The 68,944-nt window shown below is 46.1% G+C and overlaps 1 protein-coding gene across 1 annotated transcript; it reads left to right on the top strand.

Moving 5' to 3' along the window:
- Positions 1–21,293: 21,293 nt before the first annotated feature.
- PDPN (podoplanin) lies at positions 21,294–58,472 on the top strand. Its single transcript, XM_010382916.2, is given in 8 exon segments — positions 21,294–21,311; positions 21,313–21,404; positions 21,406–21,584; positions 46,505–46,638; positions 50,385–50,514; positions 54,188–54,226; positions 54,791–54,902; positions 56,384–58,472. Coding segments are annotated over 8 exon segments (711 nt in total). The 3' UTR covers positions 56,391–58,472.
- Positions 58,473–68,944: the final 10,472 nt, after the last annotated feature.

Raw genomic sequence — 68,944 nt, 5'->3', positions numbered from 1 at the left:
AGAGGGGCCAGAAGGCTGTCGTATTCTCAATGTGCATTTTATTACCCAATCTCCTCCCGACATTAGAAAAAGCTCCAAAAATTAGATTCTGGCCCTCAAACCCCACAACAGGACTTAATTAACCTCACCTTCAAGGTGTACAATAATAGAGTAGAGGCAACGTATTTCTGAGTTGTAATTACTTGCCTCCACTGTGACAGAAACCCCAGCCACACCTCCGGCACACAAGAACTTCAAAACGCCTGAACCGCAGAGGCCAGGTTTTCCTCCAGGACCGCCTCCCCCAGGATCTTGCTTCAAGTGCCGGATATCTGGCCACTGGGCCAAGGAATGCCCACAGCCCGGGATTCCTCCTAAGCCATGTCCCATCTGTGTGGGACCCCACTGGAAATCAGACTGTCCAACTGGCCTGGCAGCCACTCCCAAAGCCCCTGGAACTCTGGCCCAAGGTTCTCTAACTGACTCCTTCCCAGATCTTCTCAGCTTAGCTGCTAAAGACTGATACTGCCTGATCACTTTGGAGGCCTACAAGACCATCACAGATGCTTTCCGTAACTTACAGTGGAGGGTAAGTCCGTCCCCTTCTTAATCAATGTGGAGGCTAACAACTCCACATTACCTTCTTTTCAGGGCGTTTCCCTTGCCCCCATAACTGTTGTGGGTATTGACGGCCAGGCTTCTAAACCTCCTAAAACTCCCCAACTCCAGTGCCAACTTGGACAATATTCTCTTATACACTCCTTTTTAGTTATCCCCGCCTGCCCAGTTCCCTTATTAGTCTGAGACATTTTAACCTAATTATCTGCTTCCCTGATTATTCCTGGACAACAGCCACATCTCATTGCCACCCTTCTTCCCAACCCAAAGCTCCTTCGCGTCTTCCTCTTGTATCACCCACCTTAACCCACAGGTGTGGGACATCTCTACTCCCTCCCTGGCAACTGATCACATGCCCATTTTCATCCCATTAAAACCAAATCAGCCTTACCCTACTCAATGCCAGTATCCCATCCCACAGCACAATTTAAAAGGACTGAAGTCTGTTATCACTCGCCTGTTACAGCATGGCCTTTTAAAGCCTATATACTCTCCTTACAATTCCCCCATTTTACCTGTCCAAAAACCAGACAATCTTACAGGTTAGTTCAGGATCTGTGCCTTATCAACTAAATTGTCTTGCCTATCCACCCCATGGTGCCAAACCCATAGACTCAATACCTCCCTCCACAACCCATTATTCTGTTCTAAATAAACCTAGCTGACCCCATAAATCCTAAATCCTTTCCCCACTCCCCTTTCCATTCCTTAAAAAGCCCTAAAAGCTGCTCCCACACTAGCTCCCCCTAACTCATCCCAACCTTTTTCATTACACACAACCGAAGTGCAGGGTTGTGTGGTTGGAATTCTTACACAAGAGCTGGGAGCACACCCTGTAGCCTTTCTGTTCAAACAACATGACCTTACTCTTTTAGCCTAGCCCTCATGTCTGCGTGTGGTGGCTGCCGCTGCTTTAATACTTTTAGAGGCCCTCAAAATCACAAACTATGCTCAACTCACTCTCTACAGTTCTCATAACTTCCAAAATCTATTTTCTTCCTCACACCTGATGCATATACTTTCTGCCCTCCAGCTCCTTTGGCTATACTTACTCTTTGTTGAGTCTCCCACAATTACCATTGTTCCTGGCCCGGACTTCAATCTGGCCTCCCACGTTATTCCTGATACCACACCTGACCCCCATGACTGTATCTCTCTGATCCACCTGACATTCACTCCATTTCCCCATATTTCCTCCTTTCCTGTTCCTTACCCTGATCACACTTGGTTTATTGATGGCAGTTCTACCAGGCCTAATCGCCACTCACCAGCAAAGGCAGACTATGCTATAGTATCTTCGACATGTATCATTGAGGCTACCACTCTGCCCGTCCCCTACCTCTCAGCAAGCTGAACTCATTGCCTTAACTCCGGCCCTCACTCTTGCAAAGGGACTACACATCAATATTTATACCGACTCTAAATATACCTTCCATATCCTATACCGCCATGCTGTTATATGGGCTGAAAGAGGTTTCCTTACTACTCAAGGGTCCTCCGTCATTAATGCCTCTTTAACAAAAACTCTTCTCTGGCCGGGCGCGGTGGCTCAAGCCTGTAATCCCAGCACTTTGGGAGGCCGAGACGGGCGGATCATGAGGTCAGGAGATCGAGACCATCCTGGCTAACACGGTGAAACCCCGTCTCTACTAAAAAAATACAAAAAACTAGCTGGGTGAGGTGGTGGCGCCTGTAGTCCCAGCTACTCGGGAGGCTGAGGCAGGAGAATGGCGGGAACCCGGGAGGCGGAGCTTGCAGTGAGCTGAGATCCGGCCACTGCACTCCAGCCTGGGTGACAGAGCAAGACTCCGTCTCAAAAAAAAAAAAAAAACTCTTCTCAAGGCCGCTTTACTTCCAAAGGAAGCTGGAGTCATTCACTACAAGGGCCATCAAAAGGCATCCGATCCCATCGCTCAGCGCAATGCTTATGCTGATAAGGTAGCTAAAAAGCAGCTTAGCAGTTCCAACTTCTGTCCCTCACAGCCAGTTTTTCTCCTCATTGGTCACTCCTACCTACTCCCCCACTGAAATTGCTACCTGTCAGTCTCTTCCCACACAAGGCAAATAGTTCTTGGACCAAGGAAAATATCTCCTTCCAGTCTCACAGGCCCATTCTATTCTGTCATTTCATAACCTCTTCCATGTATGTTACAAGCCGCTAGCCCCCCTCTTAGAACCTCTCATTTCCTTTCCATCGTGGAAATCTATCCTCAAAGAAATCACTTCTCAGTGTTCCATCTGCTGTTCTACTACTCCTCAGGGATTGTTCAGGCCCCCTCCCTTTCCTACACATCAAGCTCGGGGATTTGCCCCTGCCCAGGACTGGCAAATTGACTTTACTCACATGCCCTGCGTCAGGAAACTAAAATACCTCTTTGTCTGGGTAGACACTTTCACTGGATGTGTAGAGGCCTTTCCCACAGGATCTGAGAAGGCCACCTTGGTCATTTCTTCCTTTCTGTCAGACATAATTCCTCGGTTTGGCCTTCCCATCTCTATACAGTCCAATAACAGACCAGCCTTTATTAGTCAAATCACCCAAGCAGTTTCTCAGGTTCTTGGTATTCAGTGGAAACTTCATACCTCTTACTGTCCTCAATCTTCAGGAAAAGTTAAAATGGACTGATGGTCTTTTAAAGACACACCTCACCAAGCTCAGTCTCCAGCTTAAAAAGGACTGGACAGTACTTTTACCTCTTGCCCTTCTCAGAATTAGAGCCTGTCCTCGAGATGCTACAGGGTACAGTCCATTTGAACTTTTATATGGACGCACTTTCTTGCTTGGCCCCAGTCCCATTCCAGACACCAGCCCTCTGGGTAATTATCTTCCAGTCCTCCAGCACGTTAGACAGGAAATTCGCCAGGCTGCTCATCTTCTCTTGCCTACTTCAGATTCCCAGCCACATGAAGACACCCTAGCTGGAAGATCAGTTCTCGTTAAGAATCTGATCCCTTAAACTCTACAACCTCGACGGACCAGACCCCACTTAGTCCTCTATAGTACCCCAACTGCTGTCCTTCTGCAGGATCCTCCCCACTGGGTTCACCGTTCCAGAATAGAGCTGTGTCCCTCAGACAGCCAGCCTAATCTTTCCTCTTTCTCCTGGAAGTCGCAAGTACGCTCCCTACTTCCCTTAAACTCACTTGCATTTCTGAAGAACAGTAATAACCCTCATGAGGCTACTATGTCCCTTCATTCTGTTAGGTCTGTTTGTCCTTACCCTACTTTTTGCAACAGGGTTTTACGCAGTCATCCCCACTACTTGGATTGTGCCCCAAAAACTTGCCATCCCTACTAGCTTCTGTCTAGTTATACTACTATTCACCATTCTCAACTACTCATAAATGCCCTGCTCTTGTTTACACTGCCGGTTTAACTGCTTCTCCAAGCCATCACAGCTGATATCTCCTGGTGCTATCTCCAAACTGCCACTCTTAACTCCCTCTTAGAGTGGATGGTTGATCTTTGCTGGCAGGGCACCCTCCAATACTTTCACCCTGATAAAGTTCTATTCCTTAGTTTTATACTCACTTTTTTTTTTTTTTGGAGATGGAGTCTCGCTCAGTCACCCAGACTGGAGTGCAGTGGCGCGATCTCGGCTCACTGCAAGCTCCGCCTCCTGGGTTCACGCCATTCTCCTGCCTCAGCCTCCCGAGTAGCTGGGACTACAGGCTCCCGCCGCCATGCCCGGCTAATTTTTTGCATTTTTAGTAGAGACGGGCTTTCACCGTGTTAGCCAGGATGGTCTCCATCTCCTGACCTCATGATCCTCCTGCCTCGGCCTCCCAAAGTGCTGGGATTACAGGCATGAGCCACCATGCCCGGCCGTTTTATACTCACTCTTATTCTCGTTCCTGTTCTCAAGCTACCCTCTACCTCTCCCCAGCCATCTCCACCACACTATCAATCTCACTCATTCTCTCCTAGCCGTTTCTAGTCCTTCTTTTTTTTCTTTTTTTGAGACGGAGTCTCACTCTGTCGCCCAGACTGGAGTGCAGTGGCCGTATCTCAGCTCACTGCAAGCTCCGCCTCCCGGGTTTACGCCATTCTCCTGCCTCAGCCTCCCGAGTAGCTGGGACTACAAGCACCCGCCACCTCGCCCGGCTAGTTTTTTTTTTTTTTTTTTTTTTTTTTTTTTGTATTTTTTAGTAGAGACAAGGTTTCACTGGGTTAGCCAGGATGGTCTCGATCTTCTGACCTCGTGATCCGCCCGTCTCAGCCTCCCAAAGTGCTGGGATTACAGGCTTGAGCCACTGCGCCCGGCCTCTAGTCCTTCTTTAACAAACAATTGGCCGGGCGCGGTGGCTCAAACCTGTAATCCCAGCACTTTGGGAGGCCGAGACGGGTGGATCACGAGGTCAGGAGATCGAGACCATCCTGGCCAAAATGGTGAAACCTCGTCTCTACTAAAAAAATACAAACCCTAGCCGGGCGAGGTGGCGGGCGCCTGTAGTCCCAGCTACTCGGGAGGCTGAGGCAGGAGAATGGCGTAAACCCGGGAGGCGGAGCTTGCAGTGAGCTGAGATCCGGCCACTGCACTCCAGCCTGGGCGACAGAGCGAGACTCCGTCTCAAAAAACAAAACAAAACAAAACAAACAAAAAAAACAAACAAACAAACAATTGCTGGCTTTGCATTTCTCTTTCCTCCAAAATCACCAAGGTCCCAATTTACGGCTAAAAAAAAAAAAGGCGGGGTGGGGGGGGGGGCTCTGTATATTTTTAAATGAAGAGTGTTGTTTTTATCTAAATCAATCTGGCCTGGTAAATGACAACATAAAAAAACTCAAGGATAGAGCCCAAAAACTCACCAGCCAAGCAAATAATTATGCTGAACCCCTTTGGATACTCTCTAATTGGATGTCCTGGGTCCTCCCAATTCTTAGTCCTTTAATACCTATTTTTCTCTTCTTTTATTCAGACCTTGTGTCTTCCGTTTAGTTTCTCAGTTCATACAAAACCGCATCCAGGCCATCACCTATCATTCTATGTGACAAACGTTCCTTCTAACAACCCCACAATATCACCCCTTACCCCAAAATCTTTCTTCAGTTTAATCTCTCCCTCTCTAGGTTCCCACGCCACCCCTAATCCCACTTGAAGCAGTCCTGAGAAACATCGCCCATTATCTCTCCATACCACGGCCAAAAATTTTCACCGCCCAACACTTCATTTTGTTTTGTTTTTCTTATTAACATAAGAAGACAGGAGGCCGGGTGCGGTGGCTCACACCTGTAATCCCAGCACTTTGGGAGGCCGAGGCAGGCGGATCACGAGGTCAGGAGATTGAGACCATCCTGGCTAACACGGTGAAACCCCGTCTTTACTAAAAATACAAAAAAATTAGCCGGGCGTGTTGGTGTGCGCCTGTAGTCCCAGCTACTCAGGAGGCTGAGGCAGGAGAATGGCATTAACCCGGGAGGTAGAGGTTGCAGTGAGCCAAGATTACACCGCTGCACTCCAGCCTGGGCGACAGAGTGAGACTCCATCTCAAAAAAAATCCTTAACCCAGTAAGGATTTGGGTGGATGGCCCAAATGCATTCAATCTGTAGTGGCAATTGCTTTGCTAACAGAAGAAAGTAGAAAAATAACTTTTAGAGGAAACCTCATTGTGAGCAGCTCAGTAGTTCAGAACTATCCTAAGTCAAAAAGCAAAAAGGTAGCTTACTAACTCAAAAATCTTCAAGTATAGGGCTATTCTGTTAGAAAAAGATGATTTATCATTAACCACTGAAAATTCCCTTAACCCAGCAGGTTTCCTAACAGGGGATTTAAATCTTGATTACCATACAAAGGTCCAACTAGACCTAGGAGGAACCCCCTTCAGGTCAGGAAGATAGATAGTTCCTCCCGGGTGAATGAGGGGAAAAAAAAAAATGGGTATTCAGTAATTGATAGGGAAACTCTTGTAGAAGCTGAGTTAGGAAAATTGCCTAGGCCGGGCGCGGTGGCTCAAGCCTGTAATCCCAGCACTTTGGGAGGCCGAGACGGGCGGATCACGAGGTCAGGAGATCGAGACCATCCTGGCTAACACGGTGAAACCCCGTCTCTACTAAAAAATACAAAAAACTAGCCGGGCGAGGTGGCGGGCGCCTGTAGTCCCAGCTACTCGGGAGGCTGAGGCAGGAGAATGGCGTAAACCCGGGAGGCGGAGCTTGCAGTGAGCTGAGATCCGGCCACTGTACTCCAGCCTGGGCGACACAGCGAGACTCCGTCTCAAAAAAAAAAAAAAAAAAAAAAGAGTATTATATGGCAAATTCTTGTCCTAAAATAACTGGTTGTTAAAAAAAAAAAAGGATGCTTGTGACAAGTCAGAAAGTTAAGGCATGTCGAAAAATTATCTGTTAAAGTCATGGGAAAAAAACAGGTTATAAAAGGAAATTTATGGAAGAAATGTTGTATAATTTCAAAGTAATTAGGCCTCCTAAATGTAAAACTATTGAAGAAACAGTTTATGTGCAAGGTGTGTAAGGAAAGTAAAATATACTTTTGGTAAAAAGATGATAAAGGAGGCATAAGAATGTGAATTTTTACCTACATTATAAGGTTAAAATATACATATTTTGTTTTAAAAGTCTAAGCAAGTTTTAAAACGTTAATTGTAAAGGAAATTCTGTGTGTAAACATATTAGCTAAAGTTAAAGAGGTATCCGGTTTTTCTGTGAACTGGACGTTAAAATAAAAGCACAACAGGTTTTTCTTAAAGCACTAATCTACTCTTTAACAAAAATTATGAAAAGGTTAAAAAGAGTCTATAAAAATCTTACATTATGGTCAGACATTAAAAATTGGATAAATATGTCTACAAGGTTTTATTAAAATTAAGTTTAACATTAATAACACTAATATAAAGGTGAAATTTGGCTTATGGTCAATTTCTTAAAAATTATATACTTGGTTTATCTTCCACTTTCCTTTCCCTCCAAACTAAGTCTTTTAGCACAGGTACCACCCCTAGAATTTCTGGTAAACCAGCACCAGCCTGAAGATCACCTTCTCATCAAAGGGTGGAAAGAAAAAAACTCGAGCCAGCCTGAGAAGGACCCTACCTTGTGCTGCTAAACCCCAAGACTGCTGCTGTTCATACAGCGAAAAAGGGATGGACTCATCCCACCTGAGTCAAAGCGCCACCCCTCTCCAAAGTCGTGGACCATAGTGCCAGGGGAAAACCCTCCCAAACTGAAGATAAAAGAAATTTAACTCTTTCACCTGTTCTATTACTCCTTCTTTCCTTGCTCTATTGCTGACCATCTAGTTGTTAACATAACCAAGTCAATTTCGCCTCAAACTATTGCTTTATTTTTTTTATTTTTTATTTTTTTTGAGTTGGAGTCTGGCTCTGTCACCCAGGCTGGAGTGCAGTGGTGTGAACTCGGCTCACTGCAAGCTCCGCCTCCTGGGTTCAGGCCATTCTCTTGCCTCAGCCTCCCGAGTAGCTGGGACTACAGGCCCCCGCCATCATGCCTGGCTAATTTTTTGTATTTTCAGTAGAGACAGGGTTTCACCATGTTAGCCAGGATGGTCTGGATCTCCTGACCTCATGATCCGCCTGCCTCGGCCTCCCAAAGTGCTGGGATTACAGGCGTGAGCCACCGCGCCCGGCCCAGACTATTGCATTTAATGCTTGCTTTGTTATATCCTGTTGGGACTTGCCAAGTCAAAAACAGCTCTCTACTTCAGAAAAGTACCTCTGGCCCTGCTGACTCTTGTCAGACTGGGCGTTAGTAAATGGGAACCATTTAATCCAAGGAGATTTCAATAAAGACCCCATCGTCAACCAGGAGTCTTGCCCCCGATGTAAAGCTTTTATGCCGTAGTTGGTCCGATGTTTTGTGGGCCACTAAAGAGCAAGGATAGACTGCCCCAATCAGTTTTTGTAATTTCCTAAAACCATACATTCATTTTACTAAAGGGACAGCTCCCCGTCAGCTAAACCAGTGCAACCCTATACAGGCTATTTCAAGCCCCCAAAGTTCTCCACTTTTCTAAGCCGGTTCCCTTCTTTCAGCCAGTTTTGTGGCATGAGGGCTGAGTTATCAAGAACAGACCCTGCTGGATTCTTTAAAATGCGTTTCATTGATTCCCCCACCGCCTGCACCTGCCTCTAAGCCTTCTCCCAAAATCTCTCACAACAGAACCATTGCTCCTCCTCCATCTAATGACAAGGCCAAGATAGCAATGGTAAAAGTTAAAGACTTAAAACAAACTTCGACAATTGAGACAGGATACCAAGATGTAAATGCCTGGTTGCAATGGATCAAATATTCCGTCCACACATGAAACAAAAGCAATTGTTATGCCTGTGCGCATGGCAGGCCAGAGGCCCAGACTGTCCCCTTTCCACTAAGGTGGTCCTCCAGTCGACCAGGCGTAGGCTGCATGATAGCTCTTTTCCAGGCTTCTACAGCCTGGAGTAATAAGTCATGCCAAGCTCTCTCTCTGTTATATCCTGAAATCCGGCACCCTGTGGGTCAGCCCCTGAGGGCCATCCAGCCTCCATCACCCACCACTAAGTTCCCTTCGTGTCTCTTACGACAGGGAGGAAGCTTAGCGTTCCTTGGGGACCTGAAGGGATGCAGGGAGCTGAAGAATTTTCAAAAGCTCATCAGTCAGCCCTTGTTCATCCCCGAGCCGATGTGGTGATATTGTGGTGGACCTTTCCCGAACACTGCCGAATAACTGGAGTGTCACTTGTGCTTTAGTCCAATTGGCTTTCCCTTTCACCCTGGCATTTCATCCACCAGAGGAAGGAAAAATAAGCATTGTAAAGCAAGAGAAGCCTCTTGTAGGTCTTTCAACTCTTACGTCTATTTAGTCACAATTAAAGTCCCACGGGGAATACCAGATCAATTTAAAGCCCAAAATCAAATAGCTGCAGGATTTGAGTCAGTATTTTGGTGGGTAACAATTAATAAAAATGTAAATTGGATAAACTACATCTATTACAACCAACAGCGATTTATTAACTACACTAGAGATGCTGTTAAGGGAATAGCTGAGCAATTGGGGGCCACTAGCCAGATGGCTTGGGAAAATAGAATAGCCTGAGACATGATATTAGCAGAAAGAGGAGGAGTTTGCATCATAATTAAAACTCAATGTTACACCTTCATCCAAAACAACGCCACCCCTAATAAAAGTATAACAAAAGCATTGCAAGTTCTGACTGTTCTATCCAATGAGTTAGCTAGCGACTCTGGGGCAAATGACCTCTTTACAGGATGGCTAAAAAAACGTAGCTAGTAAATGGAAAGGAATAATAGCCTCAATTTTTTTTTTTTTTTTGAGACGGAGTCTCGCTGTGTCGCCCCGGCTGGAGTGCAATGGCACCATCTCAGGCTCACTGCAAGCTCCGCCTCCCGGGTTCACACCATTCTCCTGTCTCAGCCTCCCGAGTAGATGGGACTACAGGCGCCATGTTTCTCAGGCTGGTCTGGAATGCCTGAGCTCAAGCTATGTGCCCACCTCGGCCTCCTGAAGTGCTGAGATTACAGGCTTGAGCCACTACGCGCAGCCCTACATTTGATATTTTCTTTTCTTTTTTTTTTTTTTTTGAGACAGAGTTTCGCTCTGTCGCCCAGGCTGGAGTGCAGTGGCCGGATCTCAGCTCACTGCAAGCTCTGCCTCCCGGGTTTACACCATTCTCCTGCCTCAGCCTCCCGAGTAGCTGGGACTACAGGCGCCCGCCACCTCGCCCAGCTACTTTTTTGTATTTTTTAGTAGAGACGGGGTTTCACCGTGTTAGCCAGGATGGTCTCGATCTCCTGACCTCGTGATCCACCCGTCTCGGCCTCCCAAAGTGCTGGGATTACAAGCTTGAGCCACTGCGCCCAGCCACATTTGATATTTTCAAACCACAGTTGACTACGGGTAACTGAAACCTTGGAAAGCACAAACGTGGATAAGTGGGGACCACTAAATCACCAGGACTTACTAGATGAGTACACATTTATCTATTATTCTTTCACTTAGAGGTCCTTAGGTTAATTGGATATACTCAAAAAATGGTTGAGAAAATAAAGACATTTCTAATCTCAAGAGAACTTTGCCAATGCATTTAAATAAATTGATTTTATCTTATCACATGCTTTACATTTATTTTCTTTCTTTCTTTCTTTCTTTCTTTCTTTCTTCCTTTCTTTTCAGATGGAGTTTTGTTTTTGTTGCCCAGGCTGCAGTGGCACGATCTTGGCTCACTGCAATCTTTGCCTCCCGGGTTCAAGCAATTCTCCTGCCTCAGCCTCCCGAGCAGCTGGGATTACAGGCATGGACCACCACATCTGACTAATGCTGTATTTTTAGTAGAGATGGGGTTTCTCCATGTTGGTCAGGCTGGTCTTGAACTCCTGACCTCAGGTGATCCACCGCCTTGGCCTCCCAAAGTGCTGGGATTACAGGTGTGAACCACCCCCCACCCCCCAGGTTCTTTCTTTCTTTATATGTGTTTTAGAGATGGCCTCTCAGTATGTTGCCCAGGCTGGTCTCAAACTCTTGGCCTCAACCGACCCTTTCAGCCTCCCAAGTAGCTGGGATTACAGGTTTGAGTCATGACACCTAATTTACATTTATTTTTTAAAAACCCATAAAGTTGCAAATTTTACTTATTGAAGTAACGGCAAATCTCTCCCATGACACATAATTGTCAAAGCCAGTCTTTATCAAATCATATTTTTTTCTGTCAAAAGTCTAACTTTGGCCAGGCGCAGTGGCTCAAGCCTGTAATCCCAGCACTTTGGGAGGCCGAGACGGGTGGATCACGAGGTCAGGAGATCGAGACCATCCTGGCTAACACGGTGAAACCCTGTCTCCACTAAAAAATACAAAAAACTAGCCGGGCGAGGTGGTGGGTGCCTGTAGTCCCAGCTACTCGGGAGGCTGAGGCAGGAGAATGGCGTAAACCCGGGAGGCAGAGCTTGCAGTGAGCTGAGATTGCGCCACTGCACTCCAGCCTGGGCGACAGAGCGAGACTCCGTCTCAAAAAAAAAAAGTCTAACTTTATTTTCAATTCAAAATAACTTTATTATTATTTGAAGCAAGGTCTCCTCTGTCGCCCAGGTTGAGTGCAGTGGCATGATCTCAGCTCACTGCAACCTCCATCTCCTAGGCTGAAGCAATTCTCCCACCTCAGCCTCCTGAGTAGCTGGGACTACAGGCGTGCACTACCATGCTTGGACTACTTTTGCACTTTTTGTAGAGACAGGATCTCACTATGCTGCCCAGGCTGGTCCCAAACTCCTGGGCTCAAGTGATCCTCCTGCCTCAACCTCCCAAAGTGTTGGGATTACAGGCATGAACCACGGCGTCTAGCCCAAGATAACTTATTATACACCTGCTTGAGAATTCTAACAGCGTCTGAATTCTAATTCTAACATGGATACATGGATAAGGCAGGGAGCCTTGGCCATGAGCTTGTCTCCTGTTTGAAGTGGTTGCTGCAGCCTCCACGGTTTCTTGTCGTTCTGCCTTTGCTTTGGTCTTTCAGGGCTCTCTCGGCAGCAACACATCTGAGTCAAGAGCCAGGCTTTGGAAGAGGTCAAGTCATAAAATTAAAATGGCCACCACTCTCACCGTCTGAATTCAGAATAACCCAGTGTGGGTCAAAATATCCCAAGTGTTTCACACTTAACAGAATACCCACACGTGTGGAAAAGAGAGAACGCTCTCCTGCTGCCCGCCGTAGGGAACTCTGGTTAAGGGAGGCTGCGCATACACCGGTATTTCAAATTGTCCCTTAAATGCCCTTAGAAGGTTTTTGACATCCCTTAGGCAATGCACTATTCTACGATTAAGGAGGACGGAGAAGTTTCTCTTTTTTTTTTTTTTTTGAGACGGAGTCTCACTCTGTTGCCCAGGCTAGAGTATGGTAGCACTATCTCGGCTCACCGCAACCTCCACCTCCCAGGTTCAAGCGATTCTCCTGCCTCAGCTTCCCGAGCAGCTGGAATTACAGGCATGCGCCACCACACCCGGCTAATTTTGTATTTTTAGTAGAGATGGGGTTTCACCATGTTGTTCAGGCTGGTCTCGAACTCTTAACCTCTGGTGATCCACTCACCTCAGCCTCCCAAAGTGCTGGGATTATAGGCGTGAGCCACCCCACCTGGAATCTCTTGTTGAGGTCCCGAATCTGTTTTAATCACTGTTCAGGAATCTAATTCAAATGTTCAGAAGTTTGTCTTTGTATAGCCAAGTGGAAGAAGAAACAACGGGATACGGAAGTAGATCTGTGTTGAAAAGAACACACATGTTAGAATTTGGAAACTGATGCCCTTTAAACTTTCCTGTGTGCGGATGTGTCGCCTGGGAGGGTCATGATGCCTCTAGTAGTCATGCTGCCTTCCCGCTTGGAAGACTGCTGCTCTACTCCGTTGACTTTTATTTTTTCTCAGAACATTCAGCACAACCTCTCCTTACCTTTTTTATTTCTGCTCCTATCATCTGTCTCCCACACAGAATGCAAGAGGCTCAGAAACCAGGACCTGGATGTCTTGTTCCCTGCCACATCCATGGAGTCTAGGACACTGTCTGGCACACAGCTGATATTCAATAGATAGTTGTCAAATAAAAGAATAAGTAATCGGTGTGGTAGCTCCCTGCTGTTGGTGCCAGTAATAAATATGTGATCAGGCTCCTTGGCTCTGCTAAAGAAAACAGTTAAATATCTCCAGTAACATCTTCCAGAAACCCCCTCGTGTCTCTCGTCCATCTCCAGAAACCCTAAACAGGCTGCTCCCATGTAAGGAGAGTTCCGCCCTCTCCAATGCCCAATTCCCCCTCGCTAAAGGCAGCTTCGAGGCAAGGGCTCTGGAAATCGGATGCTAACACAAAAGCTGTTTTCTTCCAACTTTATTAACTTTTAAGCCTTTTCCTGTTTTCCTGTCATGGCCAAACCCACCTCTTGGCAGCCACTGAAGTCTGAATATTTGAATTAGATTCCTGAACAGTGATTAAAACAGATTCAGGACCTCAACAAGAGATTCCAAAATACCAACAAGATCCTGACTATTCCAAAGGGATTGCACCCATTGGAGGGAGGCAGAGTAGGGGCTCACCTAAGGGCCTCATGGCCTCATCTCTGAGGAGGGCACCGTCTGTGCCGGGGAGACAATTCCAGGCTGGGACGGCATAAGGCTTGTGGCGGTGGTGGTTTGCTGTCATCACCTCAGCTGGCAGGATGAAGGGAGAAGCTGCTCTCATCAAGCCTCCAGCAGAGTGAGGCTCCTGGGTAGCTGTTACCAGGGACGCGCGGAGACCTTACCACCATCATTTTCACAAGCCCAGTTTCCACCCAGGGAAACTGAGCGAAAGAAAGGCTGGGACTGGGATCTGCGAGTCCACCACCCTTCCAGAGGGCAGGAAGGTAAATACCAGCCTCCCTCCTGCCCTCCCAGACTGTCCCTGAGTGACTTCCCCGTCTCCCACACTGAAACACATTCATTCAGACTGTTTTCCAAGGAGAGTACTGAGTCTTCATAATCAAGGGCTCTCTGAACACACCAATGAAAGGAGCTTTCTGTGTGTATTGGTCTGAATTATAAAAAACATCAACCTCCCCAATGCTTGTCTGTCCATTAAAACTCAGTATTGGCCGGGCGCGGTGGCTCAAGCTTGTAATCCCAGCACTTTGGGAGGCCGAGACGGGCGGATCACGAGGTCAGGAGATCAAGACTATCCTGGCTAACACGGTGAAACCCCGTCTCTACTAAAAAATACAAAAAGCTAGCCGGGCGAGGTGGCGGGTGTCTGTAGTCCCAGCTACTCGGGAGGCTGAGGCAGGAGAATGGTGTAAACCCGGGAGGCGGAGCTTACAGTGAGCTGAGATCCGGCCACTGCACTCCAGCCTGGGCGACAGAGCGAGACTCCGTCTCAAAAAAAAAAAAAAAAAACCTCAGTATTTATCTAAAAAAAAAAAAAAACAAAAAAAACCCCACTCCGACTGTATGCTCCCAGCCCATTAAAGAAAGACCTTGATGACCATCAGAGATACCTGACTCAAATTTGATGCATGGGTCCAGCCAATTTTTTGTTTTGGATTGAGCGATGGGTACTTTGTAAATAAGCAATGTGCTATTGTGAAGAAAAATTACCAATGGTCTGAGTGAGTTCCTTTTTTGCATTTCTTTGGTGCAGCGTGGAGCCCAGCATCAGATGTGGAGTAAATAAAATGGGGTGTCTCACCTTCCCTACAAAGGTCACGTTCACCCTCTTGACCAGGTCGGTGCTCTTGGTTCTCCTGCAGCGTGTGGTGCTCACTTTGTACACACGGTCCAGCAGCCGGGCCCAAGGCTTCCCCAGGATGACATACAACACAGGAGCCTGTTGATCCGCAGAGTTGAATGTTTTCCTTTCTGCTTCATGCAAAAGCCCCATGCTTTTAATAGACCAGTGGAAAACTAAACGTCGCACCTTGTTCCTTGTCCTGAGATGCCGCAGGGTCCCGCCACAGCCACAGAAGATGCAACAGGTGAAGACTCAACCTTTCCCTACCAAGTGAGTGGGTAGAGCTGCCCACTGAGGGGTAAACCACATGTGACATCTGTCAGATAAGAGGACAGAGAGAGGGTGACTGGCTCAAGCCAGACTCAGGAGACATCACAGCCAGCAAATCCTGCTTGATCAAACCGAAGTATGAAATGGATGGGACGGGTGCAGTGGCCCAAGCCTGTAATCCCAGCACTCTGGGAGGCTGAGATGGGCAGATCATGAGGTCAAGAGATCGAGACCATCGTGGCCAACATGGTGAAACCCTGTCTCTACTAAAAATACAAAAATTAGCTGGATGTGGTGGTGTGTGCCTGTAGTCCCAGCTACTCGGGAGGCTGAAGCAGGAGAATCTCTTGAACCCGGAAGGTGGAGGTTGCAGTGAGCCAAGATTGCACCACTGCACTCCAGCCTGGTGACAGAGCGAGACTCCGTCTCAATAAATAAATAAATAAAAATAAAGTATGAAATGGGTAAAATGTGTTTTCAGCAGTCCCAGGCTTTCTAGTTTTGTGCACTTATTCCTTGGCAATATACAAGAAACGAGTACCCATGGTACCTCATCAAAATATCCTCCTGGGAAAGGGAGAGAACCCCATATACGTCAGGGTCTGCGAGACTGACTGTGCTGTGTGTCCTTCCCAGGTGTACTGGCAGCCTAAAAGGGATCCTTAGCTATCAGTGAGTTTGCAAGGAGGTTTGCAAGGAGATTTGGAGAGGTGCTGGCAGGGCTCTCTCAGCAGCCCCCCAAAACACAGAAGTCACTTACTTATCTTTGGCTGATTGTACATTACATGTCATTGACTCCATCTCCAGCCTCAGGCTGGGCTGAGGTTCTTTCATGGTGAGGGTCTTCTGGCAGGCTAAGGAAAATTACAAACTTGATTCTCATAAGTATTTATGGAGCAGTGGTAGAGGCAGAGGCCAGAGACAGAGAGAGCGATAACTCCCAAAGCTAAGCTCCTGGCTTTGGGAGCTTAGGATATCATCAAAGGGGGCAGAGAGACAGCATAGCTGGGAACCTTTGGGCTCAATCCTTTAATTACAGTGGGGTGGGGTGAGACAACCCTATTGTTGGGAAGAGATCCAGTTCTGCAGGGGTACAGGGCAGGGGCCTTCAAATGTCAGATATACACAGATTTCCCCAGAAGAATGCCAGCAAGGGTGGGTCCAAGGGGATCAATTTCCAGTGCCTCAATGTTCTTAAGTTTTCTTCTATTTTATAATTTTGTTTGTTTGTTTTTGTAGAGACAGGGTCTTGCTATGTTGCCCAAGCTGGTCTTGAACTCCTGGCCTCAAGCAATACTCTTGCCTTGGCCTCCCAAAATGCTGGGATTACAGGCATGAACCACTGCCCTGGCTCCTAAGTTTTCTTTTCTTCTTTTTCTTTTCTTTTTTTTTTTTGAGACGGAGTTTCGCTCTTGTTGCCCAGGCTGGAGTGCAATGGCATGCTCGGCTCACTGCAACCTCCGCCTCCCAGGTTCAAGTGATTCTTCTGCCTCAGCCTCCCTAGTAGCTGGAATTACAGGCATGTGCCACCACGCCTGGGTAATTTTGTATTTTTAGTAGAGACGGGGTTTCTCCATGTTGGTCAGGCTGGTCTCGAACTCCCAATCTCAGGTGATCTGCTTGCCTCGGCCTCCCGAAGTGCTGGGATTACAGCATGAGCCACCACGCCCAGCCCTGGCTCCTAAGTTTTCTACTGAAACTTCTGGCAGAATGCAGCACTTTCCCAATAACCCATCCCCCATTTACAAACAAACAAACAAAAAAAGCAGATTCTTATCCATCCTATATCTTATTATGGAGCATTTCCTGGGGTGAAAAAAATCTCTTTAGTCCCAGGTTGGCAGCGTGAAACTGTGTTTTTCCTTGTGTCATCCAGAAAACCACCAGGATGGCTCATATTAGAAAGGCTAATATTAGTGGCGATGTCAGTTTACAAACGAGGAAGAGACTGTCTCCAGCTGGACCAAAGGTGCTCTCTTCAAAGACAGCAGGTTGAGTTTTCCGCCTTCCACGGCCTGTGTTCACATTTAGCAGGTTTGCAGGAAAGGCTGTCCGTTTACATCAGGGAGTCAAGTGCACGCACAATAGGTAAACATACTTGTAACTTACATCCCATGTTCACTTTGGAACGGGGTTTTAGTTAAAATGAGGTGGCATTTGGTTCTTTACATCAAAATGTGAACTATAGGACACAAAGACAGTTCGCATGCAGCCTCTCTTAACTGCTGAAACTGGCTTGAGGTGTGCAGTAGCCTATCAGGAGAGAATGTTTACAAGCCTGGTCCTCCGTACAGTCAGAGCTGTAGTGGTCTGGGCTATAAATCAGAATTTTGTTCCCACTCAAACCCTTAAGTGTGTTCCTTTTTCCTGGGCCACAGAGCTGCCTTTGCTATCAGAGATTCAGTTGGGGATATCTCAGCTCTGGAACATTGCATATTGATTTTTAAAGTTATTATTATTATTATTATTATTATTATTATAGAGTAAGGGTCTTGCTCTGTTACCCCAGCAGGAATGCAGTGGCATGATCATGGCTTACTGCAGCCTAGACCTCCTGGGCTCAAGTGATCCTCCCAACTCAGCATCCTGAGTAGCTGGGATCACAAGTACGTGTCACCACACCTGGCTAATGTTTTTTTTATTTTTTATAGAAGCAGGGTTTTTTGCTGTGTTGTCCAGGCTGGTCTCAAACTCCTCGCCTCAAGTGATTCTCTTGCCTCTGACTCTCAAAGCACTGGGATCACAGGTGTGAACTACCGTGGGTTGGGGGGCTGGTGTCCCATTGTGTGCTGAGAAGCATCTTCCCAGCCAGATCAGCCCAGGCATCCTGGAGCAGCTCAGCCAGGTGTTCTTTGGACGATGCAGAGGCCTCGGGAAACACAGATAGCTTGAGGAGACCCTGACGTGTCATCTCCAGCATCCGCCAGGGTGGAAGGTCCCAAACTGGCAGCTCTGGTTCAGCTCCTCATTCCACTGCAGATCCCCCCACTTTTGGAGGTCCTCTTGCTTCCTAAAAGCAATTTACAGATGTTTCCCACCCAGTCCTGTAAGGCACAGGCACAGTACTAATAAAAGGCTCAACTTCTGCTCTGCAATAGAAACGCATGACCGCACAGCTCCCACCTTGTAGGATCCCAGACAATTTGCATAGTGGCCTCTAAACCCACAGTCCTCAAAGCAACCCCACCCCTTACCTATTGAATCAGCACTGTGGCAGTGCAGCCCAGCAGTCTTGCCTTCCAGGCAAACAAGCCCTCCAGGTGAATCCACTCTCAACCTCACTTGTGTAGGAAATGGATATCACGTTCCAAAGCCAAGGGTTGTTTTGGGGCTGAACGGAGATAGTGCATGTTTCCTGGCAGGAAGGTAAGGCCAGTTTGTAGCAGTTGCTGTTATCTCACCAGTAATGCATCATGGTTCACGGCTACGGCTTTCCGAGCTCAAGCTGTTTGCCAAGAATGGAGGCACATACTATCCTTTCCCTCTTCCCCTCAGCTGGGCGGGGTCTCATGCTTCCAGATCCCCTGTGTTTCACTTCAGCTCCTTTAGCTAACGAAGTCTCACTGCCCATATTCCTTCTCTCGTGACCTGCTCGCTCTATCTGGTATCCAGGAGGGCAAGTTCTTTCTTACCTCTGGTCTTCAGGTTCCCCCTCCCAAGACCTAGCCTCTCTCCCTAGATTTTCAGACCAACAGCACCCAGACGGATCCACAAACTCCTTCATCCTGGTCCCTCTCCCCACCCCAGGACCCCCAGCTGAATGCAATTCCTTATTACAGCCCACTCCTCCACGCTGATCAAAAGGTCATGTGACCAACCTTCTAGCTTCTAGACACATCCAGGGGTGCGGGATAGAAGGCAGGTGCCCTTGAATCGTGACCTAGCCTCAGCATCCCTCTAAATTAGTTGCATGTAACCCAATCGCCCCCACCTAGGTTTCATTGTGTTTCAATCTTTTTTTTTTTTGAGACGGAGTCTCGCTCTGTCGCCCATGCTGGAGTGCAGTGGCTGGATCTCAGCTCACTGCAAACTCCAGCCTCCCGGGTTCACGCCATTCTCCTGCCTCAGCCTCCCACGTAGCTGGGACTACAGGCACCCGCCACCTCGCCCGGCTAGTTTTTTTGTATTTTTTTAGTAGAGACGGGGTTTCACCGTGTTAGCCAGGATGGTCTCGATCTCCTGACGTCGTGATCCGCCCGTCTCGGCCTCCCAAAGTGCTGGGATTACAGGCTTGAGCCACCGCGCCCGGCCGTGTTTCAATCTTTTAAATAAAGCAGGCCATCTTTCTTTCTGAGTGTGACATTGGAGTTACACATATGCAAAATAGATTTGCATCTATTCTCCATCTAACAGGCTCAACAGACAATGCACACAGTTCCTCCTGTCAACAGACATTATTGACACTAGAGTCATAAAATGCATCTCCAAGATGGGGAAGTCAGTTCAAGAAAGATTATGTGTATCACTAGTTTTCTCTTTCCATTTCCAACCCCTTGGCTCTAGGGGTGTTGCCCCCACCCCTCATCGTCTTGGTTCAGGTGCTCAGCTCCTGTTTGTAGCCCCAGGACAAGACGTTACCAGGGAGATCTTTAGAAATGCAGAATCTCGGCCAGGCGCGGTGGCTCAAGCCTGTAATCCCAGCACTTTGGGAGGCCGAGACGGGCGGATCACGAGGTCAGGAGATCGAGACCATCCTGGCTAACACGGTGAAACCCCATCTCTACTAAAAAATACAAAAAAAAAAAAAAAAAAAAACTAGCCGGGCGAGGTGGCCGGCGCCTGTAGTCCCAGCTACTCGGGAGGCTGAGGCAGGAGAATGGCATAAACCCGGGAGGCGGAGCTTGCAGTGAGCCGAGATCCGGCCACTGCACTCCAGCCTGGGGGACAGAGCGAGACTCCGTCTCAAAAAAAAAAAAAAAAAAAAAAAAAAAAGAAATGCAGAATCTCTCCCTACCCCACAACAGAATTGCACCTGCGTAACCAGCGCCCCAGGTAGATCCGGCTGAGAAGCTATGATGAAGGGTAAGGTTTACCAAACGTTCCTGGGGACAAGTTCTCCTGCGACACTGGTTTAAAATAGGAATTCCCGAAAGGTCTGATTAATGAGTTTGGAGTGGAACCCAGGAAACTGGGTATTTAAAACAATCTCTCCTGCGATTCTTAGAAAGTAAATTTATAATGGGGAGGAGTCAAAGATAAGCGTCTGAAAACAATTTTCACTCAGTGTGGCGCTTCGAGACAGCGTTACGTTCTTTTGTTGAAAGGAATTTATGGCATCTGGGAGTGGAGCAGGGCCCACTTCCCAAACTCCTGTTCTTCTTCTTATTTTAATTCCAACAATTCAGAAGGAATTAAAGTAAAAGACGTAAGTTCTCTGGTTGCTGATATCTGGTACCTGAGATCAAGGCAAGATTGCTTAAACCAGCAAAGTGAGGATTATGGGCGCAAACTCAGGAATAAAGAGGGTGAGCTCGGCCTGGAAGGGGACACAGCTTTGGCGACCAGATGGGTCACCGCTTGGCCCGGCCTAATCCAACTGCGCACGCCGGTGGGCCACAGCATTGCAGCGCTGGATCTCCGGGTCGGGAGAGGCGGATGGAATTCAGCCTCTGTTTCAAAACCGCCAAAGCCACCCGCTCTGCCAAACTCCCCCACCAGCCAGCTCTGGGGCAGCCCCCCGGAGCCCGCCCGCTCCCGTCCCCGGGACAAGGGCGCAATTGACCAGCGCGGGCCGCCTCCGGCCCACCCAGATGACGGCCAACTTTTTTTTTTTTTTTTAAGCCATCAAATTCAATATTTACAGGCACAACCCCATGCTTAGTTCTAAAACTACTGGCCACTCAAGGAACAGTTTACTTCTCACTTCTGCCCATAACAAGAAAAACAGACTTGTGCCTTACTCTTAAAAGAAAAAAAAAAAAAAAAAAGAATAATAAATACAGGTTTTAAAAAATTTATATATAATTTTTAAAACCCCGTTTGTTGCATGTGGTCCCTTTCCCTCCTGTTGCTGAACAGAATAAAAGCCTATTTTGCCAGGGCCCACAGTCCTGGCGGCCCCCGCAGCTGCGGCCCTGTAACTTTAAACCTGGCCTGAGATCATCGTTTTGGCGCCGGCCAAACAGAGCCCGAGGGCGGGCCTAGCGCGCCCGGACGGAGACCACCTTGCGGCCGACCCCGCTCCCCCGCCTCCTCGGGAGAGATAAATGCTGACTCCGCTCGGAAAAGTTCTCAGCTGCAAAGTTTGCTGTCCGGCTGCCTGGGGTTTGGGAAGCTCGGGCACCCTCCCGCGCCGTGGCTCCTGCTTCTACCCCGCCGGCCCCCACCGTCGCGCTCCTCCAGGCTGGGCCTGTGGCCGCGGCGCTTTTTAATCTTCCCCCAGCGCAGAAACTTGCTGCTCGGCCCCCAGGAGAGCAACTCAACGGGAACGATGTGGAAGGTATCAGCTCTGCTCTTCGTTTTGGGAAGCGCATCGCTCTGGGTCCTGGCAGAAGGAGGTAAGACCCCGCGCAAGTGGCTTCCTGCGGTCGCTGATGGGGACGAGCGAGCAGAGACTTGCTGGAATGCCCGGGCCTGGTAGTATTCGAGGTTGTCCAGGGGAGCGCGGGGGAGCTCAGGGTGTGTGCGTGCCAGGCGGCTCAGCGCCGGAGGAGGAGAGGCAGCGGCTTAGCTGGTGCCAGGTCCCAAAGACGCAGCTGCGCGGGTGTGCAGGGAGGAGCCCCGGAATCCACAGGCTGCGAGGTGGGCAGCAGAGGGGGCCTCCCTCCGAGTCGGCAGCGCCAGAGAGATCCGGTGGAAGGTTCACAGTAGGCAGCCCCGCTTGCTGGCAGCAGTGACTGGGGTTTCCTTACCATACGGCGGTGTGTTGGAGGAATACGCACGCCTCGGGAGAAGCTGGCCCCATAGAATCGGGAGGGACGTTCAGGAGGGCTGGGGCCAAGAGGAGGGTTCCCCCCTCTGCGGTGGCCCTGGTCCCCCTTGAGACTACCTAGTCTGGTGCCCTGCCTGTTGGACGCCCTCAGCACCCCATCACTGGACTGGAAGAGGCCTCCTTTATCCTCTTTAGAGAGGATGGTGTATGTGGAAAGGATCCAAGTGGAGGCTTCCAAGCGGTATGAGTGCATAAAGATTGTTACACGTTATGAACATTGAGGTTTAAGTGGGTTTGAGCCACGTGTTCATCTTGGGCAACAACAACAGTGGCTGAATGCCTGTTGCTGACTCCTTAGGCTTTAAATGTATTGGATCCCATGTTGGGGTGGGGGCGTCCACAGCTTCTATTCTCCGTTGTCCTCCCCTGGAGCCTTACCTCTTCCTGCTGGGTTGATGTGTTGGTGGTCTCCGTTGACATCTGTCAACATGTTGTTTCTTTTCTTCGGTTTTTATTTTTATGTTTCCTCAGTAGAACACATGTTCTGAAGGACCCAGCTTACATCCAGCCTTGATTCCCCACCGCCAAAACAATGCCTGGCACATAGTAGTTGCTCACTAAATGTTGGTTGAAGGAATTGTAAGCTAATTCGTGATCTTTGGGGCTGGAGGTTGCTGAGCTGTGCTGTGAAAAGTAAACATTTTCCAAAAATTGAGGATTAACGTAGGCCTAGGCCCAGAGGAATACTTCTTGGAGAGGGAGTGGTTTGCAGGAGGGGTGCTCCTAACCTGGGCTCCTACAGTTGTCCACACAGACAAAAATACCCAATCTCAGGGAAATGATAGAGTGTACTTACTGCTCTGTGCTGGGCTGTCTGCTTCAAAGGGACAGAGCAACTCTTTTTATAGGGGCCATGGGTTATTCGTGGCAGTCCTATCTTTGGAACTTTTCTTTCCACTGGAATATATACAGTTCTGTATTTTCAGTTACATTTCCTTTCTGGCGAGACAATGTGCAAATGACACCGTTTTGTGCTCACCAGGGCAAAGGGGGGGAGTGCCCTCACTTCAGCATCTCAGCCCTGCTAAAGAAAAAGTGGCTGGGTAACATCCTTTGTTTTTGCGCAGGGAAGCTTTAGCTGTGATTCTCTTCAGCCAGCTCCTGAATGTCAAAGGTACTCCTAAAAGATGGCATTAAAACCGAAAAACCATCGTTGGTGCTGGAAACTCCACTACTAAAGAAAGAAGTGGTATGGGGGGCTGGCCGAGTGAGGGTGGGTGCTCAGTTGCCTGGCTGCCAGAGGAGCAGAGTCCCAGCAGGGTTTTTGTCTGAGAATAATGAGCGAGGCGACTTGAATATGGATGAATAACATTACTGAGCGAGGCTATGGTTGGCTTTTGTTGGGGAGCTGGGCTGGGGGGTAATTACGGTGATGAATTTTATGATCCTTTTCATAAGATCCTACACCCTACTGGGTTTCCCCCCTCCAGCGTTATAATCTGGTTCAGTTTTATAATCTGGTCCCATGTGTCATCTCTTTGGGTGTTAGTGGATTCAAAGGAGGTCTGTTGTCCACACATCTGGCGTTTTCTTCCTTTGTCAGGCCCCACCCTCATGCTGAACTTTCATCGGGAAGGCACGTTTTTGGGGCCTCTTCGTTGGACAGTTTATTTTGTGAGATTCTGCAAGCTGCTGCTCGCTGCTAACCCACATGTGCTTTTCCGGGACCAATCCACCCAGGATTAATCATGCGGCCAACAAATTTCCCTGTGATTTCCCCGAAACGCTTGCCAGTTTGGAGGCCCTGAAATCCTCATGAGTTGTTAAAGAGTTTTTGTTGCACTGAAGGCACTTAATAAAGATCAGGTCTGTTAGAGGCTTTGTGAGGGAGGCCTCTGCATTGCACTGGTGTAGAAGATCCAAAATAGCATTGAATATAGAAAAGCATAATTTAAGAAGTGTGTCCAGGCATGAGAAGACTGAATCTGGACGTGGCTGAAGGAACTAAACCCCTGACTTACTTTGGCTTCTGTAAAATAAGCAGCACGTGAGTGACTCTACACTGTAGAATTATAAGGACCCCAAGCCTTGGTGTGACAGTGGAGGGTCAGACCAAGAGAAAAGGACAAGACCATCCTTCCATTCCCATCGCCCGCCACGTGCTAGGAATGTTTCTAGTTACCTCTTTGGATCCTTGTAACACCTGTAAATTACACGCTCTTATCTTGGAATATACCAGAACTGGGTTTGAAAAATAGGTCTAATTTCAAACCTCAAGCTCTTTTTACTACACTACTCTGCCATTAAAAAAAAAAAAAAAAGAGAGAGAGAGAGAAAAAAAGAAGGGCTGGGCACAGTGGCTCATGGCTGTAATCCTAGCACTTTAGGAGGCTGAGGCAGGCAGATCATGAAGTAAGGAGTTCGAGACCAGCCCAGCCAATATAGTGAAACCCCATCTCTACTAGAAATACAAAAATTAGCTGGGCATGGTGGTGTGCGCCTGTAGTCCCAGCTACAGGCTGAGGCAGAAGAATTGCTTGAACCCGGGAGGCGGAGGTTGCAGTGAGCCGAGATCATGCCACTGCACTCTAGCCTGGCAACAGAGCAAGACTTCGTCTCAAAAAAATAAAGAAATACACAAAAAATAAAGAGGTTGAGCTTGAAATTAAAGGTTAACCTCACTTTAAGCCTCTTAACCATAAAAACAAAATTTTCTAAAGATACGAAAATTCTTTTCCATTACATGCTCCCCATAATAATCCTTTTAAGAATGAAATTGTCACAATACATTAAAATAGGATTTATTAATTTATTCTGCAAATAGTTATTAAGCGTTTCCTGAGTTCTTGGTGTGTTACTAGATGCAGAATTTGAACTACATGCACTTTTGAGAGAGGCACACCTCACATTCTAAAGTGTGCCCTGCAGTCCTCACCAGCAAAGCAATGAACATGCACTTTTAAATTCCATCGGCTTATCTGAATATTTGTCATATTTCTGGCTTTGGAGAGCAAGGATGCCAGGTTATAACTTGTGGAAATATGACGGGGGGGAGGAGGAGGAGGGAGCGAGAACTCAACTACTCAGGATTACCCTGGTGAAATTCATGTGACGAATCTGAATCGGATCCTGTAGGGCTCTTCCAGGAAGCCTTGCCACTCTTGGTGCCCCAAAACCTCTCAGGGAAATACCCGGTGTGCACGTTTTATTGAAGAGAATCAACTGATGGAGGGTGCTGGACACTTCCAAGTGGACAGTTATTGCGATGAGTCTTAGGATTCTCATTTGCTGGGCAAGAGGTAAAGCTCCGTGATGAGGCATTTTCATACAAGGGCTGTGAGCTAGAGCCCCGGTGGGGAATAACTGCAATTCTGCCAGTTCCATCCAAGGCAGGAAAACAAGGTGACTGTTTCCTTCCCACATGTCTAACCCCAGCGCCCGTCCACCGGCCCGTTGGCAGCCAGCCAGCTGATGGCAAGTGCCTGAGTGTGGGCCGAAAGAGGTAGGAGGGCTCACCCTCCTTTTCATCTGGCTGAGTGTCTTCCTTGAGAATTGCTCAAAGATGGATTTGTCCTTTGAGGTGAATCAAGCTAAGTGCAGGGGGACGTACGCAGGTATGGCCAACTCGTTCATGTAGCTTTTTGAGGAGCTGAACGCTGACATTGTGAGGCAATGCTAAATTTAATGAACCAGTACCCCCCCCCCCCCCCACCAAACACACACACACACATCCAGAGAAAGATGTGCTCTTGACCCCTGTCCAGAGGGGCCAGGCCACAAAGTGTCCCAGGCAGTAGAGGGAGACCAACCCTGAGCCACTGGGGTAATAATCACCATTGTTAATGTTTGCAGCATGTACAAATGCCAGTTACGCAGAGTGTAAATGGGAAGCAGGAACGGGGCATGGGAGAATATTTTTAACATATTGATGAGGACAGGGCACTTCCCACAGTTCATCAGGGTGTCTCCATCCAGGAGAACACAACACAACTCGTATTTAAAAAGCTGCGATACAGCAAATATTGTCCTGCCCAAAAGAGAAGGGAATCCATTTGCCTAGAAGAGGAGAAGAAAGAGAATTTGCTGATGTTTAAACTTTCCCTGCCCAAAGAATGAACTGATTTAACAAATATTTATTATTATATCTATAATTATATATAAATTAACATAAATATACAATTATATATAAATTCATATATGTAAATGTATATAATTATATATATATATTCATATGTAAATACATATGTAATTATATATAAATTCACATACAAATATAATTATATATAAATTTGCATAGATAAATACATATAATTATGTATAAATCATATATAAATATATATAATTATATATAAATTCATATATATAAAAACATATATGTGTGTATATATATTTTTGAGACAGGGTCTCACTCTGTCACCCAGGCTGGAGTCCAGTAGCACTATCTCGGCTCACTGCAGCATTGACCTCCCAGGCTCAAGCGATCTTCCCTCCTCAGCCTCCTGAGTAGCTGGGACCACAGGTGTGCACCACCACACCCGACTGTTTTTGTATTTTTAGTAGAGATGGAGTTTCACCATGTTGCCCAGGCTGCTCTCAAACTCCTGAACCTGCCTTGGCCTCAAAGAGTGCTAAGATTAGAGTTGTGAGCCACCGCACCCAGCCAGCAAATATTTATTGAATAGCTACAGTGTAAGTCAGGCAGTGGGGGACAAGGCAAACCCTTACCCTGCTTATAGTTAGTAGGGAAGGTGTCATGTGTGGTGTCTGGGGGTATTCTGATCTCAATCAAGGTGGTTCTATGATGAATCAGAGATCTCTGTTTTGTCACAGTCTGGAAATGTATTCCACCTAACAACTCCATCCTTTGCTTTTGTTGTAAATACAAAAAATAGCATCTTGGAGGTATCTGACTCCTGAGAAGGGCATGCCTTGGACAGCAAATATGCATACAAAGCGTTTGAAAACAATTTCCTGTTCTAAATAAACTATTTGGTTTTCTGGCCTCTTGTGAGCTTGGCTAATGGGAAGCAGTTTGTTCGGAGTCAAATCTCCCCATCATATTAAATGTGAATCTGTAAAGCTAAGGGATCTAGATTCTGAGTGGCTGATGTTAATAGCACTAACAGTATAATAACAGCTAGCACTTAGTGTGTGTGAACCCCTTTCTAAGCCCTGTTTCATTCAGTCCTCACAACAGACTACTCGGCTGGAGCTTCTTGTATTTTATAGAGGAATTAAGAGACTCAGTGAGGTTCAGTAGCCCACACACAGACACAGAGCTTGTAAATGGTAGCAGTGAGATGTACACCCAGGCTGCTCAACCCTAGAGCCCACACCTCTAACCACTTAGCTACACAATCAGCTATCCTTGGAATAGCTTGAATCCATGCCACTGAGGACACCCAGAAAAGTGAGAGGTTGATTCCTTCAAGTACTTACTACCTTACAGCAGCAAACCACTTGAATTGATTGAATGATTGATTGAGTGATTGAGATGGAGTCTTGTTATGTCGCCCAGGCTGGAGTTGTGATCCCAGCTCACTGCAACCTCCGCCCCCCCCCCCCAGGTTCCAGCAATTCTCTTGCCTCAGCCTCCCTGGTAGCTGGGATTACAGGCATGTGCCACCACATCTGGCTAATTTTTGTATGTTTAGTAGAGACGGGGTTTCACCATGTTGGCCAGGCTGTCCTTGAACTCCTGACCTCAAGTGATCTACCCGCCTCAGCCTCCCAAAGTGCTGAAATTACAGGCATGAGCTACCGCGCCCGACCACCACTTGTTATTTTTACAAACATGTTTTTTTTTCCGGCTTATATTAACTTTGTTTGTTGCATACATAATGCTGATGATGAGTATACTCAATGCTGGGAGTACCGAATCAAGGATGCTGTCCCTCTCCCCTTAAGCATTTACAGAGCACACACATTAAGTTAGAGAGGAAGCATATGCTGTGATTGCAGCTTGCAGAGAGAGGCAAGACAGGTGTGTGTTTTCTACACATGTAGAAAGAACATACAAGGCAACAGATAAAGTCGTGTCCTGCGTGGCACATGCTGTTGTCTGTTGCTAGGGATTTAGAGATAAGAGAGAATCTTGGAGTTGGGAGGAGCTGGAAAAAGCCTTGTGAGGAAGATGCAATTTGACTTTGGCTGTGAAAAATGGTGGGGTGGTTGGACCAGGTGGCAGGGACAGTTGGTCTAGGCAGAAGAAATGGCTTGAGCAAATGCGAAGAAATTAGATCGGTCCGGGCTTTTTGTGGGAAGAGTCGTGGGCATTGAGGGCTGGCAAGAGTGGTGAAGGTTGGGGGTTAGGAGAGTTGAGTTGGGCAACGGCAGGAAATTGGGGAGACAGATGAGTCCATGCTGAGTGGAAGGGCGGATCTTTTTCTATAGGCAGAAATAGAGAATGGGAGTGGCTCATGAATGCTGGTTGTCAGAAGATAATTAGTGAGGAAGGAGCCATAGGAGACTGAATCTAGTTTGTGAGACCAGTCTAGGGGCAGGTGCGATGGTGGGGGTGGGGGTCAGGAGGTAAAGAGGCAAAACGTGGTGACAACAGAAAGTGGGGATAAGACCAAATTTCTTTTCTTATCTTTTTCTTTCTTCCTTTCCTTTCCTTTCCTGTCCTGTCCTGTCCTGTCATTTCTTTTTGAGATGGAGGCTCACTCTGTTGCCCAGGCTGGAATGCAATGGCATGATCTTGGCTCACTGCAACCTCTGCCTCCTGGGTTCAAGCGATTCTCCCTGCCTCAGCCTCCTGAGTAGCTGGGATTACAGGCATCCGCCACCACACCCGGCTAATTTTTGTGTTTTTAGTAGAGATGGGGTTTCATCATATTGGTCAGGCTGGTCTCGAACTCCTGACCTCGTGATCTGCCCACCTCAGCCTCCCAAAGTGCTGGGATTACAGGCGTGAGCCACTGCTCCCAGTGAGACCAAATTTCTAGGAATAAGAGCCAGCAAGACTTACAGTTCAGCATTTCCTGACTTGTTACTAGTCACCTCTTAGAGCACTCACGACTATATTCACACGTTTAAATTGATATTAATTCATATACCATAAAATTAATCCATTTAAAGCAAACAATTCAGTAGTCTTCAGTATAGTGACACAGTTACGCAACCATCACCACTATCAATTTTAGAACATTTTCTTTTTCTTTTTCTTTCTTTCTTTTTTTTTTTTTTGAGACAGAGTCTTGCTCCGTTGCCCAGGCTGGAGTGTGGTGGCGTAATCTTGGCTCACTGCAAGCTCCGTCTCCCGGGTTCACGCCACTCTCCTGCCTCAGCCTCCAGAGTAGCTGAGACTACAGGCACCCGCCACCACGCCCAGCTAATTTTTCTGTACTTTTAGTAGAGACGAGGTTTCATCGTGTTGGCCAGGGTGGTCTCTATCTCCTGACCTCGTGATCCGCCTGCCTCGGCCTCCCAAAGTGCTGGGATTACAGGCGTGAGCCACCGCGCCCAACCAATTTTAGAACATTTTCATCACGCCCCTTTCCCAAAAGCGCCAAACCATCAGCAGTCATTCCCATTTCCTTCTCACCCTAGACCCTGACCACCATCGATCTACTTTCTGTCTCTATGGATTTGCTTATTCTAGATATTTCTTATCACTGGAATCATGCAATATATGACCTTTTGTGCCTGGCTTCGTTTACTTAGCATGATGCTTACAAGGTTCATCCATGTTACATAGCGTGCACCAGAATTTCGTTCTTTTTAAAAACATTTTTTAAGGCCGGGCGCGGTGGCTCAAGCCTGTAATCCCAGCACTTTGGGAGGCCGAGACGGGCGGATCACGAGGTCAGGAGATTGAGACCATCCTGGCTAACACGGTGAAACCCCATCTCTACTAAAAATACAAAAAACTAGCCGGGCGAGGTGGCGGCAGCCTGTAGTCCCAGCTACTCGGGAGGCTGAGGCAGGAGAATGGCGTAAACCCAGGAGGCGGAGCTTGCAGTGAGCTGAGATCCGGCCACTGCACTCCAGCCCGGGAGACAGAGCGAGACTCCGTCTCAAAAAAAAAAAAAAAAAACATTTTTTAGAGATAAGGTCTTGCTCTGTCACCCTGGCTGAATAGCGGTGACACAATCATAGCTCACTACAGCCTCAGATTCCTGGGCTGAAGCCATCCTCCTGCCTCCGTCTCCCAAGTAGCTGGGACTACAGGCTCATGCCACCACACCAAGTTTGTTCAACTTTTTGAGGAACTGACATTCTGTTTTCCAAAGTGACTGTGCTATTTACAGTTCCACCAACAATGCATGGTGTTCTGGTTTCTCCACATCCTCACCAACACTGTTTTCTTTCTCTGTGTGTGTGTTTACGTTGTAGCCATTCTACTGCATATGAAATGACATCTCGTAGTTTCAATTTGCATTTTCCTAATGATTAGTGATGCTGAGCATCTTTGTATGCACTTCTTAGCCAATTATATATCTTTGGAGATATGTTTGTTTAAATCCTTTGCTCACTAAAGTTGGGTTGCTTTTATATTGTTGATTGAAAGCCTCCTTTGATCGAGACCATCCTGGCTAACCCAGTGAAACCCCGTCTCTACTAAAAAAATACAAAAAAAAAAAAAAAAAAAAAAAACTAGCCGGGCGAGGTGACGGGCGCCTGTAGTCCCAGCTACTTGGGAGGCTGAGGCAGGAGAATGGCCTAAACTCGGGAGGCGGAGCTTGCAGTGAGCTGAGATCCGGCCACTGCGCTCCAGCCTGGGCGACAGAGCGAGACTCCGTCTCAAAAAAAAAAAAAAAGAAAAGAAAAAAAAGAAAGCATCCTTTATATATTCTAGATATTAGACCCTTAAATGTATGAATTGCAGACCTTTCTCCCATCCTATGGACTGGGTTGTCTTTTCAATTTCTTGATAGTGACCATTGAGTAACGTTTAAAATTTTGGTGAAGTTAAATGTGTCTGTTTTTTTGCTTGTCCTGTTGGCGGTGCGTCATCTAGGAAGGTATTGCCTAGTCCAAGCTTTACAGGGGTTTACTTTTATAGTTTTAGCTCTGATATTTGGGTCTTTGATTCATTTAGAGTTCATTTTTGTGTGGGCCATGAAGTAAAGGCCCAACTCCATTCTTTTGCGTGTGGGTATCGAGTTGTCAAGATACCATTTGTTGAAAAGATGATTTTTTTTTTTTTTTTGAGACTGAGTTTCGCTCTTGTTGCCTAGGCTGGAGTGCAATGGCACGGTCTCGGCTCACTGCAACCTCCGCTTCCTGGGTTCAAGCAATTCTCCTGCCTCAGCCTCCAAGTAGCTGGGATTACAGGCACGCACCACCACGCCTGGCTAATTTTTGTATTTTTTAGTAGAGTTGGGGTTTCTCCATGTTGGTCAGGCTAGTCTCAAACTCCTTACCTCAGGTGATCTGCCCGCCTCTGCCTCCCAAAGTGCTGGGATTACAGGCGTGAGCCACTGTGCCTGGCCGAAAAGATGATTCTTTCTTCACTGAAGAATCTTGGCACCTCTGTCAAAAATCAATTACCCACAAATGTATAGGTTTAATTCTGGATTAAATTGATCTATATGCCTATGCTTCTACCAGTAGCACTGTCTTGATTACTGCCGCTTTACAGTGAGTTTTGAAATGGAAGTATGAGTCTACTTTGTCTTTACCAAGATTGCTTTGGTGATTCTCCTCTCTGTATTTTAATTATTTGTGTACATATCTTGTCTCTTAGAGAAGAGAGTGCTTAAAAGAGCACATGGTAGGTACGTAGTAAACATTTGGCAGGAAGAAGAGGGAGGAAACAGGATAGACGCATAGGAATGACAGAAAACAGATAATAGAAGCATAAAAAATCAGGAGAGATGAGAGATTAGGAACCAACTTGGTAAGGAAAAGGCATTTATATGCCTGGCTCTAGATATGGTGAGTTTGAGGTAAATAGTAAGACATCCAAATTGATGTATCTGATGAATACCTGGGAAGATAGTCATCTAAAAGAGTGTCAGAGCTAAGCCCTGGAGATGAAGTTTATTGCCTGAATTTCCCCTACATTAGAACAAAGGGAGAAAAATGGCAAGGGAAGAACAGAAGAGATCCTCTTAGCCAAAAACAACTACTTTCTAAAAATCTACCAAAGCACACTTCAAGGTCCTAAACCAGGCTTGGGATCGAGGCCAAGGATGCTAGTGGAAAAGGCCACATTCTGCACATTCCTGCAGGCCTTGTCCTCCTGGGCTCACAGCTGGGCTGTCTGAGCTGCGTGGGGTGGACGGTGAGGTCAGATGCAAAGGGGCTTCTTGTGTCACTCTTGGAAAATCAGGGCCTGCTCAGCTGACAGCCCTGAGTGAATCAGCTCAGATTTCCATTCAATTTCCGAGCAGATGGCAAGTGCTTCCCAAACACACCCCACTGAGAAGCTCTGCTCCAGGACAGCACTTCTAAAGCAGGTTTTTGTCATTTGGTACTACGTGGCCCTCCCTACAAGGGGAATGTTCATGACGCCAGCCTTAGCTGAGTTCCAGAAAAGTTTATTACAGAGCTGTGATTTCAGTCTACGAAACTGTGAACTCATTTCCTCTTGGACTGAGAATGTTCTGCTTTGGTCAAGAGAAAAACATATCCCCAGGTTGAGTAATCTTGGTTGAAGCTGTAATCAGCAGCCTCTGATGTGAACACTGAGCAGTTCTGAGCCATGTTTGTGCTTGATGAGTGTGTTCATTTCACTGCCACGAACTCTAAAAATGATGAATGTCATTCATCCATTCATTCGGGCAGCAGAGACTGTGCTAGTGGCTGGGCCATAAACTTACAGCAGGGTGGGGCCTTGCCCTCAAGGAACTTGCAGATGCTGGTAGGGAGAAGGTAGTAAATGCCAAAATGTTATCAAATTCTATGCTAGTTTAGAGGAAATTACTTCCTCCTGGCAACTTGGAAGAGCTCTGAAGGGAAGGGGGTTTTACCTGGGCAATGAAGGAGAGGTGGGGTTTGAAGGGCACTGATAGAGCTAAAAGATGAACCTGCAGGTGCCCTTGGCAGCCCCTCCTCAATAATCTACAGAAGCTACCATCTAGGGCAGCTCAGTCTACTCCAGACCTTTCTTTAGGAGTAGAGAGGAATATAACCAGGAGCTTGTCAAGAGTAATTGGTGCCTGTGAAGACACAGTGGTTGGGAACATGGGTTTGAGAGTCTGAATAGACGGTAATGTCTAATCCATGCATTGACACTTGCTCATTTCATGGGCAGTTGACTTAACCTCGCAGCCTCACCATTGTCAGCTAAAAAATGAGATGATACTAGTTTGCGAGACTTCTGTAAAGAACAAGAGAGCGGCCGGTCACAGTGGCTCACGCCTGTAATCGCAGCACTTTCGGAGGCCTGAGGTGGGTGGATCACGAGGTCAGGAGATCGAGACCACCCTGGCTAACAACATTGAAATCCCCGTCTCTACTAAAAATAATAATTAAAAAATTAGCCAGGTGTGGTGGCGGGCGCCTGTAGTCCCAGCTACTCAGGAGGCTGAGGCGGGAGAATGGCGTGAACCCAGGGGGCAGAGCTTGCAGTGAGCTGAGATCGCACCACTGCACTACAGCCTTAGTGACAGAGCGAGACTCCGTCTCAAAAAAAAAAAAAAAAAAAAAGTTCAAGAGAACATGCACTTGACACCACAGTTTGCACAGTCTCCTGTAAATCCAACAAATAGCACTCGTTATTAAAACACCTTGTGGATTGCCTTAGAGGTTAAATGCAAAGATCTGTGAAAGACACACATGAGATTTCAGTTCCTTTCCCTCTTGAAAGGGGAGAGAGGATAGATCTGACTGAGAGAGAATGTCATACCTGTATTATGTCGTAAGGATCTTATATCCTGTCCGTTCTTGATAGTGTGGCTGTGAGCAAAACATCAATATTCAATTTGCCTAGTGACTTAATGTGACTCCTTGCTATTGAAAGGAAAATGGAGTCCCTCTCACTGGCCCCTCTTCTTCATTGCCCAGTTCAGCTGCAGAAACCCTGAAAATGCTGCCCTCAACTTTGGGAGGTGACCTAGAGGGGACACCCCCCCGCCCACCAAGAGCCCAAAGCAAACTCTAGGGCGTGGGGTACTGTGCAGACTGCCTCCCAGCTTGAACTCAGGGAACGTGGTTTTACATCTTCACGTGCTGGGTTTCTCCTGATTTCTCCAGAGGAACTAGTGACACGCATCTGATCTCCTCAGCTTTGACATGTTTCTCTTACATTTTACGGAAGAGTCCCATGCCCCCAGTGCTGATAGCACACAGTCAGGTCTCATCTCATCATTGGCCTCAGCCTGCAGGGGCCGACAGGACCTGCCACAGTGAGTGGACATGGTGTTGCTCGTGCGAAATCGAACGGCAGCACAGCCAAGTTTCCCCTCGCAGGTGCTGTGCTATCTTCAGCTACGCCATCTCTTTCATTATGGGGGAAGGTGTTTAACAACTCCGGGGTGAAGCCTGGTGGACAGTGGCAGGGACATAAATACAGAAGATAATTTTAAAGAAGTGTTCTGGCCAGGTGCAGTGGCTCACACCTGTAATCCCAGGACTTTGGGAGGCTGAGGTGGGCAGATCACCTGAGGTCAGGAGTTCGAGAGCAGCCTAGTCATCATGATGAAATCCCGTCTCTACTAAAAATAAAAAAAAAATAGCCGGGTGTGGTGGCAGGTGCCTGTCATCCCAGCTACTTGAGAGGCTGAGGCAGGAGAATCGCTTGAATCCAGGAGGTGGAGGTTGCAGTGAGCCAAGATCGCGCCACTGCATTCCAGCCTGGGTGACAGAGCGAGACCCTGTCTCAGAAAAAAATGTTCTACCTGAATGTATAAATGTACTTGTGCTGTCACTCAACAGGCATCTACTAAATACCTACCATGGTGCCAGACTAGCAATCTATGGGGGAGTGTGGACTTTAGTTAGCGCTATGTATGCCTGGAGGAAGATTCAGTGAGGGGACATGTCTGTGGGTGCAGAGTGGCAGGCAGGCCAAAGCCTAGATTAATTCACAGTTCTCTAGATTTTCCAGGGCCAAACTTTTGGTCCAGTAAGCAGTTTACCAGGCTCCATGGAAGGGGTGAAGGGGGAAGAAAGTTCACTGGCCGCATCAGTGATTATGCGGATCACACCCAGTGGCCACTGGAAGTTGAGGGCCCACAGCTCTGGGTTAGGGAGTGGCTTTCTTTGTGTAAAGAAGCTTTGGGACTTCAAAAGTTAGTGGTTGCATCAGTAGTCCAGACGAGGTCAGGCGTGTTCAGGGTGGTGTGGCTGTAAGCAAAGCATCAATATTCCAAAGGAAGGCTTCAACACTAGGTCAGGAGATGGGCCAGGCTATGGGACACACGGGGCAACTCAAAAGGTGTGGTTGAGGCCGGACGCGGTGGCTCACGACTGTAATCCCAGCAAGGAGGCCGAGACGGGCAGATCATGAGGTCAGGAGATCGAGACCATCCTGGCTAACATGGTGAAACCCCGTCTCTACTAAAAATCCAAAAAAATTAGCTGGGCGTGGTGGCAGGCTCCTGTAGTCCCAGCTGCTCGGGAAGCTGAGCCAGGAGAATGGCGTGAACCCAGGAGGCGGAGCTTGCAGTGAGCCGAGATCGCGCCACTGCACTCCAGCCTGGGCGACAGAGCGAGACTCTGTCTCATTTAAAAAAAAAAAAAAAAAAAGGTGTAGTTGAGAGAGGGAAAATTCTAATGCCTTTCTCCTGATTGCGGGAACCTACTTCATGATGACTAAGGGAAGCAACAGCAAACAGCGAAGTTTGGGACATTTTTGAACTGAGCTGAAGGACTGTAGAGATATGTGAGCACCTCAGTGACTGCAGTAGGTGGTTGGCAGAGGCTGGAAAATGTTGGAGGTTGGCACCTTTCTACGGTTTGGGGTGTGTTTATTTTCAGGCTTTTGGGCTCAGTTTTGAGATGTGATAGAAAAATAACATACAAAAGCCTGTGTCTGGGCAAAGGAACAGAAGTAGGTGTTTTTGTCTTCCAAATAGACATTTTAACATCTCTTCAAAAGCATAACTTTATCTCAAATGTAATTGGGGAGGTGCTGGAATTAATTATTAGTTATCCTAGACTTTGTTTTATAGGGGAAAATCAGAACTTCCTAGAATATGAATTAAAAAAAATTCTGCTTCTCAGCAGCCACAAGTCATTCCAATACCATTTCATCATCCGTCTACAAAGACATATTTATTTGTGCATTTATTTATTTATTTAAAAAAATTTTTTTGAGATGGAGTCTTGCTCTGTGGCCCAGGCCAGAGTACAGTGGTGCGATCTCAGCTCACTGCAAGCTCCACCTCCAGGGTTCACGCCATTCTCCTGCCTCAGCCTCCCGAGTAGCTGGGACTACAGACGCCCGCCACCACTCCCGGCTAATTTTTTGTATATTTAGTAGAGATGGGGTTTCACCGTGTTGGCCAGGATGGTCTCGATCTCCTGACCTGGTGATCTGCCCGCCTCAGCCTCCCAAAGTGCTGGGATTACAGGCATGAGCCACCATGCCCGGCCTACTTGTGCATTTAGACACTTGGGCAGCCCAAGATGCTAGAAAACACTGAGCAACATGAAAGACTCCTTTAATCTGTTGACTAATACCCCAGGTTTCCTTTGAAAATCCCGAGGGTAACTCAGCTTGTATCTGGTTTACTTTAAAAATCAGCATCACCAGTTCAGGATAAAATGCTGTAGAAACTGCTCCAGCAGTCAGATTAGGGAGCTGCAGGTCCGCAGAAATAGGAGTGGAAGAAACTTCTCCCTCACATCAAGATGGAAACCGCACGGGAGCTCTTTAGCTAAATCTTATGTAGAGGACTTAAGATGAAGTCCCCATCTAAAGACTCAGCATCGCAAAGGGGTAGCCTTACTTTGTTCAGTAGATCTATTTCTACCCTAAATGTTGTTTGTCAGTAGAGCTGTGACAGGTGGTAAAATGAATTCCCACTTTGGGAGGCCAAGGCGGAAGGATTGCTTGAGCCCAGCAGTTTGAGACCAGCCTGGACAACATAGTGAGACCCTGTGGTCTACAAAAAATAAACCAAATTAGCCAGGCGTGGTGGTACACACTTATAGTCTCAGCTACTTGGGAGGCTAAGGTGGGAGGATCACTTGAGCCTGGAAAGTCGAGGCTGCAGTGATCCAAGATTGTACCACTGCACTGTAGCCTGGGTGACAGAGGGAGACCCTGTCTCAAAAAAAGGATTCTACGGGATTCGCATTTGTTTATTTCTTTTCTTTTTTGTTTTTTTGTTTTGTTTGGTTTGGTTTTTGAGACAGTCTTACTCTGTTACCCAGGCTGGAGTGTGTGGCAGGCACTATCTCCGCTCACTGCAATCTCTGCCTCCCAGGTTCAGGTGATTCTCGTGTCTCAGCCTCCCAAGTAGCTGGGATTACAGGCACAAACCACCACGCCCAGCTAATTTTTTGTATTTTTAGTAGAGAAAGGGTTTTGCAATGTTGGCCAGACTGGTCTCGAACCCCTGACCTCAGGTGATCTGCCCTCCTCGGCCTCCCTAAAAACTGGGATTACAGGTATGAGCCACCACGCCTGTCCCGCATTTATTTCTGATTGTCAGTGGATAATGACTTCAAATACTTCCCAGCCATCACCTGCCCAGTTCTTTCCCTCCTCTCTGCCACTGTCCTGGTGTAAGCACCAACCCCTCTCCCGTGTCTTGACAACAGAAAGAATCTAAGCTTCTGTCTGCTTCAGCCTGATCCTGGCACCTTCCCTGATACACACAGTCCATTCACTTACTTGAGTTAGAGTGGCCTCTGGGACTCAACTGAGGTCACCCCCTCCTCAACATCTCCTGGCTTCTCTTCACACTCCAAATGCATCTGAAACCCCGTCCTTACACAGTTCTACAGAACCACTGCTCCACACCTCTCAGCCCCATCTCTGTCCTCCTCAGCCTCTCCACCCGGCCACACTGACCACCCACCCTCCTGTGCAACGCCCCATGCTCGTTCTGGGCTTCGGGGTTAGTTAGCACCGGCTGTTGCCCTGTCTGGAACTCACCCATTCACTCAACAGCTGCTTACTGAGTGCCTGGTATGTGCCAGGGATTTCAGGCATTGTGGACATTGAGATGAAGCAGCCTTTATCGAACTTATATTCCATTAGGACAGACAAGTAGCGAGTAGGTAGCAGGGTGCGGATAAGCACTCAGGTATGTGTGCTGTGGAAGTGGGGAGGGGTACTCGCTTAAATGGACAGTCCAAGAAAGTGCCCCCCCTCCTTTTTTTTTTTTTTTTGAGATAGAGTCTCGGTCTGTCACTAGCCTGGAGTGCAGTACCGCAATCTCGGCTCACTGCAACCTCCACCTCTAGGGTTCAGGCGATTCTTGTGCCTTAGCCTCCAGGGATTCCCCTGCCTCAGCCTCCTGAGTAGCTGGGACTATGGGTGCGTGGGACTACGGGTGCGCAGCACCACGCCTGGCTAATTTTTTGTATTTTAGTAGAGACGAGGTCTCACCATGTTAGCCAGAATGGTCTCGATCTCCTGACCTCGTGATCGCCGGTCTCAGCCTCCCAAAGTGCTAGTGGGATTACAGGCATAAGCCGCCATGCCTGGCTAGAAAGTGCCCTTTGAACAGAGATCTGAAGGCATGAGGGAAGCTACCTTATGTGTTCAAGAAGCTATCTTTTTTTTCTTTTTTTCAGACAGAGTCTTGCTCTGTCATCCAGGCTGAAGTGCAGTGGCACAGTCTCAGCTCACCGCAGCCTCCACCTCCTGGGTTCAAGCGATTCTTGTGCCTCAGCCTCCTGAGTAGCTGGGATTACAGGCATGTACCACCACACCTGGGTAATTTTTGTATTTTTAGTAGAGACGGGGGTTTCACCATGTTGGCCAGGCTGGGTTCGAACTCCTGACCTCAAGTGATCTGTCCACCTCAGCCTCCCAAAGTGCTGGGATTAATAGCTTATTTGATGTGTTGCTTATTTGTTTATGGTGACCCCACCCCACTCCAGGAGTACTCAAGTCCTTGAGAGTGGAGACCTTAGCTGTTGACTTCTGTCTCTAGTGCTGAGAACATGGCCCAATGCATAGCAGGTGCTTGGTAAATATTTGTGGAAGGAATACAAGTGCTGGGAGCTGAGGCTGTAGAGGTGAACTCACGAAGGCTTCAGTCTTGGTTTTTGCTGCTGCCTTAACTCACACAGTTCAGAAGAGAGAGGGCTGCTGCTGCTCAAAGAAACACCTCCTTTTAGAGCAAGTCACACCTTCCTTCTAACCTGCTGTTGCTGAAAGTTTAGATTCATCCAGATTTCTCCTAGGAAGGGGACACACTGGAGGAAGTCAAGACTGTGGTCGTTAAATAAGACTAGAAGATTCTAACAAGATGGGATTTCATAAGAGGCAGTGAGGTGCCAGGGGAAGCGATGGTTCCTGACTACCAGGAACTTGATTTCTGGGAAAATGAGGATGGCACATGGGCAGAAGGGGAAGGATCTCAAAACCCAGGGAGGGAGGGAGCAGGCATTTTAGCCCAAAGCTGCCAGAGGAGCACATCACGAAAATGCACAACAGCTGCTTTTTAGTTGTATGTGTGAGTCCAGGGATGCGGTCAGAACATTGGGCTTTGTGTCCGCTAATGAATCCCGTGAACTTGGCACATCACTGAACTGTTTTTTTTTTTTTTGAGACAGAGTTTTGCTCTTGTCACCCAGGCTGGAGTGCAATGGCACGATCTCAGCTCACTACAGCCTCCGCCTCAGTTCAAGCGATTCTCCTGCCTTAGCCTCCCCAGTAGCTGGGACTACAGGCCTGTGCCACCACGCCCAGCTAATTTTTGTAATTTTAGTAGAATACCGTATTTCACCATGTTGGCCAGGCTGGTCTCCAACTCCTAACTTTAGGTCATCCACCTGCCTTGGCCTCCCAAAGTGCTGGGATTATTTGAGCCATCGCGTTTGGCCACATCACTTAACTTCCAACCTTGTTAAAGAAACAATAATTCTGACACTTGTTAAAACTGTAAGGAAGACTTTAGTCAAGACCACTGTAATAAGGGGCATTGCAGTAGGGAAGAGAGCTCAGGTTCACTTCTGGGTAAAAGGAAAAGTGGGGAGTTTGTAGCCCATAAGCAGAATGAGGGGGTCAGTGGGTGGAAATTTCCTAAGAGATGCCCGGGTTGGGGGGATTCTTGCTAAACTGGCCTAACAAGATTCTTTCTGAAGGCAGGCTAAGGGCCTAGCCACCACAGCGCTGCTGTGAAATAAAGTCAGTTGGGAGACACCATGTAAACCCTACATTGTGAGTAGTAAATGTGAGTGAGAGGGTGTTAGGACAATGAGGTATCTTCCACGTTAAGTGCAATTTCCAGTGCTGCGTCAGTGCCAGATCTTGAACGACCCCAAATGCACCTGTTTGAATACTTACTTTTCCTCCTTGCCCTAGACACTGAGTTTTATTCTCCCTGGTCACTGATTTAACTCAGCAGCTGTCAGTTGATGTGAGGAGGAATTGGGAGCTTACAGTGAAGAGAGCACGGATTTAGAAACAGGTTCTGGAGAGTCTGCAGACAGAGGGCCATGTGGAGAGGGGACAGTTGGCAGTGTCCAGGCCACTTAACCACTTAAGCTGGGCCTTGTGCTGAGAAGTTTCTCCTGTAACTATGACATACTATTTGTTTGTTTCTTTGTTTTGAGACCATGTCTCGCTCTGTCGCCCAGGCTGGAGTGCAGTGGCACGATCTTGGCTCATTGCAACCTCCGCCTCGTGGGTTCAAAGGATTCTCCTGCCTCAGCCTCCTGAGTAACTGGGACTACAGGCATGTGCTACCATGCCTGGCTAATTTTTGTATTTTTAATAGGGACAGCATTTTGCCATGTTCTTCAGGATGGTCTCAAACTCCTGACCTCAAGTGATCTGCCCGCCTTGGCCTACGAAAGTGCTGGGATTACAGGCCTGAGCCACTGCACCCAGCCATGACATAGTATTAGAAAGAGAAGATTTGCCTCAATGAGAGCTGGTTTTGAAGCAATGGGGAAAAGAGGATTTATCGGGATGACTGGCCAATCTTTTGGGGGGAAATTATATTTCTCTTTTATTATAATACTTCAAAATAAATGTAAGACAAATAGAAATATTAAACATAAGAACAATACCATAAGGAAAATATAGGTGAATATTTATGTGATCTTGAGGAAGGGTTTGTGAGTGTGACGTCAAAGAGAAAACAAGTTTAAGAAGTTTGACTATTGATACAGCTTGGTCATTTGCAAAAGAAAGATGTAGATGCCAACTAGGAAAAACAAAATGCCAGCAGCATTTAGGCCAAAGAGTAAATTCTTAAGATACGAAGAGTGCTTACAAGAGGAAATGCCATGCAGAGAAAAAACTGTCACAAAAGAAGACAAATGGATGAAACGACTCGCTCCACAAATCAAAGAAGTATAGCTAAAAACAGAAGACTGAAAACACTTATTTAAAAGATTGTTATTAAGAATTTGGACTATTACAATACAATTACAATAACAGCCTGATTGAATGTTCCATCTAAACTCTAAAGTACTTTTTTTTTTTTTTTTGGTCTCCCAGGCTGGAGTGCAATGGCTCGATCTCGGCTCACTGCAACCTCTGCCTCCCAGTTTCAAGGGATTCTCCCGCCTCAGCCTCCCGTGTAGCTGGGATTACAGGTGTGCACCACCATGCCTGGCTAATTTTTATATTTTTAGTAGAGATGGAGTTTCACCATGTTGGCCAGGCTGGTCTTGAACTCCTGACTCAGGTAATCCACCCGCCTCAGCCTCCCAAAGTGCTGGGATTACAGGCGTGAGCCACCGCGCCCAGCCAACTCTGAAGTATTTTTAAAGAAATGGCCGGCCAGGCACAGTGGCTCATGCCTGTGATCCCAGCACTTTGCGAGGCTGAGGTGGGAGGGCTGCTTAAACCAGGAGTTCGGGAGCAGCCTGGGCAGTGTACTGAGGCTTCTTCTTTACAAATATATATATATACAAATATACAAATATATTTTTATATATATATATATATATACATATAAATAAAATGAGACCTCATCTCTATAAATACAAAGGAAAGAGAGAGAGAAGAAAAGGAAGGAAGGAAAGGAAGGGAAGGGAAAGGGAAGGAAGGCGGGAAGAAGAAGGGAAGAAAAAAGAGAAAGAAGAGAGAAAAGAAAAGAAATTCTGTTTGAAAAAGAAATGCCCACTTTGGGAGGCCGAGGCAGGCGGATCACCTGAGGTCAGGAGTTTGAGACTAGCCTGGCCAACATGGTGAAATGCCATCTCTACTAAAAATATAAAAATTAGCTGGGCATGGTGGTGTACACCTGTAATCCCAGCTACTTGGGAGGCTGAGGCAGGAGAATCACTTGAACCCAGGAGGTAGAGGCTGTAATGAGCCGAAATTGTACCATTGCACTCCAGCCTGGGTGACAAGAGCGAAACTCCATCTCAAAAAAAGAAATGTCATCCTGTAATTTGTGCAATCTAAAGAGTTATTAGACATGAATGCAAAGATAAAACTTATTCACAGTCGGTGATTTCATATAAATAAGCATTGCTTAAGTTTATTTGTTCTCAAAATTAAGAACCCCAAGAGACAGATGATTTATCAGATTATCTTTTCCTGGGAAATAGAAACTTCAGCCTAGCTTTTCTTTTTTTTTTTTTCTTTTGAGACAGAGTCTCACTTTGCCACCTAGGCTGGAGTGCGGTGGCATGATATCGGCTCACTGCAACCTCTCCCCCGCCCCCCCCCCCCACCAAGTTCAAGTGATTCTCCTGCCTCAGCCTCCCGAGTAGTTGGGGTTACAGGCGCCTGCCACTGCGCCCGGCTACTTTTTGTATTTTTAATAGAGATGGGTTTCACCATCTTGGCCAGGCTGGTCTTGAACTCCTGACCTCATGATCCACCTATCTCCACCTCCCAAAGTGTTGGGATTATAGGCGTGAGCCACCGCACCCAGCCCAGCCTAACTTTTTAAAAGAATCACAACAACAAATTTCAAAGTAAGTGGATCGGTTGCTGCCGCATTTGGAAACTTCCACTAAGCCATGTTCGGCTGAGGCTGGGTGTGGCAGGAAAGGGTGTTTATGTGAGCATGCGGGTACACCACTCCAGAACTGAACTTGCAAGCCAGGCTGTGGGTACAGATTTATGATGGCAAATTCATCACTCTACGCTTGTAGAAACAATTGTGTGTGTGCACATATGTGCATCCTTGTATGTGCGTGTGTGCGTATGTATGCCTGTGCACATATGTGTCTTGGGGAAAAGAGGATTGGAAAGTGAAGACATCAGCACATGATTTGAATTTCAGGAGGAAGGGGAAAAGAACATCAGATGCTGGCTGGAGACTCCGCAGCTGGCCTAGTAGGAACTCTTCACCCAGGGAAGTCTTCAGCCAAGATAATAAGAGGGACAATTGGGGATCTCTTGTTAAAGTTCAACTTTCCCATGGAGCAAAAAGAATGCCAGGGCGGTGAGACAAAAGACATGCATCTTAATCCTGACTGTCATTCATAAAACACCTTTTGTCCATTCAGAGCGATTTTAGTACTCCACTCTGCGGGCCAAGAGTAGAAAAGAACAAGAAGGAATTTTTATCAAGTTACGCTTTCAATGAACTGAGCTTTCTATGAAAGAATTCAAACTAACTTCATTGAGCACTTGATTTTTTTAAAGCAAGGATTGTTTTAAGTTAGATACACCAAATAAGTAAGTGATTGTACTGGACAGCTCCAGAAACCATGTTTAAAATTGATGATTTGTTAACTAAATTCAAACCAGGGGAGGAAGTAAATAAAATGGGAAGCTCAATATGTTTTGTAACAAGGACTACTTTGTCTGGCAAAGGGGTATTTGCCATTGAGCTCAATATAAATACACTAAATGTTTGCCTACACTACAAGTCATGCATTTTGTTTTTGTTTTTTTTTTGTTTTGTTTTTTTCTTTTTTCTGTTTGAGACGGAGTCTTGCTCTGCCACCCGGGCTGGAGTGCAGTGGCCAGATCTCAGCTCACTGCAAGCTCCGCCTCCCGGGTTTACGCCATTCTCCTGCCTCAGCCTCCCGAGTAGCTGGGACTACAGGCGCCCGCCTCGTCGCCTGGCTAGTTTTTTGTATTTTTAAGTAGAGACAGGGTTTCACCGTATTAGCCAGGATGGTCTCGATCTCCTGACCTCGTGATCCGCCCGTCTCGGCCTCCCAAAGTGCTGGGATTACAGGCTTGAGCCACGGCGCCCGGCCCCTACAAGTCATGCATTTTTGTAGGAACCAATCACCAAGCCTTACCTCTACCCCTACTCCTGCAAAAGGCCACAAAGAGAGGCAAACCATTTGCATGCACGGAAGTACTCAGTTATTGCTAACTGGTAAACCCCCTGCTGTACACTCCCAGATTTTAAAAAAATGTTTAAAATCTTTAGATAGCTCATCCAAAGCTATCTCTACTGGATTAGGACTCTAGAATCAAAGAGCAGGCTCATAGAACAGGTGAACTTACTTCAGAGGCTTCCTCCCTCTAGGCATCAAAGAAGCTATAATCAAATATTTATTAGCTGTGCCTCTGGCTGGGCTGTCTAAGCAGTGGGGAGAATAAGGTATCTTAAGGCAAGGAATGGATTGCTAATATAAGTGCTGCCTAGAGACAAACAAACATCTGCTCTTTAATTACACAAAGGAGTCTCCAAGCACCTCCCTCCCCTCGCTCCTGGGATGTGTATGCTTGTTTATTTTGCAACAGTGTTTTAGTCATGGAATTTCCAGAACCACTGGAGTCTAGGGAAGAAGCCCACGGCCAAGGAGTCACTTTTTTTTTTTTTTTTGAGATCCGCCCGTCTCGGCCTCCCAAAGTGCTGGGATTACAGGCTTGAGCCACCGCGCCCGGCCGAGTCACATTTTTAATGCATGAAGAGCAATTTTTAGAGATGATGGTTAAGCATAGTCATGAGTGGTTTGGATCACTGCAACAGAAGTTGAAGAAGAGGATACTGTTGTTATCTGCTCTGTCTCTCATTGTAGAATTCAACCTGGTAGTCCACTCCAATCCCCTGCTCCACCAGAAACCTTTTTTTTTCCTTTGAGACGGAGTCCTGCTCTGTGGCCAGGCTGGAGTGCAGTGGTGTGATCTGGGCTCACTGCAACCCCTGCCTCCCAGGTTCAAGCGATTCTCCTGCCTCAGCCTCCCAAGTAGCTGTGACTATAGGCGTCCACACCCATGCCCAGCTAATTTTTGTACTTTTAGTAGAGACGGGGTTTCACCATGTTAGCCAGGATGGTCTTGATCTCTTGACCTTGTGATCCGCCCGCCTTGGCCTCCCAGAGTGCTGGGATTACAGGTGTGAGCCACCACGCCTGGCCCAGAAACCTTTTTCATTGGCATGACACTTCATTTGTCCAAATGTTAATGCAGAAAAGCCAGGGCCAGGGGCAGTTCATTAGTTTGGCTGTGTTTTTTTTTTTTTTGAGATTGAGTTCAGGCTGGAGTGCAGTGATGCAGTCTCAGCTCACTGAAACCTCTGCTTCCTGGGTTCAAGCAATTTTCCTGTCTTAGCCTCCTGAGTAGCTAGGATTACAGGTGCTCACCACCACATCGGGCTGATTTTTGTATTTTTAGTAGAGACAGGGTTTCACCATGGTGGCCAGGCTGGTCTCAAATTCCTGACCTCAAATGATCCACCCACCTTGGCCTCTCAAAGTGTTGTGATTATAGGCGTGAGCCACTGCACCCAGCTAGTTTGGCTCTTGGTGTTACTAAGTGTTCTATTGGCATCTTGGCATCCCTAAGCAGATTACTGACCCTCCCTTTACAATACTCTTACTTTACAGTAATCTCAACTGTAAAGTAAGAGGTAAAACTCCATGTAATCTATGAGGTCTGTGGTCAGAGCCTATGGTTCTAATTGTCAAAGTGAACAGCAGTCTCAAAATTAAATGGAGAGAGTTTGATTTTAAAAAGATGGAAGTTGGATGTGGTGGTGAGCACCTGTAGTCCCCGCTGCTTTGGAGACTGAGGCGGGAGGATCGCTTGAGCCCAGGAGTTTGAGGTTATAGTGAACTAGGATTGTGCCACTGCACTCCAGCCTCAGCAACGGAGGGGAGACCCTGTCTCTTAAAAAAAAAATTAATTTGAAAAGAAAGGGAAAAGAAGAACAAAATCAATAAAAAGATGGAGACCCCACTTTTGCATGGAGTCTGCAAAGGGGTATGTTTAGAAATCTTTGCTGTTGACTCTTAATTTAGAGTTTTTAGGTCTAGATGAATATATTAATTCATCATATGAAATGACACCAGGAAGAATCAGGTTCCTTATTGAAAAGGAAAGATGTACGTCCCCTGTCCAGGCCACCTTGGTGTACCTTTTAATGTTTTCATTTTCCTTTGCTTTGCAACGGAGATAACCAGGGTGCTGATGTAGCAGAAGTGCTGCAAGGAGAATGGTTTGGTTTCTGGCACCACAGTAAGCCAGAAAAAGGAACCCAAAAATAAAACAAAAATTTCCAAAAGAAATGGAAAAGAAAATAATCCGAATGTAGCCGGCAAGTTCGGTCTGCTTATGCTGTTTCCACCTTAAGCTCTGACTCAGTCTTTCTTCTTCAGCCAGCACGGGCCAGCCAGAAGATGACATTGAGACTACAGGTATGGAAGGCGGCATTGCGATGCCAGGTGCCGAAGATGATGTGGTGACACCAGGAACCAGCGAAGACCGCTATAAGTCTGGCTTGACAACTCCGGTCAGTGTCCTGGGAAGAGAGGAGTGTTTTCTGTAGGCATGTGATCACATACAAGGTTATGATGTATATTAATTTACTTTATATATGAATATATCTATCTGTAAAATCAGCATGAGCCACCATTCCAAGGAATAGTGATGTGGCTCAACAAAGAAGAATAAGTCCTCACTTAATGTTATTGATAGGTTCTTGGAAACTGTGACTTGAAGCAAAATGACTTATAAAGAAACAACATTATTTGAGGACCTGCTACATGTCGTTTTCCCTAAAGTCGCAGTTTCCAAGAATCTATCAACAACGTTAAGTGAGGACTTACTGTCCTTCCTAATTTCATCCATGTAGCTGGTGTGCTGATCGCCGGTGGTTTGAAAGTAGAAGCCAAAGCTTCTCAAATTGGTAAGGAGCCAGGATTTTACATTTTCAATCTGTTACAGCCCAATTTTCAATACAGTGAAACTTTTCTTGGTTGTTGTGGCAATGTCATTGCTATAAAGGGTTCTAAATATGTCTTCTTGGCCGGGCGTGGTCACTCACACCTGTAATCCCAGCACTTTGGGAGGCTGAGGCAGGTGGATCACCTGAGGTCAGCAGTTCGAGACCAGCCTGACCAAGATGATGAAACTCCATCTCTACTAAAAATAAAAAAGTTAGCCAGGCATGGTGGCATGTACCTGTGATCCCAGCTGCTCGGGAGGCTGAGACTGGAGAATACCTTGAACCCAGGAAGTGGAGGTTGCAGTGAGCCGAGATTGCGCCACTGCACTCCAGCCTGGGTAACGAGAATGAAACTCCGCCTCAAAAAATAAATAAATAAATAAATAAATAAATAAATAAGTCACCATTTCTTTTCTCACTATAGACTTGTAATAAACAGGACTAGAAACTAAGTAAGTCTCAATTTCTTTTCTCACTAAGACTTGTAATAAACAGGACTAGAACCAGTCCACAGACCACATGATTATAGACTATTGAGCCTCTCAACCAACACATTCTTAACCTGATTAATTTTAGTTAACTCATATGTGTTGCATACCTGCCATTAGACAAGACAAGATGCCAGGCACTGGGAGGGATTGAGGAGGTCAATGAGCCACATCCTCGACCTTTGAGGGACTCTATGATTTCTTTGGTAACAGAACAGAGGTTCCTGCCTGCCTGTCTGACCTGTGCACCAGCATCTCCTTCACTTTCTCTATTTCTGCCATCTTGGCCTTTCTGACCTTTGAACACACCAAGCTTGTTCCAACTTAGGCTTTTGTTTTCTCTGCCCAGAACACTCCCCAGATCTTTCCATGAGTGACTTTTTCTTATAATTCTCAAGTCTGATGCCATCTCAAACAGCCTATAGTAATCTCACCCCCACATCTGTTGGAAGTAAAGCTCAGAGTCAGAGAAAACGAACACTTAAAAGACTTTTCACCAAGGCAAATTTATTTCTGTAGAAGGGTGTTTCTCGCAGGACTGGTTGTCACAAGAGCACACTGAACAAAGGAGGGAAAGGGTTTTTTTTATTCTTAATGCAGTTTGTCCCTACTACTATGTCCATTGGCTGGAGTTGGGGACAGCACAATTTAAACTGAGCCCAACTGGCTAACTTGAATGACAGTTTTGGCGGGAAGAGTCATTACAGTGGGTGGAGGGGTAAATTACAGAATGGCTGACTTTTTCTTAAAATTCTTTTTTTTTTTTTTTTTTTTTTTTTTTTGAGGCAGAGTCTCGCTCTGTCGCCCAGGCTGGAGTGCAGTGGCCGGATCTCAGCTCACTGCAAGCTCCGCCTCCCGGGTTTACGCCATTCTCTTGCCTCAGCCTCCCGAGTAGCTGGGACTACAGGCGCCCGCCACTTCGCCCGGCTAGTTTTTGTATTTTTAGTAGAGACGGGGTTTCACCGTGTTAGCCAGGATGGTCTCGATCTCCTGACCTCGTGATCCGCCCGTCTCGGCCTCCCAAAGTGCTGGGATTACAGGCTTGAGCCACCGCGCCCGGCCAATTCTTTTTTTTTTTGAGACGAAGTCTCGCTCTGTCGCCCAGACTGGAGTGCAGTGGCGCAATCTTGGCTCACTGCAAGCTCTGCCTCCCGGGTTCACGCCATTCTCCTGCCTCAGCCTCCCGAGTAGCTGGGACTACAGACGCCCGCCACCACGCCCGGCTAATTTTTTGTATTTTTAGTAGAGACGGGGTTTCACTGTGTTAGCCAGGATGGTCTCGATCTCCTGACCTCGTGATCCGCCTGCCTCGACCTCCCAAAGTGCTGGGATTACAGGCGTGAGCCACTGCGCCTGGCCTTCTTACAATTCTTAAGGTTGATGCCGTCTCAAACAGCCTAAAGTAGTCTCACCCACCGGCGTCAGAAGTCACCCTCTAGCCCTTAGGTCAGCAAACTACCCGCCAGATTTGGCCACCCACTGTGTATGTAAATGAAGTTTTATTGGAACACAGCAATGCCCATTCAGTTGAGAATTATCTGGCTGCTTTCCTATTGTAAGAGTGGAGTTGATTAGTTAGGACAGAGACTGTGTGGCCTGTACAGCTGAAATATTTACCCATCTGGCCCGTTACAGAATAAGTTTTCCAAAGGCTAGTCTAAGTCTAGTCTAGACAAGGCTAGCTTATATTTCTTTCAAAGCACTCAAAATCATATCAAACCACCTTTGTACTTGTTTACCTACTAAGTGTTCATATTCTGCTTCCCCGCCCCAGAATGCCAGCTTCAAGAGAGCAGAGAATTTATATTATTCACATTGTAATCCTGGGGCTTGGAACCATGCTGGGCCCATAGGAGGTGCTCATTAGCGTATGTTTTATATTGTGGTTAAAAAAATAGCATGAAATTTATCATCTCAACCATTTTTAAGTGTACAATTCAGTAGTGTTAAGTATATTCACATCATTAAACCGATCTCCAGAACTTTTCATCCTGTAAAACTGAAACTCTACCCATGAAAGAATAACTCCTCATTCTTCCCTTCCCTGAGCCCTTGGCAGCCACTATTCTACTTTCTATCTTACGAATTTGACTCCTCTAGGCACCTCATGTAAGTGGAATCATTCAGTACTTGTCTTTTGTGAGTGGTTTATCTCACTTAGCTTAATGTCCTCAAGGTTCATCCATGCTATGGCATGTGTCAGAATGTTTGTCCTTTTTAAAGCTGAATAGGCTGGGCATGGTGGCTCACGCCTGTAATCCCAACACTTTGGGAGGTCGAAGTGGGCAGATCACCTGAGGTCAGGAGTTCGAGACCAGCCTGACCAACATGGAGAAACCCCATCTCTACTAAATATACAAAATTAGCCGGGTGTGGTGGCGCATGCCTGTAATCCCAGCTACTCAGGAGGCTGAGGCAAGAGAATTGCCTGAACCTGGGAGGTGGAGTTTGCGGTGAGCCAAGATTGTACCATTGCTCTCCAGCCTGGGCAATGAGTGAAACTACATCTTAAAAAAAATAAAAATTAAAAATTAAAAAATAAAGCTGAATCATGTTCTGTTGCATGTATAGACCATATTGTAGACACTTGGGTTGCTACCACTTTCTGGCTATTGTGAGTAATGCTGCTATGAACATGTGTGTACAACTGTCTCTTCAAGACCTAATTGTTTCTGTTCATATTCTTGTTTGTACTTGCAATTCATGCCATCATGCGTTCCATATTTTTATGCCACCTTAACTCCTTTTATCTTACAAGGCAGGCTATATATTTTAAGACAGTAGGCTTTATTTCCTGTTTTTTCTCATTTACACCTACAATAGGTAGCAACAAGTGTCAACAGTGTAACAGACATTCACATCGAGGATCTGCCAACCCCGGAAAGCACAGTCCACGCCCAAGAACAAAGTCCGAGTACCACAGCCCCAAATGTGGCAACCAGTCACTCCACAGGTAAGAAAACCAGCCACCTCCACGGGGACTGATCTACTTCTGCATAATCGGTGCATTCCACAGTTCACCAGCAAATACAATAATCAACAGGGGGCATTGTGGTCTGCAAGAATGACTTCTGAACCAAGTTTTATATGGTAGGTTCAGAATTCGATTTGAGTTGATACATTTGGTTTCGTGCGTTGCTGAAGATATCTCTCTACCTGGAATAACTAGTGATAACACCGGCACAGGGTGAGTTAAGTAACTACTGAGGTTGCATGGCGGACCCCAAGCTGATAGAATGTGACGCGAAGAACTTTCTGTTGACACCCAAGGGCACAACACTCAGCCACCCTCTGTAGATCTTCGTAGATTCTATAAGAATACTTACCACCTTACATTGAGTTCACGTCTGTATGCATGGCGCAAGAATCTGTTCCCAACCCGTCTTGCCAGGATTTGGGTTGTACTTGTGGCTCACAGTTGGCACCTACAGCCCCGTGACTGGAACACCTTGGAGAAAAATGGAGGAGTTTTTTGAGTCTTTGCTATCATTCTATCTAGACCATCACTGATGAGAATGAAGAAAAATGTTTGTCCATTTAAGAAATAGAAAGAGATCACTTCCTATTTCTAGAGATTTCTTGAGAAGTTCAGTTGTTTGGGGTTTTTAAAAACTGCTGGCCGGGTGCAGTGGCTCATGCCTGTAATCCCAGCACTTTGGGAGGCCGAGGTGGGTGGATTACAAGGTCAGGAGATCGAGACCATCCTGGCTAACATGGTGAAACCCTGTCTCTACTAAAAACACAAAAAATTAGCCGGGCGTGGTGGCAGGTGCCTGTAGTCCCAGCTACTCGGGAGGCTGAGGCAGGAAAATGGCGTGAACCCAGGAGGCAGAGCTTGCAGTGAGCTGAGATTGTGCCACTGCACCAGCCTGGGTGACAGAGCGAGACTCCGTCTCAAAAAAAAAAAAAAGCCTTATTTTATAGTGCATAAGGGTGGGAGAGAAAATGAATGAATCCTGTGAAAACCTCAGTGAGTGCTGGCTAACTTGAGAAATTTTATGTGAATCATTTAATCTAGATAGGTCTTCCATAGAAAGATCATGTCTAAACCAGTGGTTTCCCAAACTAGTTGCAAATCAGAACACCTAGAAAGCTCTTCTCTGTTGTCCCTTTGGCATTTCCAGGATCAGTCACCAATCTGGTTTTAAAAACTGGTTCTTTTTAGGAGTTAAAAAAATGCTTAATTTTTGTATCCCCATGTTTACAGAAGCATTATTCACAGTAGCTAAAATATAGAAACAACTCAAGTGGCCATGGATAGTTGGACAGATAAGCAAAATGTGGTGTATATGATGGTGTATTATTCAGCCTTGAAAAGGAAAATGCAGACACATAATATAACATGGAGGAACCTTGAGGACATTATGCAAAGTGAAATAAACCAGTACAAAAAAAATACTATATGTCTCTACTTATATGAGACCCCTTGAATAGTCAAATTCATGGAGACATAAAGTAGAGTGGTGGTTGCCAGGGGTTGGGGAAAGAGGAGAATGAGGAGCTACTGTTTAGTGGGTAGAGTTCCAGTTTTGCCAGATGAAAGGGGTTCAGGAGGTAGATGGTGGTGATGACTGCACAACAGTATGAATGTACTTAATACCACTGAACTGTCCATTTAAAAATGGTTAATTTAGTACATTTTATGCTGTATGTGTTTTACCACAGTGTGTGGGGGAGGGGGGAAAGCCTTATAAAGGGCTTTGAGATAAAACCTGAAACCCACTCCAAGCTGTTAAAGAAATGATTAACATACAAACACTAGAGAAAGCCAAGTAGAGCTAAGCAAAGAAAGCATAATCAATATAAACGATCATTGGAAAACATTTCAAAAGTTTGGAGAATTGCTCATCTGTAATATGGGTTGACAGCTATATATTAGCAGCAGAAAATTGTGCCATCCATGTTGAATATTCTATCATACTTCATACCCCTCTTCTATTCCTTTAAAAAAAATTCTCAGTTGCCTGGGAAAGAACTCATGTTACTGTTTCTTCCTGTCCCCTGCCCTACCCCGTCACAAAATTGCCCCTCCCTGTCACAAAAAATTGTGACTTAGGGCACATTCCTACTTAATACATCATTATCCCAAGGCATTTTCACAAGCGAGCCAAAATGTCATTAGCACGCAGTTTTGAAGGAGTAATTTTATTAGGGCAGCAGATGTTCAGTTTTGCTGTGAAACACCCGAATACGATGATGTGCACACGTGTGATGCATGCTCATGATCACAGTCAGTGCCATTGGGAGGGAGATGGGAAAGATGGCACTAATAAGCTCTAATTTAATAATAACAAATCTTCCACAAATTTTAGTAATATAATTTTTAACCAATGGTGTCTTTGATAATGGTACATGAAGAGCCAGGAGTCAGCAGCCACATGGCAGGCAAATGACAAGCAAATGATTGACTTATCTCTGCAGGCAGTTGACTTCTAGCAGTGACATTTGGGGAATTGATTTGATGCCGTCTTTGTTCTGGGAAAGCTCAAACCCAGCCGTGTTCTATGTAGTGAGGTAGCACAGTCAGCACAAGCTCTTACGTACTGTACACCCATGGGCTCAGCTTGTGCTGGGAGTGCCGGCTTCTGGGACCTGTACCCTGGGGCCATCTTGAAGGAGGCACCTTGTGCTGAGGAGAGCCTTGGTACAAAAGGGATGTTTTTCAAACCCAACCATTAGAAAAAGTAGGCATCTTTTACATGATAGTTGGCTAGTTTTACCACTGATTAGGGAAGCTTCTGGATATCTGGGGTATTTTGCAAGCTGTGAACTAAGATTTCAGGGCAGGGCCTGATTGATGATTAACTTCTCCAATTTCTTCTTAAATCAAGGCATCTTGACTTTTTCTCCATCTGCAAACTAGTCAATAGCCACCACCCAGAGGAGTAAAGGACTCGTTATATAAAGAGGTCAAGAAGAAAAACGAAACGTTTTTATTTTTAAATAGGTTATTACATAAAATTATTCAAAAGAAACTCACAATGACAAATATTCACATTGTAACTATTAGACTAGGTTTGACTGCAGATAGAAACCCTAAAATAACAGTGGCACAAACACAGAGGGTGTATTTGCTCATGAAACTTAGGTGGGCCTGTTGTTCCCTTGTAAAAATCTGGATTTTGCTACCAAAGCAGCAGCAGGAAATAGATATTGAGACTAATCACAGTCTTGGTCACATCTTCCCAAACCAGAGTATTATCTCACAATGAGTAATACCTCTTCACAGTCTGTCCCTTCTCTGTGATCTTGACATTGGACTAAGAATCCACAGCTCTGGATTCTTCTGCTACCTTAACCTCTGATACTTCTTGACCATTTATTTAAGATTTGTGTGGCTCAGTTACCTTTACTCTGCTTTCTAAATTAGATGAGACAAAATTAATACATGGAAAAGTGCTATGAACCCATTGGTGTGAATAAGGGTTCATAAATTAGATAATAGTAGTTACAACGTGTCACATCGAGGCTTGCTTAAAAATCCCCTGATCCAATTTATTTAAGAAACCATCCTGTTGGTTTATGTTTTGCTACTTTCCACTTGGGTAAGTTCACCTTTTGCCAATTGTTAAATTATAGTTATTAAGCCCTAATAATTCTACATTATTATATGTTTCTCTTTCCAGAGAAAGTGGATGGAGACACACAGACAACAGTTGAGAAAGGTAGGCTAGATTTTGGCATCAAAACACTCTTACTGGAGTTTTTAAAAAATTTATTTGAAGCTAATTGTTGAGACGAATTGCATTCTTTTCTGGATTGCAGTCAATGCGAGCAGAATCGAAAACCTTCGAGAACAGATTCCAAGCTTTTCTTTTTTAAGAGAGAAAAGGGAATTCCTTGTATTTGAAAATAAGCAAACCCCAGATGAGTCTATTCCCTTAATGTCAGATATGGGGAATGGTGTCACATCACAGTTTATCGTTACTAAGGATGAAAATAGGGGCTAACTTAATAGCCATACGTAAACACTACCCAAAAATGAACACTTAAGCCAATGTGAGTGTTACGTTGATAGATCCTCAGACCCAGAAATCTTCCCATTCGTAAAATAGGATTAGGCTAGCCCAGATTTTCTGCTTTTGGAAGAAATGCTCTGTACTTAAACAACATAGAGCATTATTTGCTATGTACAGTAGGGCAGTGGCTTTGTTTATATATTACATATTTTATCACCAATGTGTTTTTTATCTGGGGCTCATGCTTTTTTTTCTCTCTCTCTCATTCAGATGGTTTGGCGACAGTGACCCTGGTTGGAATCATTGTTGGGGTCTTATTAGCCATTGGCTTCATTGGTGGGATCATCGTTGTGGTTATGCGAAAAATGTCGGGAAGGTACTCGTAAGTAGATAACTTATACCCATGTGATAGGTAAATGAAGGCTATCATGTCTAGAACTCAAATCTTTGAACTAATAGAAATCTCTAATGTAAGCTGCGTGTGGTGGCTCATGCCTGTAGTCTCAGCTGCTGGGCACCTGTAGATCAGCCTGGGCAACACAGTAAAACCCTGTCTCAAAAAAATAATCTCTGGTATAATGGTCATGTTCCAAAGTTCCTTACTTGGGGCTTTGAGTGCAGTGGCTCACACCTGGAATCCCAGGGCTTTGAGAGGCTGAAGCAGGAGGTTCAGTTGTGCCCAGGAGTTGGAGGCTGCAGTGAGCTATGATTATGCCACTGCACTCCAGCCTGGGTGACAGAGCAAGACTCTGTCTCTTAAAAATGAGAAAAAGCCCCTTAATCTTGAGAAAGGCTACATCTGAAGTTTCCTCAGAAGAACAAATGTCTACTTAAGCCTTACAAATTTCCAAAAGAAGAGAGTTAGAGCCAGAGATGGCTTGTAAGCTCACTTCTGCGGAGATCTGATCACGTTTGATCTCATCTTAATTTTCCAACTAACTGAACTTGGAAGAAAACCCAAACCAAGTTTTAACCTGATGCCTAATCAGCCTGCCTCCAGCCGTCAGAGATAGGTGGCTTCTAGAAAACCACCTGTCACAGAGTTAGCAGCCCATTCTGATGAGGAGTTCCACTGAAGGAGGGGGTCTTTTTCATTGAGATCTCCTGCTCTTGCCCTGCATGTACCCACACACATGGTCATGGACTCCTAGCTTTGACTATTGATGAAGGGAAGAAGTTTTTTCTCCTTACTAAACTTCCTTAAGAATTCAGAATATCTACACTCATGGCCAGAGGAAACCTTTTTCTTTTTCTTCTTTCTTTTTTTTTTCTTTTTTTTTTTGGAGACAGTCTTGCTCTGCCACCAGGCTAGATGGCTCACTGCAACCTCTGCCTCCTGGGCTCAAGCGATTCCCATGCCTCAGCCTCTCAAGTAGCTGGGACTACAGGCATGCACCGCCACACCCGGCTAATTTTTTGTATTTTTTAGTAAGAGACAGGATTTCACCATGTTGGCCAGGATGGTCTCGATCTCCTGACCTCGTGAGCCACTCACCTCAGCCTCCCAAAGTGCTGGGATTACAGGTGTGAACCACCGTACCTGGCCAGAAACGTTTTTCTTATATGTGTTGGGGGGATGATATATGATGGAGGGGAGGGGAGAGGACAAATGGTAACATACCTGGAGGGTTGAGGGATACAGGTGACAACACAGCTGTCGACTCAGCATGTTTGGAAAAGCCAGGGAGTCTGACCCTGCTGTGTGAGGACGAAGGGATAGAGGAGGAATGTCAGGAACGAGAGATGACCAGGTATCAGAACTGGGAGGATTTAGAGCAAAGGACAGTAGGAATAAGGGCTTGCGGGGTTACCAGTCACAATGCCAATAAGAGACACAACTGTCACCTTTCTCTATTCTCACAGGCCCTAAGGAGCTGAAGGGTTACACCCTGCTGCCAACATGCTTAAAAAAGACTGTTTCTGACTCTGCGCCCTGTCCCTGAGCTCGTGGGAGAACATGACCCGTGGAGCACTTGCCCAGCTCACTCGGAATCCACGGTGACCTCTCCGCTTGCCAAAGTAACTGAAGGAAAGACTGTTCACCAGACTTGGCTCCTCTAAACATTTGCCTTTCAAACATGTTTTTGAATATACATTCTCTAAAAGATGATTTGAAAGACAAAATTCGTAGAAAATGGAGCAAAACTGTATAAGCTGATTTGTAACTAAGACTGGACCGTTGGATTGATGTTAGATGCTGTAACCATGTGTCTCCATCTGACCATTCTTGTTATTGTTAAAATGCAGAGGAATCTGGAAATATTTATATCCACGGAGTCCTTGGATCCAGTGCCACGTCAGTAAATAGCACCAGCGTTTTACAATTGCTGATCTGCTGAAATGTACCACACATTCTGGTCTAGTTTGTTCTATCTTTTAAAGCCTTATCTGGTGTGAATAATCAAGTAGAAAATCTAAACTTGGATAACGCGTGATGAGCAACTGCCTTTAGCTGGTCCAGATTAATCATTTCAAAGATATCCATTTTAGATCACAAGCAGGAAGTCTGTAGTCTCAAAGGCACTTTGTATCTCCCGAGTAGGCCACCAGGCAGCCCCTAGAGTTGCTTTACCCAAATCCTTCTCCAGCCATGACTTGGTGACTCCAAGCTTGCTTCCACCTGCCCCCTCCACTTCCCTCAGATGATGGGGAGCCAGGGTGAAGGGGGCAGCCTTCTCTCTTCCCAATGATGCATATCCTTCGGATTGGCTGCTTTGTTCTGGAATATGGATATCTCAGCCTGGATGCCGAGGAAGCTGCTGGATGCTTCATGGTGCTAGTGGCTCAAGTGTTTTTAAAACTAAGAGCCACGTTGGCCCCCGTGCAGAAAGAAATCCTATGTGAGCTTCTCATATGAGAAATAAAATCTGCCAGTTTTATAACAACATTCACTTTCTGCCTCTGAGGAAAGATACAGGGAACAAAAATCATTTTGTACAATCCTAATTTTAAAAGCAGCTGGACTTAAATACCTGGTTTAAAAATAGAAGCTATCCCCAGTCCTCATGACATACCACAAATATCTGTGGGGTCCTATTGAAAAGAACGAAATAAAGGAGCCCAAGGGTCATTCTGTCTCAGCACCATCCAGCCTGGCACTTCTCTTCCCATATATCCGTTGGATTTTTTTTTTTTTCTAAACAAAGTTTTTATACTGAGCAGATGCTGTATCGTGATTGCGGTTGTGCAATTCTGGTATCCACTAAATTTGTAAGCATTCGTAAAACAGGAAAAAGTAAACTATCAGTCAGAAGCACAGCCCATTCCTCCCATTTTTTGCAATAATGTGTGGATGTTATTTTAAACAGTGTGTCTATGTGTTCCCAAATCCAGCTGGCCCCACCGGCTCAGATTCCACATATATATATATATGTTTTTTTTTTTTAAACGTAGTCTGCAACCTCCGCCTCCTGGCAATTGTACATGTGTCAGGACATCAAAAAGCAATTCTCCTGCCTCAGCCTCCCAAGTAGCTGGGACTACAGTTGCCCGCCACCACACGCGGCTCATTTTTGTATTTTTAGTAGAGACGGGGTTTCACCGTGTTCGGGGTTTCACCGTGTTGGCGAGGATGGTCTCGATCTCTTGACCTCGTGATCTGCCCACCTCGGCCCCCCGAAGTGTTGGGATTATAGGTGTGAGCCACTGTGCCCTTCCTCAGATTCCATATTTGAACATCAGCTGTTTGAGAGAAGGGGAGTGAGAAGAGCTGGATGAGCTTAAATAACTTTCACTTTCGTTGTTCAGATTCCTGAACAGGAGTTGGGATAATGGCCATCTTCTCTTTCCTATCCTTTCTTCCCCCCTCACTGTGAAAAATAACAGTCCATCCCAAGTCATACACTGGACCCAGTGCCTGCGGGGACAGGACTGTGGGTTTCTTGGTCACACCTGTGTTGGTGCTCAATGCAGTGTAGACATGTTTTCAAATAAAACAGATGATTGTGTACAACAGTGAGTCAGACCTTTGTTGGAAAACAGACAAGTCTGGGCCACACTTGGGAACATCTCCAGATAAGATTACAACTTAGGTAAACGCCTGCCTGTTCCCTTGCTTGAGAGTGGATTATAGATGGCCAGAGGAAAGAATTCCACAGGAAGAAAACACGCCTACACCTTTCAGCTAGGTCTGCCAAAGTAGGTCAAGCAGAAGCATGGGCAGGGGAGACACATGGCACCTGGGGGCTTTCGCCCTCTCTGGTCCCAAAGGGTTAATGAGGTTTTGCCTGATTCTTTTTTTTCTCTTTTTTAATTGACATGGAGTCTCTCTGTCACCCAGGCTGGAGTGCAGTGGCGCCATCGCAGCTCACTGCAACCTCCGCCTCCTGAGTAGCTGGGACTATCCACCACGCCCACCTAATTTTTGTATTTTTTTTTTTTTTTTGAGACGGAGTCTCGCTCTGTCGCCCAGGCTGGAGTGCAGTGGCCGGATCTCAGCTCACTGCAAGCTCCGCCTCCCAGGTTTACGCCATTCTCCTGCCTCAGCCTCCCGAGTAGCTGGGACTACAGGCGCCCGCCACCACGCCCGGCTAGTTTTTTGTATTTTTTAGTAGAGACGGGGTTTCACCGTGTTAGCCAGGATGGTCTCGATCTCCTGACCTCGTGATCCGCCTGTCTCGGCCTCCCAAAGTGCTGGGATTACAGGTTTGAGCCACCGCGCCCGGCCTCTAATTTTTGTATTTTTAATAGAGACGGGCTCTCACCACATTGGCCAGGATGGTCTTGATCTCCCTGCCTCCACCCTCCCAAAGTGCTGGGACTAGAGGTGTGAGCCACTGAGTCTGGCCACCTGATTCTTAATTTCTCAGCACTGGAGAGTAAAAGCAGGTGAGGGAGCAATTGCATTTTGCCCCTGCTAGTCCTCCCTAGAAACCTGACCTCAGGAGAGGTGAATCCCTGTTGCTGTGCGACGCCCCACGGTTCCTTGCTCACCCTGACCCTGTCTGGAGATTGCCCTGGCCAGCTCCTACGTGGGTGCTGCAGATCTGCTCCTCCTGACCCCACCTCACCGCTCCATATGGATTTCATCCTTCTGATGTGTGTCCTCTCCCTGCCAACTCCATCCCCACTTGTAAGGGTCACGTGCTAGGAGCAGGAGCGCAGTTAGCCACATGACGTCCTCAAAATAAATATTCCCTTTTGTTAAATCAAGATTGTTGAATTGTCCATTGTCAGCACTCCTGGGTGCTCATTTGAGTTCCAAACGAGGAACTGTATCGTATGCCTGTAGTCCCAGCTCTTCAGTAGGCTGTGGTGGGAGGATCGTTTGAGCCCAGGAATTCAAGACCAGCCTGGACAACAAAGTGAGAGCCCCATCTCTTAAAAAATGGACCAGGGTTCTAGTCCCGTTCTGCTCCTCTACACCTGTAACCCTTCAGGGAAGTCATTTAACTTCGTTGGGCTGCAGTTTCTAATAAGAACTTTCATGAGATTGTCAGGAAGCATCCCTTTTCTAGCAGAAAACTAACCATGTCTACCTAGTTCAACAGATTGAAAGAGAATGGACCCTCAACTATGTTACATGTAAATTTACATTCCATTACATGCCACCCCCAGGAGACGACTGGAAACTTGTGGAGGTGCCAAGGCCCTGGAAGTTTAGGGAAACAACTCTTATCAGAGGTATCTGGGAGCAGGGGGTGCTGAAGCGAACTCTTTGCATGGTACAAAGGCCTTGTTTTTAACCCTTATTTTTTCCTCTCAACCTGGTAAAACCAGTGAAAAAGCAGGGTTTAGTTCTGCTTCACGTGCCACCTTCAAGGCTCGGCATTCATGAACAGGAAGGAGCAAGGAACTGTTCATCCCTTGCTGTCTCTATTTGTATTTTTTTATATTTTTTATTTTTTGAGACGGAATCTCGCTCTGTCTCCCAGGCTGGAGTGCAGTGGCGCAATCAGTCTCCGGGCTCACACCATTCTCCTGCCTCAGCCTTCCGAGTAGCTGGGACTACAGGTGCCCGCCACCACGCCCGGCTAATTTTTTGTATTTTTAGTAGAGATGGGGTTTCACCGTGTTAGCCAGGATGGTCTCGATCTCCTGACCTCGTGATGCGCCCGCCTCGGCCTCCCAAAGTGCTGGGATTACAGGCATAAGTCATCATGGCCGGCCTCTATTTTTATGTTAATTCAGATTTATTTAATATTCAGGGCACGGGGCAGTTTGTGACATGCTTCGATTGAGGAATGATGCATGTTTTGATTTTAAAACTTTTGCCAATTAAAAGTCCATTGAAAGTGGAAAAAATTCTCCCCAAACTAGCTGCATATTAACACATACAGTAAAAATAGAATCATCCCCTGTGTGCACTGGAGGACTCGTTACCTGAAACTTTGCCTTTCTCTTTGCTCTTCCTGAAGCTTAAAATTGGATTAGAACATATAGTAGATCCTGGATTTTTCAACTCAGTAAAATAAATGATGTAAGTGTGGCTATTGGTCAACACTGCAGAATGAGTCTCAGACCACACCCACTGGCGTGAATGGAAGTTTTTTTTTTTTTGGCCCAGGGGTCCAGCATACAGGTACGTACCTGGTATAGGCAAAGCCAGCTTGAAAGCACTGAACACTATTTCTCAGCAGTTTTTCTTATTCTGAGATTATTTTATCAGATGCTGACTCAAAGCACGGCGTGTTCTATTTCTGCATCCAAGGGCTCCGGGCCATAGTACAGACAGTCCTATGCGTGGTTCTGAGACCTTGCTCCTCCTCCCATTTTTTCTTTCCTACCTCCTTCTCTACTGCTACCTCTGCCTTTCCACTGATGTAGATCTTTGAGAAAATAATCACGTGCCGGTCACATACCAGGGCGATCAGCAAATGTTTCTGAAGTTATGGCTTCTCTGGGTGCTGCTGAAGTAGTCAAAGAAATCATCTGAAATATGTGCTTGAATAAAAGCACTTACGGTCCTACGCATGTAACCTCAGGAAGGTGTGCAAGTGTCCTGACCATAGCAGGAGGTGGACCCCTTCCTCTTGCTCCTGTTCTCACCCTGCCACGGAGCATCTGTAGGTGAGGCTGGATCTGTTGATGGCCCAGCACTCACTGGACAGGGGGTACATGGTGTGGGTGCTTGTCCAGCAAGATCAAGAAACAAATGACACTCCCTTGGGTATAACTGCTGAAGGACTCTCATGGGACAGGAGTAATCTGTTCATTCGTTTATTTATTCATTCAAACATTTATGTTCGGGCCTGTCCCAGGTGCTGGGAATCCTGTGAATGAAACCAACAAAAATTCCTGCCCACATAGAGCTTACATTCTAATGCTGGAGACTACAAAAAATAAGTAAATCATAGAGTGTAAAAATGAGAGACAATGGAGAAAAACAGAGCAAGGAGAGGAAGTTCAAGTTTGGAGGAGCTGCAGCATGGAGTCTGGGGTGGGAGAAGGCCTCTCTGAGAGTTAAGCTGTGTTCCTGAAGTGGCGGAGTGGGAGTGATCCTGATGGGTACCTGAGGGAAAAGTATTTTTGGCAAAGGGCATAGCAAAGGCCTGAGGCAGGAGTACCCTTGGCATGTTTTAGGGAATGCAGGGAAGCTCAGAAGGCTGGAGCAGTCAGCGCAGGGGACCGTGGTAGGAGATGATGTCACAGAGGTGGAGCACCCTTGGAAATGGGGAGCCATGGGAAGCTTTTGAGCAGAGGAGTGATGTGATCTGACATATAGTAAATAAAAAATCCTCATCTCTTTGGGAACTGGCCAGTGTGAGAATCCAAGCAAGAGATGATGGCGGTTCAGACCAGGATGATAGCAGTGGACGTGGTGTAAGGTGGTCTGGTTCTAGTGATAATTTGAATGAAGTCAACAGAGTTATCGGATAGATTGGATGTGGGATATGAGAAAAATGGGAGGGTCAAGATGACGCCAAGGATTTTGACTTGGGCAACTGGGATAATGGAGTTGCTATCGGTTAATAGGGCAAGGCTGTGGATGCTGCAGGCTTGAGAGAGCAGAGCTGGAGTTCTGTGTTGAACATGCGGAATTTGAGCTGTGTACAGATATCCAGCTAGGGGTATGAAGAAGGCAGTTGGGCACACGAGTCTAGAGCTTAAATGAGCGATGACTGGAGACATAATTTGGGAGTTGCTAGAACCTAACAACCGTGATGCTGATGATGAGTTCACCATGGGCATGAGTATAAATAGAAAAAGGCAAGTCCAAGAACTGAGCTCTGGTGTACCTCAAGGTTAAGAGGCAGGGATATGCAGAGAGATGACTGGAGTCTTCCACCATGGATTGGATGAAATACATTTCAGGATTAGCCATTCCTGTTCTCTTCTGTACCGTCTAACAGTCTTCTGGTTAATAATCCAGCTCCCCAAGTAGCTTAATACTGGAACGAGGGTGCCCTGGACAATGGGCACAAATATTCCCACCATTGGAAAAGAATATTAGTTGAAAATTACTAACTTGACATTTGGGGTTATAATCAATTTCTTATGAGTTGACTGGCTTGAGTTAGGTCCTAGGACCTGCTCAACCCTGAATACTGTTACGCAATTAGGATTTTAAAACTATAAATCTGCAGGCCAGAATGATGACCATATCAAAATACTCCTGCATGTTGGGCGCCCAACTGTCTTCCCTAGATAACACTTCTATTGTTAAGTCCCAGTTATAATGGTTCCTACGTGACCTCTCAGTTTAGCATCTATCCGCTGCACTGAGTTACTCTGATCAAGCTTCCAAATGACCTTCTGTGTGTCAATTCCAGGCCCTCTTCTTGGTCTTGTCTTCATTCATCCTTTGCAGCCATCGGCCCTGTTTTTGGTTCCCTTCTTGAAGTCATCTTCTCTCGCTTGGTTTGCATGACATACTCCCATAGTGGTTGCCCTTCCCGGTTCCCTGCAAGCTGCTCCACTGGCTCTTGTCTTCCTTTCCCCCTTTGCTCACAGGCATGCTTCAGGCTTACTTTTCGCTTCTCTGTGGTCTCTCCCTTGGAAAGCTCATCTACTCTCACAATTTCAAATGGCATAAGCTCCAGAAGGGCAGGCATCTGTTTGGTTCTCGGCTACATCCTTAGCCCCTGCAGCAGTAACTGGCACATAACAGTGCCTCCCCCTTTACATGTGCACCACCAGCCTCCTAATTCAGATCCTCAAGCAAAATCTCATCATAATTACAAACTTAAATGCCCACATCCCCTCCTCCAATCTGATCTGCATTCTACCAATGGGATCTTCCTATAATGTACTTTTCTTTTTTTTTGCACATGCCGCCACATTCTAAAAATGCTCCAGTGATTTCCTACAACATAACTTAATGGTCAAGGACTTCTACGCTTTTTTTTTTTTTTTCCCCTTAAGATACAGGGTCTATGTTCCCCAGGCTGGATTTGATCAAACTCCTGGGCTCAAGCAATCCTCCCATCTCAGCGTCCTGAGCAGCTGTGACCGCAAGCCTGCACCACAGCACCCAGTGGCTTATACACTCCCATCCAAGTACCAGCCAGGTCTGACCCTGCTTAGCTTCCGAGGCGCATCCCGGGTGGTATGGCCATAGATGCTGGCAGCTTCTATACTTTATCATGGGACTGATAACACATTTGTACATCCAGTGTATTAGAGTGAAAAGAGCATGGCTCTAGACCCTGGCTGTTGCAGTTTTAGTTCCAGGCTGTCCTACTGCCAGTGTGGAGGAAATTGCTTAACGTTTTTACGTCATTACACTCTTGATTTAAAGGAACCAAGACTCAGAAGGAAAGCATCCTTATGCAATGCTCTGTGTTACATGTATACACGTGAAAACATGGGAAATAAATCCTATGGGAACCCCCAAGCAGGTGCCTAGCTCAGCCTTCAGGAACTGAGAGTTTTCTACACAGCACTGGATTCTGGATTGTCTTGACCCCTCTACCACTGTTCTGGACAGTTTTCCTGTGCCCCTGTGAGTCTATTCTCCACTTTTCCTGCCCTGACTCTGCGACCTGAGAGGCTGACTTGAATACACTACATCAACCAAGCTCTCTTGCTCTCAAGGTTCTGGCTGGGTTTGGCCAATGGAAGGCACTGAGAGGTGATCAAGGGCACCAGAAGAGACAGGCTGAAGTATTTATTCTTCCAGCTTCTTCTCTGCAAGGCCACATGCTGCCAGTCATTGTGTTTTTCTTTTTTCTTTTTTAAAGAAAGAAAAAAAAGTCATTGTGTTTTTCTTTTTTCGAGATGGAGTCTCGCTTTGTCACCCAGGATGGAGAACAGTGGCACGATCTCGGCTCACTGCAACCTCCACCTCCGGGTTCAAGCAATTCTTCTGCCTCAGCCTCGTGAGTAGCTGGGACTACAGGCATTTGCCACTGTGCCCAGCTAATTTTTTGTAATTTTAGTAGGGACGGGGTTTCGCCATGTTGGCCAGGTTGGTCTCGAACTCCTGGCCTCAAGTGATCCACCTGCCTTGGCCTCCTGAAGGGCTGGAATTACAGGCCTGAGCCACCACGCCCGGTCCAGTCATTGTGCTTTTCTACCAAAAACCCCCGCTCCTGTTGGGTGGCCCTTTGTCCTTACCATACGTCTCACCGGGTTCCAGGAACCAACTCCTCCTTTTGCATCTTTAAACCTAGGGATGCTAAGGGCTTCTCACAGTCGCTAACCTTCAGGTGCTTCATTGTCCCTTTTTAGTTTCCTTAACCCTGTGTTGCCACTGGTAAAGAGTTCCTTCATCCAACTCTCTGCCATCACTCTTTTGAGGGTGCCATGTGTTTCCTGCCAGCACCCTGACTGATAAAACCACATGGGCAAGTGTTGGTGGCCAATATTAGGGTGACCTAGCCCCTCGTTTTTCTTCCCTTTGTGATTCCTGCCACTGCCAACCAATGCATTTATTTTCTGCTCTGAGCATCTATTCTCTACTTCCTGGTTTCTGCTTCTTGATAAAGTCCACTGACTCACCCCTTAAACTGCACGTGGTCTGGTAAGGTCCCACCCTGCTGCTCCCATGGTCTCTCTTTGTGTATTCTCTCAGCATTAGCCCTGGCTACCAGCACACTGATTCACTCCACATTTCCAGGACTTCTGATGTCTAAGGAAATCGGGTTGGCCTGGCTAGTCACCACGGCCTCTGTTGGCCAGAGCTTCCTGTGCCAGGCCTTAGGTCACTGCTTACCGCAGATACCCACGCTGCTCCCGCAAGTTCTTGTCCGTTCCTTGTTGACAGGTGGTAGTTATGGAAAGAAGAATGCCCAAAAAGGTGTGGAAAATCATACTCGCATCACAAAGTTTTTTATCAGTTTTAAAGTAAATAATGAATGTTTAATGCCTATGTGAAAACACAGAGACTATTCTGTAATTAACACAATTATTCCAACAACCACTTCTTGCTTCTGTTATTATAGTCAGTTACTCTTACATCATCCCTGTGAAGCAGACAGGGCAGAAATTATTTCCAATTTACAGATGAAGAAATTGAAGTTCAAATAGTTGCCTAAAACTACAGTTTCCCAATGCCCGAAGTACAACCAGGATGCAGGTGTCTTGATTTGTTCTCCATCCCTCTTTTGTTTAGTCCACTTGTCTTTTCCTTTTCTTTCCTTTTCTTTTCTTTCAATTTTTTTTTTTTTTTTGAGACAGAGTTTCACTCTTTTTGCCCAGGCTGGAGTGCAGTGGCTCAATCTTGGCTCATTGCAACCTCCGCCTCCCAGGTTCAAGCGATTCTCCTGCCTCAGTCTCCTGAGTAGCTGGGATTACAGGTGTATGCCACCAGGCCCAGCTAATTTTGTATTTTTAGTAGAGACGGGGTTTCACCATGCTGGTCAGGCTGGTCTTGAACTCCTGACCTCAGGTGATCCGCCCGCCTCAGCCTCCCAAAGTGCTGGGATTACAGGTGTGAGTCACTGCACCCGGCCAATTTATTGTTTTTGTTTGTTTGTTTGTTTGTTTTTGAGATGGAGTCTCACGCTGTGGCCAGCCTGTAGTGCAGTGGCCTGTGATCTCAGCTCACTGCAAGCTCTACCTCCTGGGTTTACACCATTCTCCTGCCTCAGCCTCCCGAGTAGCTGGGACTACAGGCACCCGCCACCACACCCGGCTAATTTTTTTGTATTTTTAGTAGAGATGGGGTTTCACCGTGTTGACCAGGATGGTCTCGATCTCCTGACCTCGTGATCTGCTCGCCTCGGCCTGTATAGGCCTGTATAGGCAAGCCTGTAATCCCAGCACTTTGGGAGGCCGAGACGGGTGGATCATGAGGTCAGGAGATCAAGACTATCCTGGCCAACACGGTGAAACCCCGTCTTTACTAAAAAAATACAAAAAAAACTAGCCGGGCATGGTGGCAGGCGCCTGTAGTCCCAGCTACTCGGGAGGCTGAGGCAGGAGAATGGTGTAAACCCGGGAGGCGGAGCTTGCCGTAAGCTGAGATCCGGCCACTGCACTCCAGCCTAGGCCACAGAGCAAGACTCCGTCTCCAAAAAAAAAAAAAAAAATTAAACATATAGAAAATTACAGAGAGTAATGAAAAAGCCTCCTATACCCCACCATCTGGCACTAGCAAATCTTAACATTTTCATATATTTTCCATATAATTTTGTTTTAGAAATAAAAACTTACTCATGTTGTCCCTCAGGGACCCTCCTGACATCAGTTCCTCTCTTCCTTCCTTCCCAGAGGCACCATTCTCCTGAACTGGATGCGTTTCGTATGGAACATGCACATTTTCTACTATTCTTATTTTGTATGTATATATTGATAAGATATAGCATGAATGTGCATGTTTTCAACTTTTATATACACAAACTTATTCTCTGCAGCTTGCTTTCTGTATTCACAGTATTGTTTTAGATTTATCCTTATGGATGCAAAGAATTCTGATGCATCTACATAGCTGGTGTCATTTTTAAGTCACCATTTACTTATGTTTTTCCAGTCAATGGATATTTACAATGTTTCTAGATTTTTGAGTTACAAACAATGTTTTGACAAAGGCGGTCATAATGAAAGAAGTTTTGTTTTCCTAGAGAGCAGGATTTTGCCCCCTAGGAAAAATAAAAATAAAAATGAGTTAATTTTTTGGATGTTTAAATATCCAGTTCAGGTAAAATGACTCATGCTTGTAATCTCAGCACTTTGGGAGGCTGAGGCAGGAGGATCAATCACTTGAGGCTCAGAAATGGAGGTTACAGTGAGCTGTGATCGCACCACTGCACTCCAGCCTGGGGGACAGAGTGAGGCCCTGTCTCTAATAAATAAATAAATAAATGAATAGTAACTATTCAGACATGACTATGAATTACCTGGCATTTTTCTTAGAAAAGTGATGCTCAGGCTGAGGCAGGCAAATTGTTTGAACCTAGAAGTTTGAGACCAGACTGGGCAACATAGCGAAACCCTGTCTCTACAAAGAGTTAGCCAGGTGTGGTGGCTCATGCATGTAATTCCAGCTGCTTGTGAGACTGAGGCATGAGAATCTATTGAATCTAGGAAGCGGAGGTTTCAGTGAGCCAAGATTGCGCCACTGCGCTTCAGCCTGGGCAACAAAGTGAAACCTTGTCTCAAAAAAAAAAAAAAACAAAAAAAACAGAAAGAAAAAGAAAAGTGACGCTCATATAGAAAGGTGCTTTAAATTAATTGGATTTAAGTGGTCAATAACTTCACAATGATCCTTGTCTCTATCCATCTATTTTCCCTCAGATGACTGATCTGACTTTTTTCTATATGAAAGCATGTGAATAAAATGTTTATTATTTCTTTTCAAAATGATAGAAATGTCTCATCTACATTCCATGAAAACATTTGTGGGAGCTAGTTACTTATTTCTAATAGAAACATTACTTAGTGCAAAGTCAGCAGTTTTTATAGTATAAGGTGATTTTGTTGTTGTTGTTAAGTACAAGGTGATTTATCAGATGTTGGAAGAGATTTGCTTAATAGATAAAAGAAAAAGAACGAAGATGTGAAATTGGCCCTGAGAGAAATTCTTCTGGTCACCAGAGTCCAAAAAGATTTATGAGAAATATGTCAAAAATGGAGGGATTTCATAATAGGCACCTTCTCTGAAATGAAAAAGAATTGCACACAAAATTAATTCAACATCTTTCTCTCCCCTTCCTCTTTCTTTCTTTCTTTCTTTCTTTCTTTCTTTCTTTCTTTCTTTCTTTCTTTCTTTCTTTCTTTCTTTCTTTCTGTCTGTCTTTCTTTCTTTCTGTCTTTCTTTTCTTTCTTTCTTTTCTTTCTCTCTCTCTCTCTCTCTTTCTTTCTTTCTTTCTTTCTTCTTTCTTTCTTTCTCTTTCTCTCTCTCTCTCTCTCTTTTTTTTGTTGACAGAGTCTTGCTCTGTTGCCCAGGCTGGCGTGCAGTGTTGAGATCTCTGCTCACTGCAACCTCTGCCTCCCAGGTTCAAGCGATTCTTGTGCCTCAGCCTCCCAAATAGCTGGGATTACAGGCATGCACCACCACGCCTGGCTAATTTTTGTATTTTTAGTAGAGACAGGGTTTTGCCA

Source organism: Rhinopithecus roxellana, chromosome 12 (assembly GCF_007565055.1).
Source record: "Rhinopithecus roxellana isolate Shanxi Qingling chromosome 12, ASM756505v1, whole genome shotgun sequence".
NCBI classification, from domain to species: Eukaryota; Metazoa; Chordata; class Mammalia; order Primates; family Cercopithecidae; genus Rhinopithecus; species Rhinopithecus roxellana.
Note: the sequence above shows the minus strand (reverse complement) of the source record. Positions and strands in the feature narration are given on the sequence as shown.